The sequence below is a fragment of the Protopterus annectens genome, chromosome 2.part1, assembly GCF_019279795.1.
Source record: "Protopterus annectens isolate FY-2018-M chromosome 2.part1, PAN1.0, whole genome shotgun sequence".
NCBI classification, from domain to species: Eukaryota; Metazoa; Chordata; order Ceratodontiformes; family Protopteridae; genus Protopterus; species Protopterus annectens.
The window spans coordinates 8,314,344-8,386,432 of record NC_056729.1 but is presented as its reverse complement, the minus strand read 5'-3'; positions in this window follow the sequence as shown (position 1 = coordinate 8,386,432).

The window sequence follows — 72,089 nt, the reverse complement described above, 5'->3', positions numbered from 1 at the left end:
ATGTTGACAACTGTATGCAAACTATCCCATGGCAACCCTGCAGGCACAACATAATGCCTGTTAGGTTCAGACACAAAGCAGTTGGGCAGTAAGAACACAACCTGACGTCCAACACTCAACTGTACATGTGAAATATAGATGAAGTCCACACACAAACACAAATGTGGTGGACCACAGATCTCAACATATGGAAAGTTCACACGGCATGCTCGCACACTTAGATAAATGAGACGTGTCAGTCAAGAAGCCATATAAACTGTGAACTGGGCATGCTCACACACTTAGGCCATGTCACAGTTCAGCAATTGCACACACATATCTGGCATTTGTATGTGTTAACACAGGAACCTCCCACAATACAGAAATCTGCCCAGTGCACACAGTGAAATTACAACAGAGACATAAATAAAGTACTGGATCCCACTCATATGCAAACATCTGCCACAGTAAACAAGTTGTTCATAGAGATAGGGAAAGCTATGGCAATAAAGACCCACAAACAGTTTATGAGCAACAGATATTTGCATCTGACAGGTAAACATATGGCCGTAGAGTTCAATACTAGGCTGTTGTCCCTAGGGAATAGAGAAGGCTATCCACAGTGTATTTGGCGTCTGCCTCCGCAGTACAGTAGGCCACTGTGCCTCTGCAAAGTTAATGCATATATATGCTCTCCCCCTTACTGATGGATAGTAACAGATGTACATACCTCTTCATAGATAATGATGTCAGCACACTATACATATGTCAGGAGCACAAATGATACCCAGTAATTTGAATAGCACGCTCAGCTACTGCGTCTCCCATAAGTGTCATAACATAGTTAGGTAGGGGTTTGAATCCTGCAAGTGCTCAGTGAATGTGGGGGGGGGGAGTAGTGTGTGCGCAATTCTATGTTTAAGAGAAATGTCCCTTTTGGCAACTAGTACAACACACCACATGCTGCATATTCCACTGTCTAAACACTGATGATGTCAGCACCCTATAAGTACAGCAGGAGAAAGCAAGCCTCCCAGTAATGCAAATAGCATGCTCTGCTACGGCGTTTCTCACAAGTGTCATAACATAGTTAGGTAGGCGGTTGAATCCTGCAAGTGCTCAGTGAATGTGGGGTGGGGGGAGTAGTGTGTGTGCAATTCTATGTGTAAGAGATATGTCCCTTTTGGCAACTAGTACAACACACCACATGCTGCATATTCCACTGTCTAAACACTGATGATGTCAGCACCCTATAAGTACAGCAGGAGAAAGCAAGCTTCCCAGTAATGCAAATAGCATGCGCTGCTACTGCGTCTCTGACAAGTGTCATAACACAGTTAGGTAGGGGTTTGTATCCTACAAATGCCATGTGTGTTTTTGTCACACAGTTTGTTCATGTGTGTGGGGTGTTGTTCCCAATATTGCACAACATAGATTATATCAGTAATGTCAATGCACACATGATGTATGTGTGTGCCACATAGACATATGTATCTGTGACCTTCAATAGTTCCCATGTCTGAAGCCTGCCTCATGTGAATACATGGAATTTGCATTAGACAACTTTATGACTGTGGTGTTTTGTGCAGGGGCTGCATGTGGTATGTGAATATACAGTGTGAGTTGTATATGGTGTCATCCTACCAGCGAGGGATACACGTCTGGTCTGGAGCATATAGTTCACATGTTGTTGATGAACAGGTGCAGCATGTTTTCACCTCTTGTGGGAGTGGTAACAAGTTCTTCCATAGCAATTCAGTGAATAAATGCTAGGAATCTTTCAGCTAGGGTCTTGGAGCTAGAGTAATGCTCACACTCTATGTTTGGGTAGTTGCAGTCCACCCATATAATGGTGTTTGTAGAGACCGTCATATTCCCAGTGTTGTCAGGAAGGCCAAGTGGGTTTCCTGTGTATGGGAGGGTGGTGTGTGCCAGGCTATGAACCTGAAGGCAGTCTAACACACTGTTAGTTGCACATGGATAGGCTCTAATGCTTTGTGCTGTGCCACCAACCTGGAGGTGTGTGTATCTGTGGTGCCTTTGGATACTTCCCCCCCTGTTCTGGTTTGGTGCATGTTTAGGGGACAACAAGCATGGTATGAGGTATGACCTGGCAGTGATGGGATGCACCTGGGAGCCTTGTACCAGGATTCTGTTACTGCACAGATATTGCTGTTCTCCATGCTAAGGACAGTTTCCAGTGCATGCATCTTGAGGTTTACACTGCTGGCATTGAATAGCATTACTATTAGTGTCCTATCCCGTGTGATACCTGTGTAGGTGGGTATGTAATTTGAGCCTTGCATAAAAAGGCACTATGTGTGTAACAAGAGCCTTTGCCAATATACAATGGCCCATGGGTGACAGGTGCAAGCTGTCCCTAGCAAAGCAACGTGGCTTGTCTAGCATGTAATCCCACGCTGACAGATATTGGATCCCCTTTGAATGTCATGGAAACATAAGCCAATTGTAGAAATTGATCATCCTGTCTACATATTGTGGCAGCATTCTTGGTGAGGGTAAGATGCTACTCAAGGTCAGGGTCATACCAGCCTGTGCCACATGCTCAGAGAGCCCCTCTATGTCCCCTATCATGTAGTCCAGGGAGGTACGTCACAGGTCATTCACACTGGCACGGACAATGACTGAGTCATATTTGTACATGCCTTGGAGTGACCTGTATGCTTGTGTTATGTGGTGGATCATAGTGCCCGACGGGCATCTCACCGTGACCTTCTCCTTGTTCAGCCTGGTGAGTGGGACCTCAGTGTACCTGATGATAGAGGTACCTATTACAACTGTAGCAGGTGTGTTGTTAAGCCATACGGGCTGTGACTGTTTGGCACACAGGCTTTGTGAGCTATGTGTTGCATGTGCTCTGTTCTGGCGTAATGTTTGCTTGTGTGTCTGCTTCACAGGTGTCTGCTGCTCAGGCAGGATGCTATTCTGAGACTCCAAGAATGTTCCTGTGTGTTTATGTGTCTGGATTGCTGTCGTGGTAGGTCTATGTGAGACTGGTATTGTATTCACTGTAGTATCCCACTCCACCTGACAGGTTATGCCAGTACTGAGCTAAGAGAGCTTAGCCCCCAGTTTGGCTATGTGGTTGCATCTCTCACATGTGTTGTAAGTTTATGGGAAGGAGAGAGGGTTGTCTGTGTACATGAGGCAGCTGTAATATTGCCACATGACTCACAGATTCACCAACTGGACCAGAGAGGAGATTGACAAGTGACCTCTGCACATGCTACCATAGTATTGTGAATCCCATAATAATTAACAACACATAGGGCCAATGGGGAACAAGGTACTCAAGGTGAGTATGTGAGGATGTAGTGCTTCTGATTTGTTAGTGCTGGCATATATAAATGCTTTCGTGAGCAAATGCCAGGTAAGTCATATGCAATATGTTACAGGCAACTTACATGCAAACAGGACAAACAGTGAAGTTCTGTCAAGTGAGACATGGACATCAGTACAGTAAGCAATACAGATGTCACTAGGGATCCACAGAGGCACTGTAAATCTGCATTGCAGGTGGAATCAGTGTTTCAGGGAAATAACAAGCAAACATGCATACAAACAAAGTTACAGTCAGCAAGCCTGGATCTAGACTATGCTACAACAAAGAAGGTGTACAACTTCCAGTAGGTAACAGTGCAAATATGCAGGCACTATAAGCCTGTACCCAGAAATTCACAGGTCAGATGGGCAGGGTCCAGCCTCACCTCCCACAAGTGTACAGACCATGTACCTTCGTAATGTAGAATAACTGGCCTGAAACCCAAGTGCTCATACCTGAACTAATACACATTTCGAATAACAGACACTGAGCCCTCACTCAGCAGTTCCAGACTTAGTAGGATGTATGCTACCTGTCCTGGCACCACAGTATCCTTGACATGTATGGAGACTCTCCCTCCTGTCATAGTTAGTTCTGTGTTTTGGGGCTGTCATGCATGGTATGAGGTGTGACCTTGTAGTGCTAGGGTGCTCTTGTGAGTCTTGAACCTGTTGTGTATTACTGCACAGATATCAACATCCTCAAACATCCTCATTGCAGAGTCGAGTGTGGACAGCATGCAACTTGCAGTTGACATGTCCATCATTGAGTATCAATACTTACATTTTCTTATCCCCTGTGCTACCTATGTAGGTGGCCTTCTGTTGACAGCCTCACCACCAGTATGCAAAGATGTGCAGACATTACACTATGGTAATTACTATGGGTGTACAAAACAATACAATGACAATCATACTGTTACTGCATCAGGCATGCTGGGATATACCCACAATGATATCATTACACTGCACTGTTGACAACATGATACTTTTACTACACTTCTATGTAGTCACCCGGTGCATCAGCACCATGTTAACCTGTTCCTGCACCGATGTTACAGATTGCAGGAGGTGGCACAGTTTCATCATATGCACAGGGTGTGTACTTGGTATGCCTGAGTCTGCCACTGATACAACCAATTGACATGTCTGTGTGTGTGTGTGTGTGTGTGTGTGTGTGTGTGTGTGTGTGTGTGTGTGTGTTGGTGAGGGACAGCAGTACAAGATGGGGCAATGTTGATGCAGTGTGTGCGTGTATGCGGTAGCCCTAGGTGTTATCAATTTGCATGTGTGTATGCATGCACACAGTTCCACCTCATGGCTGCCATATACAGGTGTTTGTGGACAGCCACAGACTGTACCTGCCAGGTCATACAGATCACTGTCTCTGGCCACTGACACGGTACCTGTGCCTGGCAGGGGTGCTACGGACCATATCAGGTACTAAGCCAAACTGGGTACTGTCATCAGAAGCAGGTGGTTGGTGACTGGAGACAGGTCCCTGTTGGGACTGTCCAGAGCCACTTGCATGTGGTCTCCTGGAGCCGTCTGATGACAGCACAGACCCAGCATCACTGGGGCTGCTGCTGGCACTATGGGAGTGGCCGCAGGGCCTGTTGTTGTCTGCAACAACTGCCAGCTGCTGCTGTTGCTGGCATACGCCCACGTCGACACCTCAACCGCCCACCATTGCCCTGGCTCATGGACATGTAGTTGTGGAACAGATCTAATGTGTCCCCCCAACGTCTGTCAATGACCTCGGTGAAATTACGGATGGCAGCCACAACATCACACATACTGTCATTTATAGCTGTGCGACATGCTCTCAGCTCCCTCAGACCCTGTCTGGTGTACCGTTCCATACGTGAATGTGCCTGCAATATAGCCCGAAACATAGCTGAGGTTGAAAGACCTCTGTAGGCACGTCTGACAGGGGCAGTATGCCCACGGATGCTCCCATGAGAACCCCTGGACATCTGCCTGTGTGGCACCATGTCAGGACCCTGGCCATGGCTGCTGTGTGGTGATACATGTGCCACCGATACCACATTACCCTGGTCAATGCCCACTGTATCCTGTCCATCACCTAGGGACATTGGTGACAAATGATGTATTGGCAGGATGACTGTGTGCATTGATGGGGTCGACAGCTGTGTACTGTCAATTGGCTGACCAATGATGGACCCTGGCACACCTCCCTGTGCCATTACACAGGTATCATCATTATCACTATCCACGGCAGCTGATTCAGGTTCCCTGCTGCACAACACCAGAGCAGCACCAGAACCTGTGGGAGTAAGACAGGAAACACAGTTTACAATGTGTACACAATGTCACCACTGATACACACATGCACACATGCACACATGCACACAGGTGCACATGCACACATGCACACATGCACACAGGTGCACATGCACACATGCACACAGGTGCACATGCACACATGCACACATGCACACATGGACACATGCACACATGCACACAGGTGCACATGCACACATGCACATATGCACACAGGTGCACATGCACACATGCACACAGGTGCACATGCACACATGCACACATGCACACATGCACACAGGTGCACATGCACACATGCACACAGGTGCACATGCACACATGCACACATGCACACATGCACACATGCACACATGCACACATGCACATATGCACACAGGTGCACATGCACACATGCACACATGCACACAGGTGCACATGCACACATGCGCACATGCACACATGCACACATGCACACATGTGCACAGGTGCACATGCACACATGCACACATGCACACATGCTCACATGCACACATGCACACATGCACATATGCACACAGGTGCACATGCACACATGCACACTCCTCAGTATATACACACAGACACAAACACACCTGCAATCAAACACATAGCACTACTGCTTCAGCCTATTATTACTATTAGTATCAAGAGTATTGAAGGTATTATTATTACACACTCACCAGCATGGATAGGCTGCCTTGCTGTTACACCAGAGGGACCTGCAGAAATGAGACATTTATTGTCAGTGGGCACAACTGTGCCATTGATACTGTGAGTATGATACAGTTCAGTAGTACAACAGTTTGCTTCCACAGGTCTACTGCTGATATTGAGAATATCACTCTTGCACAATAATTACCAAGATAACAGCTACAAACCGAGGACACACATCACACATGCATAAACTAACAGTGTACAGAACAGTCCACTATACATATGGCATGTTACCTGCATGCTCCGAGTCCTGCTGCTGGGTGGCTCCAGCCTCCATCATTATGCATGTATGCTGCTGCTGTTGTTGCTGTTGGGCTGGAGCCACAAAACTTAGGAGTAGTCCCTCCAGTCTGGTGAGGGGGGGATGTATAGCCGCCCCACCACCTGTGGCAAGCTGTTGCCTGTGGATATCCGATGCACACTGATGGACATTTCTAATTAAATCACTGCAGTGATGGCGTACCTGCTCATATGTCCGGTTATGCATACCTATGTCATTTACCCAACGGACCAGGTCTTGCCACAGTGCAGCCCTCTCCTGCTTGTTCTGGCTGGTGCGGGAAAAGAGTATTGTGAAATCCCGCACCAGGCTTTGGTGTATCTCCTCATCCTCTGCAGCGGAGTAGGTAGGGTTTCGCTGGTGAACCATAGCCCTGAAAAGGAAAAGAAAAATATGTCAGCAATATATGTCAGCAAAATGTGGCACACATAATACACATAATACTTGACTGTAGTGATATAACTTAACCCCCATATATAGCATCTGTCTGTCTATTGGGGGGTACACATGTAAATGACCAGATATCAGTGCTCAGCCGACAACTGTGCAACAGTACCTGGCACACTCCATATGACAGACTAGTATACTCCAGCAGTCAGCACACTGGTTCAGGTCCAATGCACAACCTCACACTGGGGGTTTGTATCAAGGTACTGTATGGGGAACATTATCAACCCATGCACTGCATGCAATGCACATTACATATTTCACTGGTAATGCACACTACTCTTACTTGCCATAACCCTACCTACACCACAGTCACATACAGGGTAACACAGCACAACATATGGCAATGTAGTATGTTTTGATCACAATACCTCACACATCTGTCTCTAGCCTTACACCAAGGACACACACTACCATGACAGACAGTCATGGTGAGCAATCACACCATTACATAACATGCACCCAGTCACTGGCACACTCATTTCACCTCACATAGTTGGTTTGCAATGGGTTCGTGGGTGTGCATTGTGTCTTAGGTAGGTAGTATGCTATTGGCCCTGGGCCTACAGCAGCATACTGTTATGCTACCCTTCCCCTTGTGACACATGTGATGTGATCGTACCTGCTCCTGTCAAACAGTTACACAGGGTGACTCATATGGCATATTACCTATCTACATAACATTCAGCAGGGGTATGTCTGACATCTACTCATGGGGAGCCTTGCTTCTTAATGCTGTGTGGTTTACTCCAGGGTATGTCTTATCTGTGGGTAGGGACCTGTACCTCCACCATGTGCTCTTTACTGCGGTAACAAGGACGACAGACATAGGTAATTTGGGTTGTGGATGTTGTGAGGTGTTACCATGGTTGTTGGACAACTGTCATGGGTGTGACTTAACTATGTATATCCAGCAGTGGTAACCTCTATGTAGGTAGTATGGGTGCGCTCTGTGGTGTTGTCAGTCACTCTGCATAGGTAATGTGTTTGAGTGCATTGTCACAGTTTCTTACATATGACTGTGTCCTTCTCCATATCTGTAGCTGTCATGGAAGGTACATACTGTGTAGGACATTGTGGGGTGTAGAGGGGTACAGTGACCTACATGTCCATAGCTAACACACCATGTCTGCTGACACATACCATGTACAGGTATTACAGGACTAGTGTGCCACTGTGTATATCAATGGGGAGCCTATTGTATACTTGTTGCCCCTGTTCCCCCCTGACACATGCAGTGGTGGGCAGGCATGCACATATGTGGTGGTTACTGGTGTAAGTGTTTTGGAATGGGGTATGGTACTCCAGTATCCACACTGGTGTTCACTCCATGCCTTTGTCACCAGGCACCTGTTGCAATACATCTGCACACATGTGCCTCACTCAGTGTATATATATATATATATATATATATATATATATATATATATATACATATATATATATATATATATATATATATATATATATATATATATATATATATATATATGTATATATATATATATATATATATATATATATAGATATATAATATATATATATATATATATATATATATATATATATATATAGATATATAGATATATAGATATAGATATGGAGAGAGAGGGGGAGAGAGAGAGAGACAGAGGGAGAGAGAGAGTGAGAGGGGGTGGGACAGAGAGAGAGAGATAGTCATATACAGATATATCTGTAGACAGTCAGATCTGTCTGTATATGTATATGTATCTACATATATCTATATATGTATGTGTGTATTACATATATATGTATGTACATATTCTATCTATCTATATATGTCTATGTATTTCTACATCCCTCTCTATCTATGTATACATATATGCATATTTTATATATATATATATATATATATATATATATATATATATATATATATACAGACATATCTCGATATACATACGTATACATATGATAGATATATATATATATATATAAACCTTTTTATTTACACATATGTATACACACACTAACGTACTGATGAACATCCATTACTGTACAACCTACATTGTACATTGCACTACAACCTACATTGATATGTGCACATAGTTACCTTCACATACATATGTATATACAGCCTTCAGTGACAGTTGCAGTATGTCCCCTGCCCTATGCACATCTTCATATACATAGATACAGACCAATAACACATATGGAGGGTTCACAGTATGTAGACTATTATATTAGTACTTTACATTACCTGTGGTTGTTACAGCTGTTTGCATTGGCTTTCTGATAGTTGGCCTGCTGCTGATTCTCTTGCCAGCTTCAGTTTGCCTTGGCAGTGTCAGGTTGTGATGACAACTTGTTTGTTTTGTTGTTATATATTTTTTTCTTTCTTTCTCTCTCTCTCTCTCTCTCTCTCTCTCTGTCTCTACCTCCAGAGGGTGCAATGAAAGTATTGCATGTGTGGACTGGGAGTACAGGATGCTTTTGTAGGTATCTGCACATGTCCATGTGATGGCCTCTGCACCAATTGTTAGCCAGCATTTACTAATTGCATGCAGCCTGTTGTGTAGTGATTGCAGTTCTCACTGTGATTTCAGGACAGTGCTATAAAAAGGTTTGTTAGGTAGGCGTAGCCCTTTCAGATTATCAGGGTGGGGACCATGCTAGTATGCTGTGGACACTGTTCTGTGAGTGTAAGGGTTGGTATGTCTCTCATATTTCAGGCTGTGTTGTAGACACTACAATACATGTTGTACTGTAACCTGAGTATTCCTTCCTCCAGTTTCCTCTTCTCAGTGTGTATGTAAACTGACACCTACGACTAGTAATACTGTGTATATGGGTGTGTGTGCTTTCCTGTGGGACTTGTGGTGTAACTGGTATATAGCAGTGGCTCTTGCAATTTGTTGCTATGGTTTCAATATTTTCCCTTTACATTCACTCCTTGTATGCCTGCTAGGTGTCTTTACTGTAATGTGTTGCTATGGCTTTCCTATTTTCCATTTACATTCACAGTTTGTAATGCTTGCTATATCTGTTTGAGCAGCAATTCCCTATGTGTTTGTTGTGGTAGGGTGGTACTGCATGCAGTGTGGTCTGGCAATGGTGTGGGCCTTGACACTTAGAAGGGTATTTGATTATGCTGCTGAGCAGGCCTCAGATACTCTCAGGTGCATCTTTTATCAACCTCATGGAATGGTACACATCAGTGGGATACACCCATGAAATATTCTGATATTCTGCAGTTGTGACTGTGGGTTATTTTGAGCATATGTATTACTACACCATTTGTGACGTGCAAGTGGTGCATACATTCAGTAATTCATAGTTACCATTGCATGTGTTGTAACACCTTTCTGCCTACTGTTAGTACATTTCACAGGGAGTCAGTGGGGCACAGTTGACATTTGTTTTCAAATCAGGGACATCCCTGTAACTCAGTCACAGTTGCTATGTCTGGGCTCTTAACTATTAAACTATGGCAGTGTTTATCCTGCTCTGAGTATGTGTGTGGCTTGCAAGGTGCTACTGTGACAGTATTACCTACTAGCTACCAACTAGCATGGCTGTTTCTCTTCATACAGTAATATTTTACAAATCCACTAGATTTGACAGTAAATATACATGACATGCTTTGTGTACTAGACTTCCTATATTCCCATTACATTAATTCCTACTATTTCATGATATATTTCTTTCAGCACAATGTTCTTGTATAGCAGTCATGGCTTAGTGGTAATTCATGCAGACTACTGTTTCCAAGGTCCTGGGTTCGGGACTGACAGTGGGATTTTATTTTGCTTCTGAGCAGACTACAGGCATTCTCATTCAGAGTGACTAAGGCACTTTTAAGCAGTGTTAAGCGTGTTAGCGCTGGTTTGCACGGAGCTCACGCATGTGCACTGTCGCTTAGCTTCGCGCACACACGCTTAGCTAAGCGCACACAAGCGCACACCTGCTTACAACTGCTTAAAAGTGCTTACTCTCGTGCACACCTGCGCTAATTTCTTTGAAAGAAAAGAAAATGGGGAGATAGGAAAGTGGTGAAAAAGGGGGCACAAAGAGGGTAGGACAGTAGAAAAACAAGCTCGAGATTTGCAGGAGGGATGTAGGAAAGGCCCATAGCTGCCCATTTCTTTATCAGCAACAGCTGTGCATATGTGTGTAATTTGGTGTGAAATTTGAAACCTTCCACCCCTGAGAGAGGGGTGAGGACAACAATATTTGTTGTACAGCCAGTTGTAATTGCCAGTTTACATGTCCAGCAGACATGTGTGCGAAATGGGCAGCTATGTATGGGGCATAATTTTTTTGCGGGAACAGAGTGCCCTTTTTTTTTTTCAGGTGAGAGTGGAATGTCAGGTACAGGAAGTAGGTATAGCTGGGGAGGTAGGTAGGGGAGGTTAACAGACAAGACAAACAAGATGGATACAGGGGTGGTGTATGACACATGTGGGGGGGAAACACAATTGAGGGGACGGATGTTTGGATATCTCGAGCCCATGAGCCCACAGATGGCAAGAGTGGAACTGAGATCCCCACCCATGAGCAGTTGCCACTGTGCCTTCACTGCCCAGGACAGGGCTGTGCTGGGGGCTGTGTAGGACAGGCAGCAGGCACGCCCTTGAGTTGTGCCACCCGTGCCTCAAGCTGGCATAGGGGCACAAGCACAGAATGTCTGATCTCCCTACGCACCACAGTCCGGACACTACGGAGGGTGAGTGGATGGTCTCCTCCGGCCATGCTTGCAGAGGGGGGACGAGCCCCATCCCCTGCAGTGCTTCCACCCGCAGGTGGCACAGGGCCACCGGAGGAGGGTCCGGCCTGGGCACTAATGCCAGGTGCACTCGCCAGCTGAGGTGGGAGAGGTGGGTCCGCTGGAACCCGCCTTCCCTGTCGTCCTATGTTTTGCATTATTTTATGACAGTTTGGGTTAGTAACGAACAATACCATTCACAATTAGTTGCAACAGCATGCATTAGTATTCCCATTAACCAAGCACCCATAAGTTCAAGCCATTGAACAGCAAGCATAACACATGCATAATTTGAACAACAGTACACAATCCAACAACATGCAGCGTTGACTTGATTGCAACAGGCCATCAGGTTTGGATGTATGAACAGGGCACATGCATCAACGTACATGCAAATATGTATGAACCAACAGGACAAATGTCCAGGGGAATTAATTGTGAATACACATACCCATTTCATGTGGAATGGATTATTTGTGGTTATAGGGTATGGTGAAGAAATATTTCATTAACAACTTCAAATACCTAAACATATGCTGTACATTTCTACTAGCTGCAGATATATACACCCTACAGGTCTGACTACAGTTTCCTATGTGTAAACTTAGGCATGTTGGTGATGGGAATGTTACTGCTACATTAATATACATTGCATTTTTATTCATACACATTCATATCTGGCTCTGTTCAGCTACAGCATCCTGCTACATTTGATTTATATGGCTCTAGACAACTGTGGATGTTTGGTATTTCATACAACCATACTATCTGCATATTGCAAAGGTACAACAACATATCCAAATTGTGGGACAGACATTCCAACTTCAATACTTTATTGCACACATTTCACTCTTTGGTTGTGCCTGTCACATTCATTTCATTCTGTACTGACTGCAGTATACTTTATTCAGGAGTTATTACAACTTTATTGGTGGATTCATACCTCTTTCTCACACTCTCACTTGCTTTATTTTTACAATTCAGGATGGTACTTAATTCTAGGCTTTATTGACATGTTTTACTTGGTTACAACAATCCTGTCTGACAGTCTCACTTGTGTCATGTTTCAGATTTTAAACGGGGATATATTTCACACATGTGTTGTACTCAGCTTGTGTAGCTGTAATTTACAGCCTGCTGCAGGTTATGTACTATTACATTACAGGTGGAACATCTTTATTTCAGACTTGTTTCATTTTTATTTTTGGATTACAGGCTGCATCACACGTATGTAATCACACAGTGCTAGCAGAATCTCTCTTACACTGGTACTTGAACTTTTTATTAATAAGTGACTACACTGCACTCTTTTGCAAGCTGTCATACTTATATTTTTTAACAGTTACAGGGAGAGAATTACTAACCTGCCTGGTGGCGCAACCGCAAAAGCCTATCAGCATAGGCTCGACGATTCATGGAACGGACACCTGCAGCTGTAATATAAATGAAGTAATATTGGAATACACAACTCCATAATATCAGCTAGGTTAATTTCTTACATAAATAATTACATGTAACTTACTCAGTAGTGGGGTGTTGGGCATTTGCATGGCCTCCTGGATCCAACGGTTCAGTTGGTCCTGCTTCCTTCTCTTCAGGTCCGCATGGTGGTGACGGACCTGTTCACCAGTCCATGGTATTCCTGTGGCACTGGTGAGATCATGTGCCAACAGGTCCCACGTCTCAGCCTTGTATGCTCCCCACAGGACCTGGCCCTGCATGAGTTGGGCCTCATGATCATGGACTCCTCAACGCCCCACCTCTGTGCTCGGAAGCAACTACCCTCTCCTACAACTGCCATCCTGACTGCAAATCGATTCCACAATCAGTTATGCTATGTATTCCCACCTATGGGGCTTATATATGCCGTCTTTCCCACACTTATCTGTGATTGGCCATTTTGGAAAATCAGCTTCACAAAACCTGCTTTGTCATGCTTCTCTTTCCATTCATTCCTATATATATGCTAATACTGCATTTCTAAGAGCAACTGTCATGGCTTAGTGGTTCAGTACTTTGACTATGGTGCATGGTATCCTGAGTTCGAGCCTGGCCATTGCTTTTTTTATTTTATGACTGTCTACACAAGCTAGGAGGTGTGTCTGTGTAAAGGCAGTTTTGATACAGCTTGCTCAACGTTGCCCGCCGGTTATCTTGTTGGCGGGGTGTGCAGCTCTGCGCAAACGGGTTACGCTGGGTTACGGGTCATTTGGCTGTCAGCACGCATATTACGCTCAGCTCAGCTAAGGGCACACAATTTCAGTGTGTTACAACACTGCTCAACCCCGGGCACTCATTTTACACCTGTTAAACCATTGCTCACCTACGGGTAGATATACTCAGCTTGTTAGAGCGTAGCTCAGCTATGGACACTTCTGACATTTTTTTTTTATTATCTCACATTTCTTCAAAATACATGGCCCATTTCATTACATTTTACATAAAATATAATTTTATATATGTACATATATGTCAGGGAATTGTTTCATGCTTATTTCACTAGAAATAAAAATTGATGTTGTGGGGGCTCGAACCGTGACTGCCTCCTCTTCAGCCGACGTCTCTACCGCTACACTATTGCTTCTTGGCTTACTTTGCATATTTAGATCTTATATGCTCTTCCACTGACTGCTAACTGTGGCTAAGCGACGGGCACGTCCATGCAAACGGGCGCAATTACGGGCAAACATCTTTAAAACTTATAAAATGAATATAACATGTTCATTTTTACATTTTATGTTTATAGTCTGTGGGGGCATGTGCTGTGTTGTGTTTGTTGACATTTACGCGGACTCTCTCGTGGGGGTTTACTTTTGGGACTGTTCCTCTTCTAGGGGCGTGTCCATTTGCAGGACTCGGCCTGCGGACACTCCCCCTACTTTCTTACATGGACCGTGTTAGCCTTGGGTGTGAGTCAGCATGCCCTCATGAATATGCATGGCATGCTGACGTCACACCATTTAACTGCAGCCTCCGTGTAAGACTTGTAACTCTTACACAGAGGCATTGTGAATCCTGCCCTCTGTTTTCTCTGCTTGAATTATCTTTACCAGACCTAAGGGGAGGATATTTTAGGCATAAAGTAGAAGTTAAAGAAGCCGAAAGACAAATTAAAATACAGGTAATTAGGTATCCAGGGTTAAATGACTCCGTTAATATAAATTACAAAAAAAAATAAGAGATCGAATGTATACAAGTGGTGCTATTTATTAAGTACAGGGGCTTAATTTAGTGTTCATGCATTAAATATTTGTAGTTTTCACTTTCATGTATTGTTCTTTAAACATTTTGAATTTTAATAGAACTGATTGTGTGTTTTAATTGGAAGGTTTAGTATATACATTGTGTTTGAACAAGTTGTTCTAGATGTTTCTAAAGAAGTCTTGTTGGATGAAAGCAGTGAATAAAAAAACTTGACACTAATTCCATTTTTATTTATTTTCTTTGTCTGGGCTTAACTACAGTGGTTAAGTAATATAAAAGTACAGGTGTAAGAAACAGATGACATCATTAAAACAATAGTTATCATAGAGAACAGGGTGCATTGGTTAAAAAAAAACATTATGATGAATACAGATATGTGCAAGGAGATAATATAAGAGATGGAAAAAAAAAAAACTTGACAATTCTTGTAATATAGGCCAGAGAACACTTTTAAAGAAAGTCATTATAATGCACAGAGATACTTGCAATAACTATCTGTTATATTATCTCATTGCATATAAATATATATATATATATATATATATATATATATATATATATATATATATATATATATATATATATCTACACATGTATGCATCATAATGTGTAGATCTTTACCTTAGTTACCACAGTTGTTGAAGCCCATCACTGTTCCTTAGGGATTGACCTTGAATGTGATGTTGAGTTTAATGAGCATGGGAACAGTACCTTTCAATGAATAGTCTTAAAAGTGAGAGTCTTCAGGATAAAAGGTGCTGTAGATTAGCTGAAGAGCTAATTGCTTTGTTTAAGACTGATACAGTCATGACACCTATTATTAGCCAGATGAATAAACCTGAGAATTTTATTCTCAGTAGATTTAACTACAGAGGTATTGTGAAAGAAACATTAAGAGGGCATACCTATGTCTTGGGAGTAGAACATTTAAAACTGTGCTGCATTTGGCCTCCCAGAGTAAGTTGGAAATCTTATAGAAATGTTTCATATGTGAAACAACTTTGTTGGCTTGGGGCTCTGTGCATGTTTTAAGTAAAATATTTATATGTTTCATACATACTTCCATGCTTAGTTTACTTCACAAATTTGTGATCAGTCCCTTAACTTATCTTTGACCCTGTCCCTCATCATAATCTTTCCATGAAATTCCTCACCTTTGTGATTCCCTTGTGTTCTTAATCTTTACCTCCCTCTAAATCATACAGTGGTCTGATCACTATTGGCTAATGGCACCTTTACATGCACATACTTGACCCCTGTGTCTTGGTTAAGATAAAATCCTGAACTCAGTAATGAACTTTTCAAGGTCCAAGACATCAGCCAACTTCTGTTACCTCTCTACCCTGAAGCTTCGGATTTCCCAGTGTGCTAATCATCATTTCAGATGCCCCACAACTGTACCCTCTTCTTTCTAACCCTTGCCTTTATTCTTCATTACATTATGTTTCTACTTCACGGATGCGCATGAAGAATGATATACTGTGTCAGTCCACAAGATTTCCTTTGTTTACCCACCTTAACCACCAGTGTGGTTACTGTAGGTTCTGACCACGCCCACTCCTTTACATCCTTTGCGGAATGCCATTCCTCATTTCTGCTTTGACATTTGATACCTTCATTTGTGTATATTGCTACTTTGCTTGTCATTTCTCAGCAGGCTATACCAAGAACCATCATGTCTCACCCCATCTGTCAGTTTCTCTTGTTTCTGGGATCAAAGCAACACTCAGCTTCATCTTCTGCATTCCTGCCAAAAGATTTCTCACATCATCATACCTAGAGTCCTGGCAGACCATAGTAATGCTATCCAGCCAGGTTATAAGTCACCCCGTTTGCTCTCTTCTCTCTGCTGTGGACTATGGCATTTTTCATTTTTCTGCTAAGTACCTATCCCCATTCTGTATCTGGAGCAACTCTCTCTTCCATCTTAGTTAAAATATAAAATCATTAAGATATAAATTTTTAATTCTGTCCAGAGCCCTTCTAGGCTAAAATGGATCCTGCATTTTGCAAAGAGCTGGTCCCTCTTCTAAGTGTTCCTGTTCTCCCAGCAGTTTGCTTTCCTTCCCATTCACTCACTACCACACCCTTTCAGTAAACTTTGCAGTGCACTGACTGCTTGCACAGGTAACACTTCCGAGAATGTCAGCTCATACTCACCCCATCCTGGCATCTCTCTGCCATTTCCCTGACCAGTTTGAAGAAGTCATTGGTGCTTATATACCTCCAGACATGGAGCTAACCCCCTATCCTTGATGACTACATTTGTCACTATTCTTCTGCCTCCTTGCACTGGTTGTTGCCTTCGTCAATTTCTTCCCCATGTCTGTGTTCTTTCTATTTGCAGATTTGCACCTCCTGCTGCACTACATCCACCCCTCTCATTGTCTGTACTGGTTGTTTCAATCGTTGTGATGCACATAATATCTTTCTCATCTTCTTTCATGCCTTTTACAAGCCCATTCCATTCTTCTTCCCCTTTTCCATCCCAAATGGCTGAGTACCACTCCCCGCTTTCCTTGTAGAACTGTCTTCTGCATGGATGCCCTTGCCTCTGTTTCCCCTTCATCCCTTGTTGCTACGCTACTTTACTCTAAAGACCTATTATCCACTGTCTTTCATTACTTCCTTGAAGGCCACTGACACAGTACAAGTTTTATAAAAAAAGTAGTATTAAAGCAAAATACTATTATTTTTCTAATTACACAACATTTGCTGAAAATTTTGTTTATTACTTTTTGTAATCTGGTTTAGAAGACAGGCACAAAAGTAAAACATGGCCTAGACGTTTGTTTGTTTTTTTCGGTCTGTGTGCAGTGGAGTTTGCTACCCATTAGTTTTGATGCCATTTTAAAGATTCAAGACTTGGTGCTGCTAGTCCCAGAAAAAAATCATGCATAGTCTGGCAGTGTCCTAGCATGGGAAATAATCCATGACATTTCTTACACTACTCAGATATCTTTACCAATTATGAGTAATGTTAAATTGTGTCTATTATGGATTAGGCCAGTGGATCTGAGAATTACTAAACTTGTTTATTGCTGGATTAGAAATGTGATCATTTTCAATGGATGAAAATCTATCCCTCCTTACTTGCATTACCAGATTCACAGGCTTATCTTCAGGTTGAGATAATGGTCTAGACCTCATCTAGATATAAAATTCTGGCTTCATTAATTGTCATTTCTTCTGTTCTGTTTAGGTTAGCTACTATCCACCGGTTCTCTCATTTAGTTGTATAAAGTTTGTAAAGCATCTACATGTATTTTTTAATGGATTTGTCTTTATTGCTTGTTTAATGTTTTTCAAAGTCTGTAAGTGCATTTGGTAACAATGCACTTACCATTTAATTTTATTTTTTTAATATCTGGAAATCATTCTTATATACGAAAATGTGAATTTTGATTGTGCCTATCTATGCCGTTGTTTGTTGTATGTGTTGCCTATGCATGTTATTATAACTTTGATATGGTTTATTATATATTTGCTTTTCAATAAAATTATTTTTTTAATGAATACATGCAATTTATGCAAAATAACAGTGAAGTAGGAGCATGCTGTTACCCATTAAAGTATTTTCTGCCGAATGTAATTATTTTAATTTCCCAGTGCAGGAAGCTGATCCTGAGGGTTGTTTGAGGAGAACAGCACAGAGGCAGGCTTCTTATGAGAGATGGCAGCATTTTATTTCATTATGCAGCCTCGACATGACAGGAAAATTATGATGTCACCTGTCATCCTAATGCAGACACTGGCATCTCTGATAAACGCATCCCCAGGTAGTAGATATTATACTGATGGCTAAGGCTATGCTTGAGTAAAGGGTGTACATCCTAAGCTTGTTCTATAGAAATTACCAGGTATATTCCCAATATGGGGCTAACAGACTCACATGGGGATGCCTTTACATTCATTTTATACCCCATTAACTGACTTATGTGAGAACAAATTCACTTAAAGAGTGATGGCACAGTTTCCCATCTGAAATTATACAAGAATAACAAAATGTCAGTAATGCATACATGGAATTTCATTTTACAGATATGGGAAAATAAAGACAGGGAATTATACTGGGCTTCTAACAGATAAGTAATGAAAAGAAACACATTTCACAGGAAACTAGCTACTTGTAGAGAACTTCTGTTTGGAAATCTAAAACTACATACTTAAGTCTTTGATTAAAATAGCATCGTTCTTATATAAGTGAAATTTTAGTTCTCTTGTATGAACCCCCCCCCCCCAAAAAAAAAAAAACACATTTTGCTCCATGAGAGGGATCATAAAATGCACTGTTGAGATGATATTTATTATTATCAGTCTTTCTCATTCCTAGGAGTGATAGTGTGATTTTAAATAAGCAGGCTAAAAGTTATTAAAATGTTTTTAATGCTAGTTTTCTGCCATAGAAAAGTCATTGAGAAGGCAGATATATTTAGACTGTTGTTCAGTGTCTGTCACAGTATAAGACAGTCAGAGATATTTTTGGGCCTCTCAGCACTGAGTTTAATGGAAATCAAAGTGTTATTTATACAGTGCAAAGCACATATATACATTGTGAAAATTAATGACATTTTAATACAGATTTGTTATATCATTATAAAACTGTGAAAGTTCTGATTCATAAGCTTGGATTTCACAACAATTCTATAAGAGAAAATCTTGGGCAAAAGATGAATAAGCCTAAAAGCCCAAAAGTGATAGCTATGATGCCAGTTAATTAATGCTGTGGACAGGCCCCCTAAGCTTGCATATATAAGGTTGTGTTCAATACTCTACCTACTTATTCTAACGCCAAGGACATATTATGTTGTAGCTAAAGGAAGTTTCTGAACAGCCAAGGATTTCTTTTTTCTCCAGTGTTATGCAGTCTTGGAGTTTGAGTACAGAAATAAGTGGGGTGTGTGAGGCTCATCATCCTACATGAGAGGTCAGAGGGCATGCCTCATGCATAAATCATTTTACTTTAGGTCATATTTAAGCTTTTTGTAATTTATACATTTCATTATATTCTGTTTTTATTTTTTTTACTAAGGAATTTTACTTTCAGGAGTTAGAATTTCACGCAGATTTTAGTTGACTTGGATTGAAGATTTTCTTTTTTAAAGAATAATTATGCATGCATACTTTAATGAAATGCAGATTATCCTTGCTTCCATTAGGTAACACTGCCTTAAAGGACATTGTCTGTTACATGTTTTGACAGTTGTCCTAATTTAAATCCATAAGACCATGTGTGTTATCTGTGTGTGTGTGTGTGTGTGTGTGTGTGTGTGTGTGTGTGTGTGTGTGTGTGTGTGTGTGTGTGTGTGTGTGTGTGTGTGTGTGTGTGTGTGTGTGTGTGTGTGTGTGTGTGTGTGATCGCATATGTGGGTGTGCATTGGGAGAGTGGAATGAGGATGGTTTTTCCTTTTGTCTCTGCTACTTCCAGGCCATCAGGCTTTCTCTCAGTTAGCTGGACAATTCTTTCACCATATACTGGGATGAGAGCTAGTCAAAAGGGGTAATAATTTAATCAGTTGTTAGGGGTGTTTAGGCTGCCTTTTTTCTGCCCTAATCCACTGCATATGCCCAGAAACACACCATGGGTTTAGCAGACATTGGATGTCAGCAAGGGCATGTCACCTGCTTCCATGGCTGATGCAACCCAGTGAGACAGCCCTTTTCCTGCTGAAGTCAGTACTATCATAGGGTATGTAGTCTCTACACCGGATTTAACTACTGTAATATGTGCACATGGCATGCACCAGTACACATGAACCTTAATGGGAGGTGAACCAGCAAAGCCACATTGCACTTCTCCTCCCTCATGCCAGCTTCAGCAAGCATGTGACCACTAATTGAACTCAGGTCACCTGGGTCATAGTCAGAACTTTTCCTCTATATGGCAGGGGAGCAAGCTGTGACATCATTTTTGTTGAGCTTGCTTGTTTGCTAGAGTGAGGCCTGTATCATTTCAAACTAACCTCATAAACTTTGAAGTCCTCTTATGATGGCATGAGTTAACATATTGGCCATTGAGTGCAATGTAGCTTCAACCATGAGTTGGTGAATTAAAATGCTCAAGTAATTAACTTGCCAAGGCAAAAGACACCTTGCATGGCCTGGAAAAACAAGAAAAAGAAAAAAATATATCCCTCACATGTTTTGAAGAGTGGGAGGTGACTGCTACATTCATGAGTTGAGAAATGGACCAAATATGCACAGAAGAATGACTAGGTGAAAAATAAACATTCTGTCCATGCATGTGCATAAGAAAACATTGAAAACTGGTGAAACATGTTTTTCAATTAATGGGACTGCAAGGCGTTCAGTGGAATGGACCACATCCATCCGTTAGCTGGACCATAATGATACATATATTATGTTATATTATGGACCATAATACAATGCAGTGGGCTGCTTACAAGGGACCACAGTGTGAGTACACATATGTTTTGTAGATTACTATTGCTTGTAGGCATTCAGGGTGCAGGTATACCAGCTCTTATGCATTGTAGTCTACACTGAACGATCTCTGAAAACCATCTGCTATGGTCCTTCCCAATGATACTACATGTTAAAGTATACATCCACAACAGTAAGAACATGCACATGCTTTGGGTACAGTCTACACAACGGAGTACTATACTCATACTAAATTATAAAATTAGCAAGGTAACTTACCTGTAAAAAAATATCACTAACCCCTAATTCTACATCAGTGGAGGTGTTCTGTGAACTCATTTTCAAAGTAGCACTTTCCTTATCATATCAAGTTTCTTCACATATTATATTATCCTTCTGTGATTCAATGTGTTCTTCAATAAATCATAATATTGCTAGCCATCAAGTGGAATCTATCTTCTTAAGTTAGTACTCAAAGTGTAAACAAGGACTTTTTTGTCAGACCAAAGAGTATTGTCTGGACTATGATGATGTTAACCAGCAAAGTTTATTTTTTTTGTTAAGAAAGAAGAGCTGAAGTAAAATATAAGTATAGGTAAAATGCTAATTTTAATCATTGCAACTTTGGAGAGAAACAAAAAAATTAATTTATTCCATCTAAGGATAGGATTATTTATAATTGTCCAGGTCTTTGTAAGATTATCTTTGTAATATGTACAAGTGTTATGGTAAAATTTATTTTATAGATATATTAATGAGTTATTAATCTTTATTTCCAAGGCTGGGATAAGTTCTGTGAGATTATAGTTGAGGTTTAGAAAGTTCGAAGACTTTTGTAAGTTTAAAACTGGAAAATTTTGTGAAAATATCAATTTGATTTAGGATTTTTGGTAGATTTGAATTTGGTAAGGTAAAATATATGTTCAAATCATCTGTAAGTGCAGTTAAGGGTGTGGGGTATTGTAAATGTTGGGTATAGAATTGAATGAGTTCTGCAAAAGACAAAGGAAAAGGGGTTCAATATATAAATTAAAAAGGGATGTTGATATAGGGATAAGAGGAAACCTATTTTTTCAAACATTTTTTTAATTTTGATTGGAAGGGAGGTTATTTTATTAAGATATAAACTTGTTTGGGCATTTGAATAAAGCATTCTTTATTACTTAGGAATGATACAGGGACCATTAGTGCTTAGATGTGTAGGCAAAGTGAAAAAACAAAATTCTTTTCTTTTCTTTTGTGGTTGAATCCCATTTACGTTCCATGAATCTATTGTGCCATGTAATTAATAAAATACTGTCCGATACAAGATGATTATCTTATTTTGTAAGTCGCTTGCAGAAACCAAACTTATATTAGTGATGTTTTTAGTAAACTATGTATGTTAACAGGAAAAGAAAAATAAATATTTGTTTCTGAGCATCCAATTCTAAAAGATTTTTTTTGCAAGATGGATGTAACATAGTATGCCACATAGAAAATTTCCTGCAATTACCTTTTGTCTAACCACAATACACCTAAGCTAGAAAAAAAAACAGAGCATTTAATGTGAGGCCTGTATATTTGATATTTGAACAAAGTAAGGATTTAATGTAGCTTCTTAATGTCAATGATACTAGTATAAACATCATATTCATAAATCCATAAAAACATGCGGGTCTAAATATTACTACCATTTTACAGACACAACATCCCTTATATATCTCCTCTTTATTCACTTCATATTTAATAAGACAGCCAGAGATGCTATAAAAATGTATTAAAATGTTAGGCTCAGCTCTTTTATTTGAGTAAATTTATAAAGAAAATAGTTGTTTTTCAATAATCTAAGAGTCTTATTAAAAATAATATCTAGCTGACTGTTTGCTAACTTAATGTCTGAAAAGCTAGTAACAGTGACTATGTAGTTGAAGGATTATGCTTTTGAACATAAGGTTGTCATCTGAAAGTTCATCCTGTAGGGTAGGAAGCGTAACTTGAAATTAAGCTTAGGTGTAGAGCAACTACTTAATGGAAACTAATCAACCAGGAACAGATAAAACAGAAAAGACAAAAATGTCACAGGCATCTAGTCACAATCCAGGTCCAGCCACAGGCAGAACCCACAGTTGAACCACTCCATCCTGTCAAAAGGCTGGTAAGTATGATCCAAAATTAGCATAATCAATGAAGCTGTTTGAACTGGAAATCAATCCAGTTTGAAATTGAAAATGATTGAGAAGGAAGCTTTTGCTTCTTCAACTATATGTATAGAATATTTAAAATCTTATGACTGAAGATAAGAATGGCTGGTTATCTCATATGGAATCTGATATTGTTAGTGATTAAGAAAAAGCAAATAGGACAGAAATGATGTCTCTCCTGCTTTATCTATAAGGAGAGATCTTGTGAAAAAAAATGATCTTGTTGTCATTCCATAAAAATGTCTTTTTCCTAGCATCTGACAGTAATTTTATGGCACCTTGATAGCTTAGGAGCTTTACACTTGTAAAGCCAAATGCTGCACAAAAGATGTCAAATACTCCAATAAACTGTGAAAACAATAATTTATTGTAAATGTTATACAAGGTTAAGCACTTTTGACCACCTCTATTGTAATGGACTTTTTCAGAACCAACACTTAAGTCCAAATTTCTATACTGCCTATTAATAAAATCAGAAGATTTTGTCTTTTTTTGCAGCTTTTGGTTTTACAAGTTGCGCTGATACACTGTTTCCTTCCTTTGGTTTTGTATAAGTTCATTGTTGAAGGTGATGTCATTCTCTGATTTTTAGGAATTCATTGGTGGATTCATGGCGATGAATTTACGGGAAGGCTTAATGGCTACTAACACTATGAAGTTAGAGCAGCTTTCTCAGTCTGTTGGACACCTTACTCCCCTTGTATGGTTATTTACACAGAGATTGGACTATTCACAATCATTTTCAATTCCTGCATCCATCAACACTGGAGAATGTCCATTGAATGCCTCTCAATCACCAGGTTTCATTATTCCGCACAATAGTATGGTTGCAGCTTCCAAAGACAACAACACAAACACAGTTTTGTGAGCTGGCAATAGTGAAAATGCATTACCAGGTAAGTGTATGTTTCTATCTAGTAATACTTCCCTCAATAGGTCTATCTGTGGGGAAAGTTCACTGGCTTTAAGGGAGATGGATGTTCCCTAAATACAAGCTCATAACATTTGTTATCCTACAAGAAATGTGGATTTGACTAGTATGGAAAACTCAAGTTTGAAAATTAGTTTAAATGACTGGCTCACTCATTGCCCTTCTTTCACTGTACCATCAGTATTAAACTCTATTCACAATGGGGTGATTAGCACAACAAATTTCATCTCCAGAGAAATTATTGATGTTATGTTGTCCTATCTTGCCATAATGTCTAAAGACAAGGACAGAGAAAGGGAACCCAAGGAGCATAAGCAGTCAGGGTTCAAAAAGTGCAATAAATGCACACAAAAGATGTCTCTTACAGATGGGCACATGAGTTGCGTTTATTGCCTCTCTGCATCCACTTACAGGACTCCTGCACCATATGTCATGGGTTCAATAGCAGGGTGCTCCATGAGTGTAGAAATAAATTAAAGGCAAAGGGTGTGTTGAACGGGCTTTTTCAGGAAGCTTTAGACAGCTCTCAGTGCTCCAAATCATCCTCCTCTTCTTCAACCCAGTCAAAGTCAACCAAACGACCGGCTACAACAGCTACAGTTTCGGAGTCACCCAAAAAGATTGTGTTGTCGGAACCGAGAGCTCTCTATTCTGATAGACCTGGAATTTCTTCTATGGTGCCAAAAGTGTCCATGAAGCTGACAGAAGTATCAAGGAGTCAGTCTCCTTTATTGGAGCCGATATCTCCAACACTGAGATCTCCTATCCTGGAGAGTGGCAGATCTCCTTCCTTGTCCACCTGTTCTTCCAGGAGTTTATCTGATGAAGATGTGAAGCAGGTGGTAAAGAGATTGCTTTGAACACTGGCCCTGGCAAAAATGTTGTCATCTCTGGACCCAAGGGAATTGGAGCCATCCCATATGAAGCTTCCTTCATCGATTCCTCCTCCAATCACTCTGGAATCTTTGGAAACAGAGAGTTTGGATCCGATAGCAGCAGAACCATCAGCGTCGAGACCACCTTTGGAATCTTTGGTTCTGTCTTCAGCTCTGATGTCCTTGGCTCCTTCCGATGTCGAGGAGTCTAGGAGCTGATGCTCGCCAGTCAGGTCTGGGGAGGGGAGCTGGCACAGACAGTTGTCTGACCTGACTCTGCCCCTCGGTGCCTCTGCTAGGTTGAGCTCGGCTCCTACCTCAGTTTCAGAGCCACCTGCTCCACCTTGGAGTTGGCCTTCTGTCTCTTCAGAACTGATGGAGAGAGTGCTGTCTCCTCAGACAGCACCGCTCTCAGAGCCAACTTCTTGCCCCTCCCAGGTGCCATTGTCTATCTTGTCACCACCAACCCCTCCCAAGCGCAGAGACCCAGAATCTCAGGAAGCTCCTGAAGGTGGCATTGTCTCTTCTGAAACTTCTCCGGAGTACCCCTCTGAGTAAGTCCCTTGGAAGAGACTGTGTAAGAAGAAGCACATAGACTCCCCCGAGTCTGTCACTTCTGATACCGATTTGGATGAGTCGGAAGGATCCCCACACTCCCCCTCTGAGGATGTCTCCTTTGTGGACATCCTTGAGATCTTGAAACAGAGGGGTGGCTGGAAGCCCACCAACCCTTCAGAAGATGAATTGGTATACCTGGATGCTTTTGGGTCTTGACCTTCCACCTCCTCAGTGACTCCCCCATATGTCCAACTGTTAGGTGTTATATCTTGTAAGGCCTGGACATCGCCTGATACAGTGGAGCCTGTTCTAAGGCGGCCTAACAAATTTATCACTGCTCCCTCAGAGAAGGAATTTTTGACTAAGGGTGTACCTGTAGATGTGATGGTGGTGTCGATGGCCACCAAGAAGGAGCTATCAGAGACCTCCTTATCTGTTCATTCTCCTAACAAAGAATCCAGGACTATGGACAGATATGGAAAGCGTGCTTTTTCCTTCAGCGGCATTCACCCTTTGGTCACTGAATTACCTTACTCATTTTATGAGACTTCAAAGGGATCTCCTCAAAGAACTTGGAGATACCCTTCAGGGCAAACCGTAGCTTTGGGGTCTGTGGACAAAGTATACCCTCAGCTCTCTACCCTCAATTCCATCATAAACTCCTACATGAGACTGATTTCATATGTGGCTAATGGAGCAAGCAGAGCAGCTGCAACAGGAATTTTCCTGAGGAGACATTCCTGGATGCACCTTTGCAATTTTGCCGAACCCTTCAAGTCTTCCTTCACCCATGCCCCATTTGATGGTTCATCCCTTTTTGAACCAAATGTGAAGGATACTTTGACCAGGTGCAGCAGGATGGAAAAACCTTGTTTGCCATTGGAGTCCATTTTTCTGCCCCAACTAGACCTTATCAAAGGTCAAAAGGGTGGAAAGATGTGTTTCCACAAGTCCCAAAAAGGTTTTTCTGATGCACGTGGTGACTCTTCCCTCAGGGGCAGAGGGGGAATTTATAATGGAAGACGCCAACCTCATGGCAGAGGGGGTCTGCAATATCAGGGCGACAGAGATACGTTCTCTGACAAGCCGTTCCAGCACTCCTAAAGGGAGGCCCACCTGCTCTTCTATGGAGGCAGTTGGGGGTCGATTGTCACTGAACACAAGCACCTGGCAGGAAATTTCCCAAGACAAATGGGTACAAACAATTATATCCAGAGACTATTACATACCATTTTCCACCCCCCCCCCCAGTAGACTGTGCCTTACCAGATGTCCCACCTGGTCAAAAGGACTATGAAACACAAAAGATTCTCTCGTTGCTAGGAAAAACAGTCATCCAAGAGATCCCCACAGACCAAATTGGGTCTGGAACTTACAAGATTATTTTTAGTTCCAAAAAAGATAGGGGACTGGAGATCCATTCTAGATCTCAGCAAACTAAACAAATCAGTGAAGAAGTCAAAGTTCTGGATGGTCACTCTGTAGTCAATATTCCCATTTATTGGGAAAGACGATTGGATGTGCTCAATAGATTTCCAGGATGTGTGCTACTATATAAAGATGGACAGGCGATCCAGGAGACATCTACACTTTCGGCTGTGAGCCAGTCATTACCAATTTCGAGCCCTGCCCTTTGGTCTCACTACAGCACTCAGTGTTCACCAAATGCATGGCAGCAGTCATGGCTCACTTGAGAGGTCAGGGATTTTGGGTATTTCCATACCTAGATGACTGGCTCCTCTCTGCCACCACCAAGCATCTACTACTATGGGTGAGCGATGAAACAATGCCACTTTGCACTAGACTAGGCATCACAGTAAATTTTAAAAAATCTGCTTTGTCACCATCTCAGCATATTACCTTCTTAAGCGCAGAATTGGATTCAAGAAATATGACTGCAAAGCTTACCCCAGACAGAATACAGTTCCTTCATCAGCAAGTCAGAATTTTGACATCAAATAAGAAAGTTCAGGCCAGATAGGTGCTGCTAGTTCTGGGTATGATGGCAGCAGCTATTCTTCTAGTTCCCCTAGCACAGCTACACATGAGGGTCCTGCAGTGGTTAATATCTGCTCAGTGGTCAATGGAAGATCTTCCTCTTTCACATCAGATTATTATCACAGAATCCTGAAAAAAAGATCTCCTTTGGTGGCTGCAGACAGACCAGTTGTATCAGGGCCGCCCTCTTGTTTTTCCCCAATGGAATGCAGTAGTGACCACGGACACTTCCCAGATCAGGTGGGGGGGCATTATCTGGGGATGACAGTCCAAGGCCTTTGGCAAGAACATGAAAGCCACTTGCACATCAATGTCCTGGAGATGAGAGTGCTGCTGTATGCATTGCAGGCATTTCAAGACTCTCTACCCACGGGGATGGTTGCAATTCAGACAGACAATATGTCAGTAGTAAGGTATATAAATAAGCAGGTGGGAACCAAATCTTACCCATTATGTTGGGAGGCACAACAAGTTTGGCAATGGGCAATTGCTTCTCAATGTTTTCTGATAGCAACGCACATCCCAGAGAAATCCAACGTGATAGCAGACAAACTCAGCAGAGCTATTCTGTTGCCTCACGAGTGATTTCTGAAAACAGAGATTGTGGAAAAGATCTTCCAGAAATGGGGCCATCCTTGCTGCGGCCTTTTTGCCACACCCATGAATGCCACATGCACAGCTACTTTCCCCTCATTCCCCCTCCAGGGAAGTCACCCTGGGATGCACTGGTTCACGATTGGCCCCTGGGACTTCTCTATGCTTTCCCCCCTTTTTCTCTAATTCCCAAAGTACTGCAGAAAGCCAGCTTGTTGAAAAGCACTATGATGCTCATTGCTTCTTACTGGCCTCGACAAGTTTGGTTCCCCTTTCTTCGGCCCCATCTGCTGGAGGAACCTTGGATTCTGGATCCATACCTCTTGATGCACTCTTTGGGGGAGTTCCATCCATCTATCCAAACCCTCAAGTTGACAGCATGACTGTTCCAATTCCATGCTTAGCCAGGTGTTACGCCCTTTCCCCTGCAGTGACTCATATTTTCACCTCATCCCACAAACCATCCACGAGGAGACTGTATTCCAATAAGTGGAAGAGATTTTCATGCTGGGCTGTGGGACAGAACATAGAACCTTTTACAGCTCCTATTACTGCAATTCTAGAATTTCTTTCAAAACATTTTGATGAAGGAGCTGCAGCAGCTACCTTCAGAGTTCCTCATTCACCAAATTTTCATTTGTTATTTTAGATAAAATTAGTATGAACCCTAGAGCGGGAGATTGAAAGAATCTGTTAAAAAAGAAAGAGACAGAATGGCAGTTGAAATTGGCAGCAATGTTTCCCCCAGGGTTGAATGAAACTATATCTATAACCCCCATGTTAATTGAGAAGACTAATATGATCACATAAATTGTATGTTATCAAATATTGTACATATGTTTTAGAATATTTTGTAGAAATTTGATATAAAGTGTTTTTATTTTAATATTTTTTTATCTATTTATTCAACAAACAGCAGTTATTTATAATCATTTTTTAATGTAGTACTTTAAATGTTAATGACTAATTTATTATATTGAATATGGATTGGTGGTACAACTCATGACATCTAGATGTAATATAATTTATAAAGAATTTAGGCAATGGAATTAATTGTATTCTGAAGAAGTCTCCTTAGCGGAGATGAAAGCGCTAAATACTTTTTTTGTAATTTGGTTTGTTGTTTTGTCTCCTAATAAAGTGTATTCGGATGTGGACCGGACCTTTTTTTATAATTATTTATTTAGTGTTCTACTATTTATATTTTATTTCAAGTTCCTATTATGTCTCATAGGTTGTGTAAAGCTTTCCTCAATGGTAGCTTTCTTCTCAGACACCCAATCAGAGAATCCCCAGTTCCTTGAGATCTACATCTCATTCTAACAACGCTGATTTTACCACCTTTTGAGCCCGCATCATCTTGTGATTAGAAGTATTTATCTTGGAAGACTCTCTTTTTAGTAACCATAACCTCTGCCAGAAGGGTATCAGAGCTACAAGCTCTTTCTGTTCATACCACTTATATAATTTTTCACAAAGATAGGGTACCCTTGAGAACTAATCCCTCATTTCTCCCAAAAGTCTGTTCAGAGAATAATATAAACCAATAATATAAACCAATCCATTGAATTGCTGGTATTTTTTCCAAACTACAGAGACAAGCAGAATATAAACTGCATCAGTTGGATGTACATAGGCAGTTACATTTTTACCTGCATAGAACAAAGGACCTCAGGTAATCTGACCAGATTTTTGTGTCCTTTTCTGATAAAAAGAAAGGATTGCCAGTTTCCAAAGTAACTTTGTCAAAGTGGCTTACTGACTGCATTTCCTTCTCTTACGGTAAGAATAATAAACAACTGCCAGGGAAGATAAGAGGACATTCCACAAGATCAGTCTCAACATCCTCTGCTTTTCAGGTCAGACTTCCTACTGATTCTATTTGTGCAGCTGCCACATGGGTGAAACCTTATACCTTCATCATTCATTACAAAGGGGATGTGGCCTCCCGGAACAGGTCTACCTTTGGATTCACTGTATTGAAGAGTATTTTTTCCTGAGCCACCCTGGGATAAAGGTGCTAGGGAAGCTATCCCATCCTGCAAGAATTATGGTGAGCTAGGACAACATAACATTAAGAAGTTACGTACTTACCATAATGTTCCATGTTTGTTGTCCATCTCACCTACATTCTTGCGTTCCTCCCTCCTGCCCCCATCCTGTGTTCCTGCAGGAACTGCTGGACAATTCTTTACTTATGTACATAGTTATGATGATTTGTAGTCTCTGTTTATCCTTTGGTTTCATGCCAAACATCTATATGTATATATATATATATATATATATATATATATATATATATATATATATATTTTTTTTTTCTGGTATACTGATTTAGGTTGGTTTAAATCTCTCGCTTGCAAACAAAATCTGGAGATGTGACCCAGAGCATCATGGGATAGGGGTTAGCCTTGAGCCAGTGGAAGCTCCTGAGCTTTAATATTCATCCAAGTTGGAGCCGAGATCGCCCCCGAACCCAACCTGCAAGAATGTAAGCAAGAAGGACAACAAACATGGAACATTATGGTAAGTACATAACTGGTATACATTAATTTTATTGGCCGGTGGATGGCCGACCAGAAAATGTTCGAAAGCTGTGCAGAAAAATATCCTAATTGCGAACGCAATATATGCGAAACACAAAATATCCCCCCCTTTTTGACCCATGGTAGCACTTGTTTAGGTGGTAGAGTGGTCGGAAATGTCACATTCAGTGTTTTGTATGACATTCCAACCATTCGCTACAGAGAAATTCGACATTACAACTCAGCATTATACCCGTTCAAGGTAAGTTAGGTCACTCAAATTAATGTATTCCTACATAACTTCTTATTAAACTGCCAGAAAACGCAACTTGATAATTTATATTTAGAATTGTTTATTTCTAAAGGTTATGTTCCACAAGGATTGTGGACATGGAAGTCCTGAAATGGCATCTTCCATAGTTTAGGTCTATATTTTGAGTTAGTAGACATGTTTAACAAGCTTGGTCTTGAATTGCTAAGAATTATATTCAGGGAGAACACCAAGAAGATGGATATGCTTTTGCAACAGGTAGGTGGTTTGATGTTAGTATTAAATCAGATTTATTGTTTGAGCCACACTCTGATTCTTATTTCAGGGCGTTTAGTTATGTTGATTTACAAGAAGACTTTATTAATGCCAGAAAACTAAAAAAAAATTGAAAGAGATGCTAATACATTATAAGGCAAATTCAACATATCTGCCCCTTAAATGTAAGGAAATAAATTACTCTATATTAAGAACTACTGATTTAAGTATCAGGACTGATGTAGACGCCGTGGGTGGCGCTAAGTCGCCACCTTGGAATTTGTTGAACTCTCACGATAAATCTGTCCAGTTAGATTTTTAATCTGCTCCTTTTTAGATAAATCCATCAATTTGGAGGAGCAGTCAACAAGCAATTTGAGACCCTCATCATCGAAAAGGAGAAATCACAATGCCCAGAGAGGCCAAGGCAGGGGTCATACAAAGAGAGTTAACAATTGGTCTTCGGGATGCTAATATGGATTCATGTGTGATTTCAAAAAAAAGATTCAAAATTATTAACTATTCAAATGTTACTGTTACTGACATACATTTAAATTTTTTGAGACAGGTTTTACATTTGTGCCCACCTCTAGTTTTAATGCGTCAGTCAGACACCTTATTGGAGTTGAAGCTTTTTCGTTGGAAGTTAAATCAGACTGTCTTTTTTAATAACAGCAAAGAGCTGGTTTCTAGAGACATAAATAAAAAAGCACTTTCATTCCTTCAAGTGTCCCACTGTTAAATGTTTTTGAGAATTTGTGTAGGTGAGATAGTCACCTACTAGGTCAATCCTGTCACCCTTACGGTAATAATTTAAGTAACAATAAAAAAGGCACCATTACATAATTTGATTTCAGATGGGACTATAAAAATTATTACATGTGACAAAGGTGGAGGAGTGGTGCTTATGGACTCTTCTGATTATTCCAACAAAATGCTACAATTACTATTAGATGTAAACAAATATGCTGTTGTGTCCTTGAATGAGATCACTCTGGCATATCATAAAACTGATCTTTATCTAGATGAGGTGTTACTTGATGGTGTAATTTCTCACATTTCATATGAATTTCTACATAGGGAACACCCTATGGTGCCACTCATTTTCAGTTTTCTAAAGGGGCTTAAGGATGGCTTTAATCCTCCTTCAAAACTTATTTTGGCTACCAAAAATTCAAAGACCTACCCTTTATTGGTTTATATTAATAGAATGTTGAAACCATTTATGGCTGAATTTAAATATATCTTGCATGACTCATGGGACGTTTTGAGACAGTTAACCTCAAATTTAAAGGTTGAAGGCACCCTTTTTGTATGTATAGATGTTGTGGGTCTGTTTGGATGTATTCCTCTGTCAAGTAATCTGGAGAGTTTTTCAGAAGCATTGCTTTGCTATTCTTCTCTATTGGCAGATGAGTTTTGAATATTAATGAGCTAGATCTATTATTTGAAAGTAAATACTACCAACAGATCCAAGGTGTAGCAATGGGTGCTGTATGTGCACCCATTTACTCCAACATTGTTATGTGGGTATGGCAGAAAAACACAATTTTTAATTCATTATTTAAGAAGTGTTGATCCCTTAAAACCCAATGCATGGATGGCGTTTTTATTCTATGGAAGGACACACAAAGTAGATTAGATAAATTTATAACTTACATCATTTCAACTACTTCTTACTTAAGGTTCATTCGTACTGTCTCTGAAACTTCTGTCAATTACTTATATAACCATCTACAAGGATGAGGGTAAATTTAAGTCTAGCATATATAGGAAGCAAACACTTTCAAATTCTTGTTTGCATTTTTCCAGTTCTTGTCTGATAGTTTAAAAAAAGTCCTTAGTTAAAGGACAATCTGTTAGAATTTCCAGGATAATTACTGATGATTCAGTACTGAATATAGAAATTGGGCAATTAGCTAGTATGTTTATAGATAGAGGTTACCCACAGAATCTTGTAGAAGAATTAGGGTTGAATTTCTGTTACTCAGAACTTCAAGATTTAAGATCATTTTAAGGCAACCAGAACCACAGAGTGATTCATCAGTTAGTCCTGAGTTTATGAAAAGCTGAATTATTAGTTACCATGCTTTGAGCAATGATGTCAAAAAGTTCATTTCGAAATATTGGGTAGTTTTCAAGACAGACAAGAGTTTGGTTCAAATTTTGGGTGACAGTCCTAAAATAATAGATTAAAAGGGTGTGAATCTAAAAAAAACACTTATGAAAAGCATTATCCTGTTTGTCCATGGCCTGTGAAATGTATAAGGAAATGGCAATGTAACCAATGCCCATTTATTTCAGAAACCAGAGAAGTATTCCTGGGGCCATCCCATTTGAAAGTTAGACTAGCCAGTGGTTGTAACTGTGTATCTAAAGGGGTAATTTATATTGCCTATTCTGACCGCTGTGGAGCATATTATGGAAAAAGACCAAAAGGTCATTAAATAAAAGAATATATGAGCATATCTATGATATGTGCAAAATGAAATTCATTAATCCTCTGTATAAACATGCAATACAATGTGTGAGTCACAAGATGCTTTGATTTGCAGTACTAGAAAAAAGTTCCACTGAGCCTCAGAGGGGGTCCTTGGGAAACTATTTTAGGGAGTTTCAGTGGCAACTGCATTTAAATTTCGAGGACCCACCTGGGTTAAATTAAAATGTCTCAATAACAGACATTTTAAAACTCAAAGCTTTGGATTTATAAGATTTTGTTTAGGAAAAACTATTATAATTATAATTATTTAAAATTACTTAAAATTATTTGATATGAGAACTTTTAAATATTTTTGGTTGCTTAATTTATTTTTATATTGTCATCCTATAAAGTAGCGATCAATTTAATATGTTTTTAAGAAGTGCATATCTGTATGCCTTTAAGATGGCGACTTGTTAAAATGAGTGACTTTTTTAATTAGAGTAATTAACAAGAGATTTTATATATATGGCAGTATAGAAATTTAGACTTCAGTGTTGGTTCTGAAGAAGTCCATGACAATAGAAGTAGACAAAAGTACTTAACCTTGTATAAATTTACAATAAATTATTGTTTTCGCTGCTTATCAGAGTATTTGACATCTTTTGTGCAGCTTTTGGTTTTACAAGTTATATTAGTGTGCTACTTACTTCCTTTGGTTTGAAACAAACTTTACTCTCATCTCGGTCTATTAAGTGCCAGAGCAGGTCATAGCACACTATATGTGCCCTTTCAATGATTATTTGGTCTGCTGTATGATCATTGTCTAGACATTTATTAAATACTTGTTGCAGAACTATTAGTAGAGTGGCATGGTAATATTTTTCAGGTATACCTCTAATCAAAATATTGTTGTGCCTGATTCTTGCTTCTAAGTCAATTATTTTTTCATAGATATCCTTTAAGTATTTGATGTTGGATTTAGTCTCTTGTTGAAGTTGGTCAATTTTCATTTCATTTTCATTTTCAGATCTCTTAGCAACTTATATGTCCAATTTACTCACAATTTGATTTAGATTTTTATTAATTAATTGAAATTGTTCTGATAATTGTTGAATAGCAACTTGGACACATTGAAAAGACATTTTTAGATCATCTGTGGCAAAGGAGTGATCCAGTTTTGTTTTATTAGTGACACAGTTATCTTCCCATTTGGAAGTTCCAGCACATATAGTTACATCTTTCTCCAGTGCTTTTATTGCTGTAAGCTTAGTTTTTATCGTCTGAAGATCCATCTAGTTCAGTTAATTGCCATCCTGTTTATGTTTCTATTTTTTGATCCCTATTGTAGAGCTTTTACTGCTAACAATAAGCTGACAGGAGATTTTACTTTTATGATATAGTGAAGGATTTCAGCTGTTGTCACTGCTGTCTGAATCAATAAGCTCAACGATCAAGCCCATAGGTAATATTCTAAGTTAAGGCTTTGAATATAAGACCATACTGTTTCAAATTGATTTGATCTTGTGTTAGTTATGTTTAAATCTGAGTAGATGGGTAAAAGAAAGTTCACCCCAGGGATCACTCCAGTTGTCCTACTGGATAGAGGCACTGTGAGCTAATATCTGGTGGCACAGTATCAGGGAAAATCTTTGGACTAGGCTTGTAAAGGCTCCAGGGCCATTAGCTTAGTACACACCTATGAACCAATGAAAAGCAGGGCTTGCTGATGATAGCCTTAGATGTGATGAGATACTGCTACTGTGGAGAGGAGCTATGATAGGATGGTGCTTACAGTATGGCAGCCATATTTGTTCCTCCCTTAGATGATTACATCACCTACCTAGTACAATAGCATCTTCAAACTAACTTAACAGCAGATAACCTCTTACAAGCAAGGCAGAAATCTTTTGGCATGCAGCTATATTACATTATTTCCTAATCATCCTATCCAAATATAAAATAATCATGCAGACTCATATCCAGTGACTCATCTTAATACACATCTTTTTCTTGAAGGATATCTTATGTCTGCAATATCCCAGTTATACAGACTGGTTCTCTTTTATCCACTATCACAATATTTAGGTTGGCATCAGATATACATTAGTTTGCAAAATATTGTTCCTTAAATGGTACTGTGTTTATCACATCAATAAATGCAAATGGCTAACTAGAAAACTGAAAGTGAAACTAAGGCATGAGTGTGAAAAAACAGGTACTGATTTAAGGCTTGGGGCTAACTTGCACAATCATTTTCATACAGAAAGGAAATACTGTAGAATGAAACTAAACTGTCTGAATGCATGCAGTTAAGTAACAGGCAACATCAGCACCTTAGGTCTTCTAGAAGATTTTGGGAAGAATTTTAAAAATATAGTGAGCTTTAACATTGAAACCATCTCCAGTACTAGCCTATGGCAAAACCCGGGTTTCCTGATTACCAGACTGAGATGAGCTATTTAAAAATGCATTCAGCATGTTCTAAAGCATAATTAATTTACAGTTAGTTTACATTTAATTTAATTTCAAGTTATACTACTTATTTTAACATTGAAAGTGATTAAATATGCAAATGATTTTGCAAAAAGTGAAGACTGTATCGTGTTATTTGATTTTTTATTTTTTTTTTGGTTTCACTATTCAGTCAGTTTTTCTCTAAATCTACACTCATAAAATAATGTTATGGCAAGTACTGGGTATGATTTATATATAGCCAGCAATCATTCTGGGTAAACAAAACCAACTTTAGAAGAGCAACTTTTTTATACTATGGTTTTACTTCATCATCATCACGTGTTAATTTTCAATGTAAAATGATACACTTGCAAGGGCAAGTTGATAACTCATCTTTCTATGAATTAGGAAACTCCTGATGATGTATTTGGCATGGAAAAAAGTCGCCTATACATTAACTTCAATAGTAAGGCATTGTGGGTGCAGTCTTTCATGATCACATGTCAGGGATTTTCAATTTTCAATTTCAGGGAGGCCATCTTTATCAACAAAACAGAATGCAAAACATCAAAATGTTTGTATCAAAAGCTGCATAGTTTGGTATTATATATGGCAAGGAATACATCCAATTTCAAGGAATTGATACTTACTGTGATGGCCTCTCTACCCTGGGCCAGTAATCAAGGAGCCTCAATCCTCACCAGTGAAACTGGTGAGAAACAGTCACTAAAACAGGAATAGATTTACACAGTATTTTACAGATGCTGCTCTCTGAATCAAGCACAATTTTCCCCAAGAGAACATAGGGAAGGCACTTCAGACCTGGGACTGGACTCTCTGTCTCTCCAGATCCCAAACAAGACTCACTTTGGAGCACTGTGTCCCAGTTCCAGGTAGCTGACACATCCACAGATGGATATTTGGTTTTCACACACACACACACACACACACACACACACACACACACACACACACACACACACACACACACTTACACACACACACTCACACACACACACACACACACACACACACACACACACACACACACACACACACACACACACACACACACACACACTCCTGGGAAAGGCTGGTACAGATTTACTATCTGTACCCCTTCTGCTCAGACTATAGGGTAACCACTCTGTCACCAGTCAACTACTTTCAGGCTCTTACAAGGGTATCCAATTATACTGAGTAAAATCAATACTAATATAAATGGTAGAGTGTTACCAAAGCAGCAAGGCTTCTCAGAGTGCCCATGGTGTCACTATAGTAAGCACAAGTACACAAAAGATGTTAAACATATTATCTAAAAGACCAGCCACAATGAAAGTTATAAAGATATTTAATAATAAATAATAAAATAAAAAAACATGAGAATACTAATTATCTAAGTACAATAAACACCAGTGTTTCAATCACAGGAGAAATATAAATAGCACAGTTGGACAGATTCAAACCGATGCATAAAACTACTACCTAACTAATCTCACTGTATTTCCTGACTGTCTAAAGAATTAACTGTTCCCTAGCTAACTTCATTAATATAACAAGGCAAGATTAGATGCTGAAATGCTTACTTTCATAAGGCAAGGTGATGAGCTTCTAATTAAAACTGAACTGAACTCAACTCAACTCACTGACTGTGGTAACTGCCATAGATCTTTATATATCAGGTTCCAAAGAAAACAAAACAAACTGCTGTGAGAGTTCCATCCTCTCAGTCCTGGCTATAGAATTACATCACATTAGATCACCTGACTATGGTTCTATACACACTCAGAGCTTTGCTAAGAACTGTTACAGTATCTGAAAGTTATAGAACAATTTCAAAAAAACTCTACTCTTCCCTTCCAAAATTCTTTTTTTAAACTTAAAGATTTAATCAGTTATAATAACACTGTTGATGCATTTTTAACACAAGCATCTGTACAAGTCAGTGTGATAGTCAAATGACACAAAATTATTTACAAAACTCCAGCTTACTATGCTGGAATATGTTACACATGCACCACCCTATTCTCCCTGGCACAGATCGCAATACCTGATATCATCACATCTCACCACCCCTGTGAAAACTCAAGTTAGTTTTTCAAGAGATCCTGGAAAAAAGATTGCTTGAGAGAAATGGGCCTGTCTGGGAACACATTAACCCATATCCTGTCTCGAGAGTCCATTTGCATTGGTATTGCTGATCCCACTACAGTGCTGCACTGTCATGTAATACACCTGCAACCCTAGCCTCCACTTTAATAACTTGGGCTTTTGTTGGATGACTCTATGTAGCCATGTTAAGGGATTGTGGTCTGTAACAACAGTGAATTTCCTTACATACAGATAAGGCTGAATTTTCTGCAGTGCCCATACTATGACTAGACATTCTTTTTCAACAGCTGCATAACATTTTTTCCTATATTGGAGTTTACTGCTGAAATATACAACTGGGTGCTCTTCTCCCTCTGAAGAACTTGGCTAAGTACAACCCACAACCCCTGGTCTGAGGCATACACCTGCACAACAAAATATTTGCTGTAATCTGGATGGGCTAACACAGGGGATGCTGACAAAGTCCCTTTAAGCTTTTGAAATGCCTGCTCACAGGCTAGGGTCCACACTACCTTAACTAACCTGTTTTTCCTTGTCAAATCTGTGAGGGGAGCAGCTATCATACAATAATTCATAGGTTCATAGGTAGGTACTAGGCTATCAGCCCAAGGACCTACGTAAGACTAGCCAACAAAGTTCCCTGGCTTACGCCACCCAAGAAAATTATTTTCCTGTGCCACTGTCGAGCAGTGCCACAGAAGTGATCCCCAGGGTGTATTTCCTATTTCCCATCCACTCATCAAGATTTTTCTTGAAGAGTGCTAATGAAGAACTTTGCTTGACATAGATGGGTAGCCTGTTCCAGAGTATGGGAAGTTTCTGGGACAGGAATCTATCCCTCCAGCATGTCCTGTTTATTGTAATGACAAGGTTTAGGCCCCTAGAGCGTGTAGCTTGGAGGGATTGGGATTTCTTTAGGTGTAGCATTTCCAACAGCTCTGGGTTTGACATAGCTTTATATGTTAGGCAGAGATCACCTCAGAGTAGACGATATGCTATGGAGTAAAGCTGGAGTTTTTTGAGGAGGTCAGTGTAGGGCATTTGTTTGAGGCCAGTAATCCTCTTTGTGAGGTACTTCTGTGGCCTTTCCAGCTGCTGCAGATGTCTTGTGAGGTACATTCCAAAAGGGGCGTTGTACTCTATAATGGGTCTAATGAGCATCGTGTAGAGGGGAACAATGGCCTCTTTTTTCCTGGATGAGAACCCTTTTATGAAGAGGTGTGCCACGTAGAAGAACTTCCTGACTACTGTGGCGATGTGACTATCAAAGGAGAGACTACTGTCCACCTGGGTCACAAGGTCTCTTATCACGCATTCGGTGTTAAGTAGATTGCTGCCTATGTGGTAGTTCATGGGTACAGAGTTTTACCAAAGGGGATGACACTGTACTTTTTGGCATTGAGCTTGTGGCCATGGCTCTGACACCAGGCATCTGTCTCAGCGAGGCCCTTCTCTAGGATGTCCACATCATTTGGGGACTTCACTATGGCTCCTAGTTTGTAGTGATCTGCAAACTTCATTAGCCAGAGGCCTTCTGTGTTAGCCTGTACTTCAGAGAAGTAGATACCAAACAGGAGAGATCCCAGGACGGAACCCTGTGGCACTCCACTTGTCACTGCTTTTAGGTCAGATTTGGAGTCTGCAACTTTTACAGTGTGGGTTCTGTCAGTGAGCCATTGGGAACAAACTTTCTATAGTACCCCGCTGTCCCCAAGATTGCCCTCACCTGCTTCTTATTAATGCAGGCCATGCCTGAATAGCTTCCATTTTGGCAGGCATTTATGCTCATGCAATTTGTTTTCTGTAGGCTGCAGGTTATTAACTCATACCAGTTCATTAAACATTGTTTCACTCTATCATAGTTTAAACAATAAGTATCAGGCAATTTAGAAACAGCAGTTACAGCTTTACCATGGAGTAAATGGGGCAGGAACCATACCCAGAGCTCTTGGTTAATATTATACTGTTTACATACATTCTCAAATATATGAATACGACTATCAAAGTCATTCACGCTACACAAATTGTATATATATTAAGTTCCAAAGAAAACAAAACAAACTGCTGTGAGAGTTCCATCCTCTCAGTGCTGGCTATAGAATGACATCACATTGGATCACCTGACTCTGGTACAATACATACTCAGAGCTTTGCTAAGAACTGTTGCAGTATATGAAAGCTATAGAACAATTTCAAAAATCTCTATTCTTTCCTTCCAGAAGTCTTTGTTTAAACAAAAACATTTAATCAGTTATAATAACAATGTTGATACGTTTGTACAAGCATCTGTACAAGTCAGTGTGATAGTCAAATGACACAAAATTATTTTCAAACCTCCATCTAACTATGCTGGCATATGCTACACATGCACTGCCCTATTGTCCCTGGCACATATGGCAATACTTCACATTATCACACTTATACTTGCATTAGAACATGACCAATACAGTTTACAAAACATATTTTTTAATACACTCTCATTCTGTGAACATAAAATTCCTTCTATCCCTCTTTTTCCCCACAGCATCTGCTTTACCATCTTATATCATATGATGGGATGCCCTCTTTTTCCCAGTATAGTTTACCTTTCTGAACTCTTACACATTCTTCTGCCTCCCTTGAAGTATAACACATAGGAGACTGGCAATCCATTTTCTGTGGATGACTCAGTTTTCTGACTTGCTCTACTTCCCATTCCTCTGGCAGCAAAATACAATATTTGCATGGGTAGTTCTGAACTGACAGAGCAGAACTGCTTCCATACACATAGTCTGGCTACATTGCATATGTAGTGCTTGGCAGGTAGAGGCCCTGTCTATGCATGAATCAGTGCCTGGCCTTCAACAGGTACCATTTGTGCCCTGATACCTAGCAGCTTTCCTCCCTCATGATGGGACAGCTGACATCAGCCACTAACTCCCCTCCCCTGGGCCAACATCTCTAATGCCTGGTCTTGGTAACTGAACTTGGGTCACTGGGGCTAAAGTCTAGTCTTCATCTTTGTGTGCCACAGAGCTGTATATCTAAGAACATCTTTAATCAATCCTTATCATTCTCCTGGTACAGCTATCCTTCAGCGTAACTTCTTCTCTCTCCACCTTCCAGGACTGGATACCCAATTACAATTCATAAAAATCTCAGCCCCATTTATTTATGGTAACTACTGGAAATTGGTGGCTTATATGGTGTAAGTGGTTCACATCCTTGCTTCTTCAAACCCTCCATTCACTCCACAGCCAGACATGTTATCTATTAATCAGTAATATACCTTCCATTCTCATCTATATATATAGAAAACTGTAATAGTTTTGTCATTACCTCTGAATAAAATTCCATGCTATCATAGAGTCTTTCTTTTCCCTACTGCGACACAGTTATTCAAGAGCATGGCTTGCAAAGGACACAATGGATTTAGGTAAAACCTTATCAGAACTGCCTTTTGGACTATAATTAACATTATCAGCAGCTAGAATGACAAATACTATTTTACAAGAACCATCATTGTTGATCTAAAGAAAATATTTGCGCATATTAGTCACAGAATGTATTTAGAAATCCAACAGTTAGATGTTACCTTGGCAATTTGGTATTTTTAATGAGGTAGAAAAATTTGTGTGAAGATCCTTTCCAGCCACAACCTGGGCAAAGAGGCATTAAGTTACAATATATGCAGATTATAATATAATATTTACAAAGTATATAATGGAAGAGTAAAATGTGCATGAGAATCAGAAAACAAATGTTGGTAACATTCTGAAAGGTAAAAAATATCTAATACAGTAAAAACAAAATGCACTTTGTAAAACAACATATTAAAATCTGCAATATGCATTAATTATAATCTGCAATCTGTAAATCATATTAATCTGTAAGATATATTAAAACTAGAGTATACAAATCAATACCTGGAAATAGAGGGTCCCTATGATTGATTTATATAGTCTAGTTTTAATATATCTTACAGATTAATAGGTGACATACAAGGTATTGTTAGCTGAATCTTAAAATTTTTAGATTGCAGCTTTCTAGTTTGAGAAAGATGAGTACATTAGATAAAGCATAAAATGTTATGAGTAAATGAAACAGTGTGAAGTGGATAGATACAAAGGTAAAATTAAGATAACAATAGTATATCATAGGCAAGATGGATCACATAAAACAATTGTTTTGGGGAAAATGTTCAAAAATAACAAGGTATATTATTAAGTAAGAACATCAGTAGATTGGAGTGCAACTGAGGGAGAAGAGGGGAAAAGAAAACAGATTAAAGAAAGCTGTGTAAGTTTAGATGTAGTTACAGTGAACTGATTTCATTAGACAATTAAAGAAGATAGATGAATTTATATTGAAAACATATCATTTGATGGTGTTATGTTGATATGATTCTGTTACGAGATCAAGAAGAGCCTTTCAGAGTAGTGTAGGTTGATTTCTAGTCTCTGGGGGCATATATATTAACCCTGATCTTTGTGAGGAAAGAACTACTACTGTGGCAAAGAAACTACTAACCAGTCACAGAGAGGATAACTATATCTCTAGCTATCATACATTGCTTAACTCCTGACCTCTGTGCCTCACAGCTTCTGTACTTAATGACACATATGGTCTCATGTCTTAACTATTACCCTCTTCTAACTCACAAATGAAATCTTCCAATTTCTCAGTACTACGCATAGGAAGCCAAGGCAGAATTCACTAATGGAAAAAGCTTTCTCCAGTTTAGCAACAAACCTATGAAATGACATTCTCAACAACCGGTGAAATACTGCTGACAACAGGGCCTTCCTTGAGTATGCATTCCTCCCTCTTCAATTGAGCAGTTTGCAAATGCTTCAACACATGACATCACCTCACTTGATCTAGCACCATACCTGTTTAATTGTATTTTATATAAGTAACAGCAGCCCCATCAATGTTAATCATTACCTAATACTTACTTTTGAGGTTTAACACCTTTGTAAACTCAGGAGACTCATTGGTGTCTTATTAAATCACAATTTCCTAAAAGGATTTGTTAACTAGTATTGTTCCCCATAGTTACGTTACACAATTTATGACATTATGTACACACATATTGGTACAGTTTCATTGAAGTTAATATCTCTGCAGTTACCGGTTCCTCTTTCTACAGATATATTTAATAGGTTAGATATGTGATTATATAATATATGTATATGGAAATACTGTGCCCTACTTTACTGCTATGTAACACTGTTAGTCTACTCCTCTGTACTTAACACTGTTGCCTAGGACATGGCTGAAGAAATATACCTGGACTAAATTACCCACCATTTACCAGGCAGGTAAATAATCAAACAAAATAAAGAACCTGAGCTACTTTGCTTGCAAGCTTACTGAACCAGGAATAAATTTGTGGTTAGCCATCCTTTTGTCCAAACTTAAACTTAAAAAAAAATAAGAAATTCATGTGCAATGTCACAGTTTTGTGGAATCGTATAGCTACCTCAAAATAATTATGAAAATATAGCACTTAGTCATTTTTTAGATTATTATTATTGCAGAACCAAGTGAAGGGAGTTATTTTATAGTGAGTATCCCTTGAAACAAATAGCTGACTTTAGTTCACATGTACATGGTACTGCAGCTAATTTTGGCAATATAGTCTCTGTAAATAATGTGTCCCTGGTAAATCTAAAGGGAGGGGCTATAAGGGGGTGCCTACCCCCTTTACAAACAGAATTAATGGAAATATAGTTTGCAGCATTAAATGAGAATGCATCACAGACCACATCCACTTCATAAAATTCATACAACTGGTGTGAGGATCCTATTGTCAAATTATGTTAGGTGTGTAGCAGGCATAGAAAAATCATATTAAAATCTTACTGTCTGGCTACACAGCTCCATTAAGAATGTCTTTTGCTCATTACAAAATAGCTGGTTTATCTAAGCATTGTGCTTTTTTTTTAAATATTTTTTATTGATTTTCATGAAATAAAATTATACAAGAAATATGATATATAAATATGCATAATATATGTCTTAAAAAATCATAACATGGAACAATAACTATTTACAATGTCCATAACAGATATAATGTCATTGTTGTGATTATATTTTATCTAGTAGTTTTTCAAGCTTCAACCAATTTAATTCCTTATGTGTTATCTTAGTAGTTCTTTCTGAAATAGTTTGCAACTCCCTATTACATACAAGTTTAGCTAATAGTAAAAAATCTGTAAATGATAGGTTGTTTACACTTCCAATTTGATGTAATGATTTTTCTTGTAATTGCAAAGGACCAAAGAAAGTGCACTTGTATTTTAAGGATATGTGTTGGTATTGGTGCATTGAACAGTAATAATGAGTCAGATACTTCACACTTGTTTGACCACAATGCTTTTATGAAATTTCTGAAATCTATCTAGAATGGAGTTACTATATTACATGTAAGAAACATGTGTACCCAATCTGCACAAAGTATTTCCTCACATCTCCAACATTTATTAAGATTATTTTTTATATCAAGTCCATCTTATGTGGGGTAATAAAGCTCCTATGGATGTATTTCCAAGTGAAGATTTTCCAAGAAGGGGATGGCATTGTGCTACTAATTTATTTAAGTACTAATTCTTTATCACTATCTGAAAAAATGGATTTGTTTACTCTCTCTGTGAAATTCCATGAGTCCTCTGGGATTTGCATATTGGTTCTTAAAGATTTATATATACTTGACAATGATAGAATATTATTAATGTGCAAAGTGTTTATTTCACAAAGAAGAGAAAGTATTTTAGGTAAAGGTGTTGTGCTGGTGATATGACATATTTTGAATTCATTAACTATGTATTCTTTAAATATTTATATGTTCAACGAGTTGCTGTGCTTTATGTTATACTTGTTCATAAGAGAACATGGTTCGTGGGTATTATTATTGCAGAGAAACTGGTGCCAGAAAACTAAGCCATTTTCTTCCATTACTTTTATTTTAGATACATTGAAAGAGTTCAGACATGTCTTTGTGTATGCTATGGGACATATTAAAACTATTAAGCTTTTTGTCATATGATTTTTGTTTATCTTTTTAAAATTATCTAATATATAATTAGTGAAAAGAGATTTTTTTTTTATTCTTATTGGTATTGTAGAAATGGTCTTTGACAGCAAGGAAGCATTTTTTATTTTCTGAGAACATAGTATTGTCAATATTTGTGTCTATGTCAAATAATAATATACTTACATGGAGATTTTTCCAAGTAGAACTATATTTGGAGTTTAACCATTGGCTCATCACATTAAGTATGGACAATTCCGCATAAAGTTCTAAATATGGGAATGCTAGTCCATCATCTTTCCGGCGTCTGTAATGCCAAGCATGGCTGATTCTTGGCTTTTGAGGAAACCATAGGAAATTTATTAACATAGAATTTAGTTGCTTCATTAACTTTTTGGATGGGGAGGCAATTAAAGTTTGGAAGTAGAACAAAATTGTGGGTAATATGATCATTTTTATTAATGACAGTCTTTCTTCTATTGTGAAATACATTTTATTCCATCTATTTAAAAATTCCTTAACTGTGGATAATAGGTATTTGTAATTTGTTTTTAAAGTAGTATTCCAGTTTGACTTTATGTATATTCCTAAGTACTTAATGGTGTCATTTGCCCAGTTAAAATTGTTGTGTTTTCTTAGTAAAGTGTTTACTTTTTTATTTATTAATAACATTCTTGTTTTGGTGTAATTAAAGCTTAGGCCTGAAACCTCTTCAAAAACTTGCAGGGATTTTGTTATATGATCTATAGAGGAATCTATATTTCCAATTGTTAGCATGACATCGTCCGCAAAAAGCTGTAGTTTAGAAATGTAGCTTGGACTAACAGAAAATCCCCTTATATTAGAATTTGCTCTTATGAAGTTAGCTAGAGGTTCTACTGATAGGGCAAATAATAATGGGGAGAGTGGGCAGCCTTGTTTAGTGCCTTTTAGGATGTTGAGCAGATCTGATAAAAAAGCACCAATTTTGATGTATGATATTGGGTTGACATATAATCTGGTAATTATATCAATAAAGTCAGGGGAGAAATTATATACTTCTAATACTTTAAATAAATAGGACCAATTTATAGAGTCAAAAGCCTTGTTTAAGTCTAGGCTAATAATTGATAGTTCTTTTTTTCCTGTTAGCATGATCTACTAAGGAAAGGAGCCTGATAACACTGTCTTGTACTCTTCTATTTAGGATGAAGCCTGTTTGATCATCACCTATTATGTTAGGCATCAGTTGATTTAATCTGTTAGCTAATATTGATGTAAAAATTTTATAGTCCACATTTAATAGTGAACTGAGACGATACGAAGTTACTGTTTTTGGGTCTTTGTCCTATTTTAGGATAGGGGAAATCATGGCATATTTCCAGGAAGGGAATGAGCTTGTCTTTTTTCTGAATTCCTCAAAAGCTTGTAAAAGTATCTTTAATGTATCGTCTGTGAGTACTTTATAAATTTCTCCTATTAATCCATCTAATCCTGGGGCTTTATTGTTCTTAAGGCTTTGAATCCTCTCTTTTAGTTCACTTAATGTTATTGGTTTGAGAAGTTTTGTATTCTGTTCTATTGATAGTTTGCTGCCTATGTTCTCATTTAAGACGTTATCTTTTGGGACGTAGTTATTAATATTTGGTTTTGTGTTATTTGTTATTTGTGATGTTTTCTGAAAGTTTCAACAGTCTCTTCTAAATCTGTTACAATTTTGGTTTTATTTTTAGTTTCATCAACAGTTCCCTTATATGTTTAACATTGGTTAAGTTTTTTGATTTAACAGCTAATCTATGCATGTTTTTTGGGTCAACAGAGTAAGACTGTAATTTGATTCTTTCTAAATTTATTGTCACTTTGTGATTAGGAATTTCCATGTAATCAAGGTTTAACTGCTTCAGTTCTGTATTTGTGTTTGTCTTTATTATTTAGATTTCTTTTTAGTTCATCAGTTTTTGATTGCATTCACAATAGCGAACTATTCCATTCCTTACGTTTGTTTAGGTACCAGGTTTTGATTTTACCAAAAATGTAAGATTTCAGCATATCCCAGCCAATAACTTTAGAAGTACTATCATTGTCATTTATGTCTAGAAATATTTTGATTTCTTTCAGTAACCATTCCTTAAACCTGATTATCTTAACAATGTATGCAAGTATTCTTTGCCAGTATACTAGATGACTAGATTTCATGTGGATTTTAAAGAGAATAGCATTGTGGTCAGACATTGGACAGGAGCTAATGAAAACTTCCTGAATTTTTGAGAATAAATAATTTGTAATCAGTACCTTATCAATGGTAGTTTGTGTACCGAATCTGTATGAGTAATGTGTGTATTTTAGGGATTTAGGTTGTATTTTTTCATAGATATCTCTTATATTTGAATTATTGATGAAATTGTTCAATCTTTTAACAGGTGCAGATATCTTAAACTTATCACATTTAGTAGTGTCACTTCTGGAGAGAATACAGTTAAAATCACCTTCATATATTATTTCTCCCTTAGATTTGATTGCAAGTCAAGATATTTATTCACTGTTGTAGCACTGATACTGGATATCCAATAAGTATTGGCTAATGTGATTAGTTTTTTATTTATTTCTGGAATAATAAAGCAGAACATGCCATTTTTGTCTGAATACGTGTCGATTATTTTAGGTACCGGTAGTGTTATCCTCCACAATATCATGGTGCCTCTTCTTTTGGTCCAAAAATGAGATTATGCAAGTATATTGTAGCCATTAAAAGACATCCTATTCAAATCATCTTCTATTATATGAGATTCTTGCAAGAATGCAATATCTACTTTCCTAGTTTTCAAATATTTGGTTAAGCTTCCTCTCTTTATAGGATTGTTGAGTCCATTTACATTTAAGGACAAACATTTATATGAAAACATTTCTATAGATGAATATAACATGAACACTGAGTATAACTGTAAAACATTTAAAACTACTTACAAATCTAAACATGGAATATTTAATTCCTGGTTTAAAGAGAAGTTCCTCCAAACCACCTTCGTCCATCCTAAGAACAATAATCTACACCCGTTCTGTGCTACTGCCATTACAATAACTGTAAAGAATGTAATAAGAAGTGAGAAAAATAAAAGGCTACTCCTTAGAATTGTTACTGATTAGAGTAGTGAAATATCAAAGTGTGTGAAATTAAAGATAATATGTTATTTGTGATAATTATGTATATTAGAAATAATTATCTTTGTATAACCAAATCAGAGAGTAATTAAAAAAAAACCTAGTGCATTGTTACTGGTGTGGGAAAATAGTAATGCCTTTAGGTAGCTTATGTTTACCTATGAGTCTAAAACATTTTCCAGATAGATTTAATAAAAAACATGGAACTATCAACGATTTTAAGTAAAAGCTATTAAGATTTAAACTAGAGAGCACAATAGCTATCCAGAAACTAGTAAGTAACTATCTCTATAAATTAATAAGAACAGTTATTGCAAGTCCTGACAATAACAAATGAAGAAATTACTAATATCTGACTTCTGTACAGATTATGCTAGGGACAACTATAAACATGTACATGTATAAATGGCACAGGCAACACAGTAATGTGCAACAGTTGAACAGCAAATGCTATAGATACACAGACAAAGTAGGTTTGAATACCTCAGGCCCCTATATACTGTTATGCAAACATAATGTAACAGGTTGCAAATTGCTATCAGCAATAAAACATGTCTCAATACATGTGCAAGGGTGATCACAACAAAATGGAAAGAGTTCACATATCTAGGTACATATTATAAGGGTGGTTGTGTGTTAGTCATATAGAGCTATACCTATGTATACCTGGATAGAACAATGCATATGAACTACAAATGTATACCAAAGTTCATGATTACTGATCTGTGCGTATGTTCAAAAAGGTTAGTTATTGAAGCTAGATAAAACAGGTATCTAGAAACTGGTAAGTAACTCTCTCTGTAAATTTATGAGAGCTGGTACTTTTTCTTTACAGATTGCAGTTAAATCAGAACCTTGGTCTTTTAAAAGCATACATATCTTACTTTCATCAAACTGGGGATATAAATAAATCAATTAAACTGAGGAAAGCACAATAATTATCATAAAAAGAAAAGGAGAGAAACAGACAAATAAAAAAAAATCTTTCCGTATGCTAAATATTTTCATTAACTGAACACATAAAAAGCCTTTCTGCAAACCTATATGTGAACTTCAGTTAAAAGCTTGTTTAAATATCTGCATTGTTATAAGTAATTAAAACACACTGAAAATGCATTTTAACAAAGTCAAAATATCATTTACCATTTAAAAAGTTTCTATAACAATGTGCAGCATTTAGCACTTACTTAAAGCAAATACTTTCATTTCTTAATATTCCTTTTGTTCTCGGCGATTCTGTGGCATTAACTTCTTTATTCTCCTCAGATAACATAATCTGAGCATGCTGAGAGGTCAAAGGTCACACCACACTTCTATTCATGCTGTTTCAGTGATGTAATCAGTTTACAAACAAGCAGGAAGTGTTATAGGCTTGAGAACGAGTTCTTTTGAAGCTTTTTGATTTTTCAGTGGCAAAATACATCACAAAGGTAATTTGAACAAGTAGATTGTGCTCAAAACGTTGTATGGCTCTCATGCATAGCAAAAAAAAAAAAAAACAGGCAGAGAGAGAGAGTTAAGTAAATCATACAGTAAAATGCTTAAAATACTTCTTTTTGAACAGTAAATATGTACATTGTAAAGTCCTCTTTCCCCTTCCACTTCCCTCAGCTTTAATATACTTTTTAATATAAAATTAGCACTATTTACATATTAAATAAAAACGTTCTGCTACCTATCTCATATTAATTTATAGAGCCAAAAGTCTGTGTAGAATGTTTGTATGGTCACAGCAGATGTATACTTTGTGTAGAAATTATAACTTTATATGATGGGTATAGTGTGTCAATTGTAATAAATTTAAATGGAAGTAGTGTGAATAATTTGCATACTGTGTGAAGCTTTTGTTTGAAGGCTATTGTCATGTGTTGACTGTGTCTGTGAGATTAACAGAACAGTGTGAATAGATAGGAAAGAGAGGAGAAAAAGAATCAATAAGTGCTGGGTAGCAATATTATGTTACCATTGATGTAATGCATAGCCTCCATAATAAATGTTTGCTGTAAGGTCTATATTACTGTAGCATATTTTTAAGTAAATATTTAAACAAGTTTGTCTATATTAAAGTACTTAGCAACTGTATATATTATTATGCAAAATAAAAGGAAAAGAATGAAAAACAAAAGAAAGTAAGAAAACAGAGAGCATTATTGAGAAATAGAAAAATGTTATATAGAAGAAAGCAGGCTTAAGTATATATATATATATATATATATATATATATATATATATATATATATATATTTACTAAATAAGTAGAAAGTTTGTACCTTATGATTCCGTTTGCATCCTGTGTTTTCAGATTTCACCAAAAGGGCAAATATCTATCCCAGCGACATCTCAGATGCTCAGATAAGAGCCGCCCTCTCCAAAGCAAAAAACACAGCATCAATGGGGCCAGATGATGTCCCGGGCTGCGTCCTACATGAACTCAAAGAAGAGCTAAACCCAAACATAAAACTACTGTTCAATCTCAGCCTTACTACAGGATATGTGCCCAAAGAGTGGCGTACAGCAACAGTGGTCCCTCTCCATAAAGGTGGTGCCTCAATGGATCCTGGAAACTATCACCCCATAAGCCTGACTAGCTTGGTCTGCAAAGCTATGGAAAGGATCATCATGGACCTCATAAATAAAGATATTGGGGACCTACAAACACTGGATCCTACCCAGTTCGGCTTTGTTAAGGGCAGATCCTGCCTCTTAAACCTGGTTGATTTCTTTGAAACAGTCACCAAGGCCATTGACAAGGGGAAGGTGGTCCACACAGCCTACCTGGACCTCGCAAAAGCCTTCGATACAATACCCCACTCGGGCATTATAGATAAGCTCACCAGCTTAAATATAAACCCCTATGTCCCTAGATGGATTGCAAACTGGCTCAAGGACAGAACCCACATGGTTAGAATTGCTGGAGCCATGTCAGACTCCAAACCAGTTACAAGTGGTGTCCCACAAGGCTCAGTCCTGGGACCTCTCTTGCTCGGTATATATTTCTCGGAGGTACAGGCCAACACAGAAGGACTGTGGCTGACCAAGTTCGCAGATGACTGCAAACTGGGTGCCATAATCGACTCTCCAGCTGACACAAGCATCCTCAATAAGGGCCTCATAGAAACAGACAACTGGTGCCAGAGCCATGGCCTCAAGCTAAATGCCAAAAAGTGTATAGTCATCCCCTTTGGCAAAAACAAAGTGCCCACAAATTACCACATAGGTGGAAATCCATTAAGTACAGAAGAAGTAATTAGGGACCTGGGGACCCACGTTGATAGCAATCTCTCATTTGACAACCACGTGGCCAAAGTGGTTAGAAAAACATTTTATATAGCCCACCTAATCATGAAGGGATTCACATCTAGATCAGGGGAGGTCATCGTGCCTCTTTACTCATCCCTCATCAGGCCCATAATTGAGTACAATGCCCTTTTGGGATGTACCTTACCAGACACCTGCAGCAACTGGAAAGACCCCAAAAGTACCTCACCAAGAGGATCAAAGGGCTCAAACAGATGCCATATGCTGCCCGGTTAAAGAAACTCCAGCTCTACTCAGTGGCATACCGCCTGTTCAGAGGCGATCTGTGCCTGATGTATAAAGCCATGTCCAACCCGGAATTAATGGACATGCTGCACCTCAGAAAATCCAAATCCCATCGAGCCACGCGCTCAAGAGACTTGAACCTCAGCACTGAAATAAATAGGACATGCTGGAGGGACAGATTCATAACCCAGAGGCTCCCTTCACTCTGGAATAAAATCCCAGTCCAGGTTAGGCAGAGTCCCTCATTGACTCTCTTCAAGAGGAATCTTGATGAGTGGATGGGAGATCGTAGGTTTACCCCGGGTATCACTTCTGTGTCACTGTTAGATAGAGGCACAGTATACTAACCTCGAAAAAGGGCATAGCAAAATAAATTTAAAATGGGTGGCGAAAGCCAAACACATTCTGGCTAGGCTTCTAAATGCCCTAGGGCAGATAGCCTAGTATGAACCTATGAACCTATGAACCTATGAACCTATTGTTTGTTAAGTTTTGAGAGTGATGTTTTTATACCATTTCCCCTTATGTGTCTTACTAGATTTGTCAGCTGTAGTTATTTTACCATTGGCAGCTTGTCTTTTTAGACTGGGCAAAGAACGGTCCATTTCTTCTACTTTCTCAAGTAAATTGCTTTTCCTTATGAAAGCTGATGCTTCTTCAAGAGAATTGAATATTTTTTGACCATCCAAAAGGGTAATTTTGATTCTGGCTGGAAACATTATCTGGGCTTTAATGTTGGCTTTTTTTAGGTCTTTAATTAATAAGTGGGATACACGCTTTTCTCTTTGTGATCACAGTTGAAGTGTAATCATTGTCAAATCTTATATTTTTCCCATCGACTTGGACCGGATTTCCCGACCATGCAGCTCTTAGTTTTAAGTCTTTTTCTTATGTAGATAGGAATTTTACAATGATGGATCTCACAGTTGTTGAATTTTTTGATGCAAATGTATATGACAGGGACCTGTGGGCTCTGTCGATTCTGAAAGATAAAGCTTCATGGAGGTTTAGTATGTTTGGAAGCCAATCATTTAGGAAGAGAATCTTATTATTTCCTTCCATTTTCTCTGGAACTCCATAGATCCTAATGTTGTTTCTTCTGGTTCTACACTCTAGGTCTTCCACCTTTTCTAGTAACTGGTTATTTTGTTTTAGTGAAAAGTTTATCTGGTTATCATTTTCCATTTGCCTGCCATCTATTTCACTTACTGATTCTTCTATAGCTGCTATTTGGTCAGAGTGAGTAGTAATAATTTCCTTTAAGTCATCAATTTGTTTTTTGCTTTCTTTCTTCATATTTTCCATAATCTCTTCTAAATTATCCATCTTTACAGAAAGGTTTTGAATGCTGATTATTTTTGTTTGAAGTTCCTTTTTCATAGTGCTGTCTTGTAGAGATGTCTTCGAGTGACTCACAGCTGTTTCAGTCTGTAACTGATGACAGAACTTCTGACAGGTAATATGTTGGTAAATTGAAAAAAAATAAGATTTCTTCTGATAAAGTTGTTCACAGTATCAAGATAAGTAGTTGTGGAAAAATTCTTCAATGTTTGTTGAGTTAAAATAGAAAAATCCTGTCAGAAAAAATAATTTCAGGCAGAGCATCAAGAAAATCCAGCTAACTCCTTGGCATCTTGGCCACAACCCCAGCATTGTGCTTTTTGACACACTGTTTTCATCTGAACAATTCTGCTGAGTAATAGCTCATCTGGGACTTACTCAAATGAGTCAATAAACATTTGTGGAGAATTATGGAACTTACAGAAAATAGTAAATTTAATGTTTAGATCATGTTACATTTATGATAGTACCATGATTTTGTTCAGTAGACTCAAGTCCCATGATAAAACATGGATAGTTGCAAAGTCATAATTCGCCAGACTTAAGTTTCTTATGAAACATTACCTTGTCTCTGTGAATGGGGCTTTTGTAGCTCAGTGAAGCCATGAGCTCCATACAAATGCTGGTGGGTGCTTGGCTCCACTGCTGTAGATGTGAATTTGAGCATTAGCTCCTCATGCTCTCTGAAGAGCACAAAGAAAACTATTTATTTATTTATTTACTGACATTTGTTGACTGGGTAGTGTCCTACTGGGCAAGTATCCTGTTTTCATTGGAGAGCCAGGGAGAAAAGCTCCACCTAGAACAGAATATTTAACATTATCAAAAATATTTAGCAATTTTCAGAAAATGCGAAATCATACATAGAGGGAAAAAATGTGAAAACAAATTGATGATATAACAAAATCATATCAAAATACATGAATGGAATAGAGTATGAAACATACTGAAATGAGTTCTTTAAAGCTATGTTCACATGACAGATTTGTATCAGAGAAAAAGAAAAAAAATGTGCAATAAATAAAAAATACATTTTTTTTTATACTTGCAGTATGTACATTCACAAACAAGAAATGATACAAATAATAGTTACTTTGAGAAATGAGAAGAAAAGAAACAAGCATTTGGAGTTAGATGGGTGAAGTGAGAGAAAAAGTGAGGGAAAGAAAATTATCTAGGGGAACTACTGGAGCAGAGCCACTTGCTAGTAAAATATTCTTTTAGCTTTGTTTTAAATGAAGAGAAGGAGGAGGTGTTTAATTATTTATAATACATTTAAAAACAACACAGGAGAAGACTGTAGTGTGAGCTGACAATGCAAAAAAGATCTATAGTAAAAGCAGGTGGACCAGCATAATTCTTGCCTGATTTTTTTTTTTTTTTTGCTGCTTTCTGTCTCAGTGCTTGGTTAGTTGGCTTGTAATGGAGCCAAAATAGAAGATATGTCAGTAAATGCCAGTGTCTAGACAATATGTGTGTGTGTGTTTCTCTGAGTATTTGTAAGCCACCTACTAATCTGGTAAAGGAGGGATTTGTTCTGCTGCTGATGTTTTCCAACAGCAAGCTGGTCTGCTAACAGATTTATCCAAGTCTGGTCTGCAGATAACATAAGTAATACCAGAGTATGTCAGGTGATGATTTTATATATGTAACATGAGCAGCAGCAGTCTTTATATTTTGACTGCTGCTGTTGTGCAAGTTTGAAGAAAGCCATGCCTTTTGCAAAAGTACCAGCCTTTACAGCTGTTGTCACCATAGTTTGGAGGGGATATCATGGCATGTGCACTACTGCCTGATATTTTAAAATGCATCAGAATGCTCATGGTTATACACAATTAAAATGTTGCATCTAATAGGTGATGTTAAACAAAATACTGATATATCTGTTAAAAGCCTGCGGGATGCATTATTCTGATTAATATGATATCTTAATCCTTTGCTAACCATGGCAATCTTTTTTATTAACAACCATTTCTGATAATATAAAAGTAGGATAAACCAGATTTCACAGTCTTTGCTTGCACAGCATTGATTTTGTTATGGAAAGCTCTCAGTGTTTGCTATGCTGCAGTATGGGGGTAACAATAACTTGTGAGTCATAAATAGAAGCTGTATAAAGCAGTCCTCTCAGAGTCAAAGATGTGGAGTGAATTGATTGAACAATGTTCATAGAGGAGAACAGAAGCATCTCACATTATTGTACATGTGCTGAATACGTGATGGTGGCATCATTTAATTAGGTTGCTGCATTTTCTTTATGAAAGGACTGTGTTGTACATTTGATTTTGGTTTATACTTAATTGACATTCTACTTATATGCATGTATGTAGCATATACCTTGCTTGTTTTGTCATGTGGTGCAGAGATTGACAGCTACGTGACTGTAGGAAGTTTTAGAAGAATTTACAGGTACATTTTTATTCTGACTTGTATCATGGGTCCCAATTTTATTATAGGTCATTCCCACTCCTTGAGAGGACAACTTCACACAGTATGCTTCTAGCCACCAGGGGTACACATTTATATATATGCAAATTATAAGTCCTATGATCCCGAAACCTGAAAGGTATGTTTAGAGTCTCCTAGTTATCTTAGTCCATCTTTAAGTAATACAGTGGCTGGGATTCAGAAAGAATGCCAGTGTGCACACTAAGAGGTATGGCAAATAGGAGCTGTTTCTGTAATTGTAAAAATGTGATTCAGAGACACATTAGTCACAATTAGGAAAGAAATCATTATTGGCTAATTTGCAGTTGTCTGAATTGTGTGGTGTTACTGCTACTGTTAATCAACACTTTCCTGTAGTAATCACCTGTGGTGGCTTATGAATAGAGTTGGCACAGGCACCTCCCATCCCCTCTCCCACACACATGAACACATCCAAATACTCAAACACAGACAGATAGACAGACCACCAAAATGCCGTACCTGTTTCCTGTACCTGAGATTACAAAATGTCCCTGATGTAGCCTGCCTGTTAGTTTTTTCCCAGTAGAGTTTCATACAATATATTGTGAAGAAACTACATAAAGACACTGGACCTGTTGCTATATTAATTTTTTTTTCAGTGACTCATAGTCATACTTATAAATTCTCCATGGTATTATGTGGTGGTCCTCCTAACTTTGAAGCTACTACATGATAGAGCAAAATCCCCAAAAGGGAAGGCATCTCTGATCAGTATTAGCAAAAAACTACAGGCACTCATAAAATTGTCTAAGGCCAGCTTCGAGAGAAAAATTGCACAGGACACCAAGGATAATCACAAGGCTTTCTTTAGTTATGTTAGGAACCTGGGTGGGAATTCCCAGATATGCTCAGAATTAGTCCAAAATGACAAAAAATACACCAAACCCACAGACATTGCCAACATCCTAGCTGACAGGTTCAGCACAAACTTCTCCCCCCCTTCCCCACCAAAAGGGCAAATATATATCCCAGCAGAGTGCTGCCCCCCTGACATCTCAGATGCTCAGGTAAGAGCTGCCCTCACCAAAGCAAAAAACACAGCATCAATGGGACCAGACGGTGTCCCGGGCTGCGTCCTACATGAACTCCAAGAAGAACTAAACCCAAACATAAAACTACTGTTCAATCTCAGCCTTACTACAGGATATGTACCCAAAGAGTGGCATACAGCAACAGTGGTCCCTCTCCACAAAGGTGGTGCCTCAACAGATCCTGGAAACTATCACCCCATAAGCTTGACTAGCTTGGTCTGCAAAGCTATGGAAAGGATCATCATGGACCTCATAAATAAAGATATCGGGGACCTACAGAAACTGGATTCTACCCAGTTCGGCTTTGTTAAGGGCAGATCCTGCCTCTTAAACCTGGTAGATTTCTTTGAAACAGTCACCAAGGCCATTGACGAGGGGAAGGTGGTCCACACAACCTATCTGGACCTTGCAAAAGCCTTCGATACAATACCCCACTCGGGCATTATAGATAAGCTCACCAGCTTAAATATAAACCCCTATGTCACTAGATGGGTTGCAAACTGGCTCAAGGACAGAACCAACATGGTTAGAATTGCTGGAGCCATGTCAGACTCCAAACCAGTTACAAGTGGCATCCCACAAGGCTCAGTCCTAGGACCTCTCTTGTTTGGTATATATTTCTCGGAGGTGCAGGCTAACACGGAAGGACTGTGGCTGACCAAGTTTGCAGATGACTGCAAACTGGGTGCCATAATAGACTCTCCAGCCAACCTAAGCATCCTACAAAAGGGCCTCATAGAAACAGACAACTGGTGCCAGAGCCATGGCCTCAAGCTAAATGCCAAAAAGTGTATAGTCATCCCCTTTGGCAAAAATAAAGTGCCCACAAATTACCACATAGATGGTAATCCATTAAGTACAGAAGAAGTAATTAGGGACCTGGGAACCCAAGTTGATAGCAAACTCTCATTTGACAACCATGTGGCCAAAGTGGTTAGAAAAACATTTTATATAGCCCACCTAATCATGAAGGGATTCACATCTAGATCAGGGGAGGTCATCGTGCTTCTTTACTCATCCCTCATCAGGCCCATAATTGAGTACAATGCCCCTTTTGGGATGTACCTTACCAAACACCTGCAGCAACTGGAAAGACCCCAAAAGTACCTCACCAAGAGGATCAAAGGGCTCAAAAAGATGCCATATGCTGCCTGGTTAAAGAAACTCGAGCTCTACTCAGTGGCATACCGCCTGCTCAGAGGCAATCTGTGCCTGACGTATAAAGCCATGTCCAACCTGGAATTAATGGACATGCTGCACCTCAGAAAATCCAAATCCCATCGAGCTACACCCTCAAGAAACTTGAACCTCAGCACTGAAAGAAATAGGACATGCTGGAGGGACAGATTCATAACCCAGAGGCTCCCTTCACTCTGGAATAAAATCCCAGTCCAGGTTAGGCAGTGTCCCTCATTGACTCTCTTCAAGAGGAATCTTGATGAGTGGATGGAAGATAGTAGGTTTACCCCGGGTATCACTTCTGTGTCACTGTTAGACAGAGGCACAGTATACTAACCTCGAAAAAGGGCATAGCAAAATTCATTTAAAATGGGTGGCGAAAGCCAAAGACACTCTGGCTAGGCTTATAAATGCCCTAGGGCAGATAGCCTAGTATGAACCTATGAACCTATGAGAATGGCTGTTTAGAGGTTTGGTAGCCCTCCACATAGATACCCACCATCCCTCTTAACTGTCTCTGATTTTACAGACCTTCTTGCCTAACTTAGTAAGGCATGATAATCCTAGCACTAACCCTAACCAGGAACCTGTCCATAACCGTGCACCTTACCTTAAAAATAAAAGATTTTATAACACTATCACTATTTAGGGGTCTATATCACCATATCGAAAAGTAAAATGTCAAACGCTCACAATAGTGAAAGCACCAAAATGTCGAGGGCCTGTTTTTGAGATCGCTGTACAGTGAAGACTGGGATATTTGCCCTTTCCTCACTGTAGTGCGATCTTGGAGTTGGAATATATATTTAGCGCGAGGTTGTGGGGGAGCAGCCCCCACAATAACGAGTTTGACTTTTGGCATTTTCACTCTTGTGAGCATTCAACATTTTGCGTCTTTGATATGGTGATATACATGCCTATTTAGACAAATCTGAGCTGAATGTTTTGTAGTGTTATGGTTAGTACATCAGAAAAGGAAACTGGATTCTTTTTTCAATGCATTTGACATCAGTAATTTGAGTTGTTTGTATTATGGATGGTCAACATGTACTGGTCAGTCCTTTTGTGCATTGATCATTTACCATATTTACCATGTTGACCATAATGATACCATATATCTATCTATCTATACACACACACACACATATATATATATATATATATATATATATATATATATATATATATGAAATAAACAGTCCAAAGCACCAAAAAGCAACGGAACAACCAGGCACAATTCTGTCATCTTTCCAGACCATGAAAGATGTAGAAAATGCAATTTATCAAGCAAAAGCTTGTTATATTTCCAGCATATAAAATTTATTGTAAACACAAATAAAACGGTAAGCACTTTCGCTAAATAGCGTCATCAGACCTTAAAAATCATTCATTCTACTAGTTCCTTAAATGAACAAATTCAAATTGCATCCAACCAATCACAGTAATTCTATCATGTGTGCAATTTAATATATATGGCTATATATAGCTATCAAATACCAAATTAAGAAGCTACTACCATCAACTAAAACATGAATATACATGTATAAAAAACATCTAATAAGAGCATGGATTCAATATACATAAATATATATACATATACAAGATGACAAGACTAAAAAATAAAAATATGTATGTATATGTGCATATCTAAAAACTCATAGGGAGTCAGAAAGCTAAACTAGTTTCTGACTTCACTTCCAAACTCTCCTATTTTTTTAAAAGGGGTTTTATAGAAGCTCTTTCATTGAGCCCTTTACCTTTATCTGCTCTCAGCATTATAATGCATTGCGCCTCCCTGCTTTCTGTAAAATTTCTTATATCACCCTCTGTGACACTATGTGTAATAACTTCAATAGCTCTGAAGTTAAACCTATGTGTGTTCCCTCTCTCCATAACATGTTTTGATAAAGCATTTCTAGCTGCCTGCCTCTTATGTTAATTTGACCATATATCTCATTTCCTCTCTGCTTTCACTGGCTTGTGTGAGTAAGCACAAAATTATCATTTTGTGAAATCACTCCCCTTCAACTATTTAAATTTATTGGCCATTCTACTGTATTCCATAGTACTGGAATACAAAAGTGATCACCCCTTTCAATCTATCTTGCTGTTTTAAAAATAGCGACTTTCCACTAAAACTTAACTTTTTCGACAGGTAAAACTTAAGTTACCTACTTTCACATCAAAATTCTCTAGTGCACACTGCAGTGTTTAGGATAAACCATTTTTTTTCACCATACCTTTAAACATCCCTGTGACTAGCACTTGCTCTAATACCTGCTGGAAAGCACTAGGAAGCCTTAAACTGATACAAGCACTCAACTCTCCTTATTAATAAGGACAAAATAATCATAGGCACTATACAGCCTATAACTGCAAAGTACCTTGCTAAGGTAAGGGAAAACAGCTCCTGTACTTTAAAAAAAAAGCACCAAACCAGGCATTTCCAAGGGTCAGCTTCCGTTGATTTCTCCTGTCCACCTGGTGAATCTGGGCATACTGGGGCAATGCAGCAATTGCCTCATGTACACAGACAACATTCTCCTCCTACCACCCAACACTACAGCCTGTGAGAGATGCACTTACACAGCCAAACTGGAAGCAAAGCTCTCTCCACCAAAGATTGTGCTAGACAGTCAAGAGGAGAAGGTTAACACCTGCACTACACTTCAAGCAACACATAGCCCTTATAAACTCACACCACCAACACCCACACATAGCAACACTAAATCCACATATGCAGAGGCCCTTAACTGTAACCTGCCCAAGCAACAAGGACCTTCGAAGCTGAAATGCAAACAAACACCAGTCACAACCAAAGTGTCACATAGCTCACAACACCAGTGTGCCACCCAGCAACAGCCCCTAAGGCAAGACACCATACCTAACACTTTAGTCATAGGTGACTCTATAGTCAGGCCCACTGATGTCCCACTCACCAGGCTGAACAAGGAGAAATTTACAGTGAGATGCCTGTCGGGTGCCAGGATCCACCACATAACCCATGCACTCAAGTCACTCCACAACAAGGATAAATATGACTCTGTCATTGTCCATGTTGGAGTGAATGACTTGAGACATACCTCCCTAGACTACATGAAAAGAGACATGGAAGAGCTCTTGGATCATGTGGCCCAGGCAGGTATGACCCTAGTCCTGAGTAGCATCCTGCCTTCGCCCAGAATGATACCACAATATAAGGACAAAAGGATTGACTTCAACAACTGGCTAAGTTTCTGTTGTCATTCAAGGGGGATCCAGTATCTGTTTGCCTGGGATGACATGATCGACAGACCACGATGCTTTGCCAGAGATGGTCTGCACCTGTTGCCCCCGGGATTCAGGTTACTGGCTAAGGCTCTTGCCACTCCTATAGTGCCTTTTTTAGGCAAAGTTCAAAGGACAAAACCACCACCGTAACAGGTACAAGCATGCAAAATCTGAAGGTAATGCTACTCAATGCTAGAAGTCTAAACCTCAAAATGCACTCTATTGAGGCACTCCTAAAGATGGAGAACATCGATATCTGTGCAGTAACTGAGACCTGGTTTAAGGCTCCAGAGAGCACCCCTGCAATACCAGGCTACAACTCTTACCACACTTTTCGGCCACCAAACCAGGATCAAAACACTAAAGGTGGAGTGTCCATATTCACCAAGGATATTCACACCACCAGGTTAGTTGCCCAACACAATGCATCTGAAATTCGCCAGGTGCAACTAACACTACGTAAGACTGCAATCCAAATTGTAGCTTGCTACAGATCCCCCACCATGCCCCAAGATTCTCACTACACTTTTCTAAACATACTGGAAAATATTAATATACAACCAAACACCCTAATACTGGGTGATTTCAACTACCCTGCCATTAACTGGGAATACTACTCGTGTACCAACACCTTTGCCCAACGGTTCTTGGAATTCATAAATTCCAGTGCCCCGGATCAACTAATCCATAGTCCCAACAGGGGCTCCAATATCCAAGACCTGGTCATTACCAACATGGGAAATCGATGCTCCACACCTATGGTCACCCCCTTGCTGGTCAGGTCAGACCATAAGCTAATCACCCTTAACATCCACATCCCACGCCCACCCTCCAGTAAGGAAACCTGCATAAAAAAACTTCTCCAAAGCCATCTTCATGCTACTCAAGTCAGAAGTTACACACTTCATGACACCCATGCAGACGGGAACTGAAAGTTCGACTACTGACTCCTACACTAAGGCACTGTATGAGCACATCCACTCATGCATGAATCATACCACCCCAATTAGAACCAAAATGCTCTCCTCCAAAAAAAGGAAGCCAATCTGGTGGTCCACTGCCATAAACAAACTTTACAACAAAAGGAAGAAACTGTTACAGAAAAGAGGAAAATCCCAGGATGCAAAAAACTCCCTTACCAGCCTCAGTAAGAAGATGAGATCCCTCATAAAATCCTCCAAATCTAGTTACGAAAATAAAATTGCCAAAGATTCCAAAGACATCCACAAGGCATTCTATAACTATGTCAAGAATCTAAATGACAATGTTCAGATCTGCTCTGAGCTACAACAGAATGGCATTAAATATACTGATCCCAAGGATATTGCCAATATCCTGGCAGATCGATTCAGTGTCAACTTCACCCCCCTCTCACCCCCTAAATGGCCCATCTCAATACCGGAAGATTGCCAATTTCTGGTAATAATGGCCACACAGGTAAAAAACGCACTCTCCAAAGTTAAGAATACAGCATCTATGGGACCAGATGACATTCCGGGCTGTGTACTACATGAACTACAAAATAAACTGGCACCTCACCTAAGTGTCATGTTTAATCATATCCTCACCTTAGGTTTTGTGCCCACTGAGTGGCGTACAGCTACAGTTATCCCACTCCACAATGGGGGATCCACCTTGGATCCCAGAAACTACTGCCCCGTCAGTCTGATGAGCCTGATCTGCAAGGCCATGGAACGTATTATCATGGAACTTATAAACAAAGACATTGGCAACCTTAAAACCTAACCAGTTTGGGTTCGTGAAGGGCCAATCTTCTCTCCTGAACCTGATTGACTTCTTCAAATCAGTCTCCAGAGCTGTGGACGAGGGTAAGGTAGTTCACACAGCCTATCTGGACCTCGCCAAGGCCTTTGACACCACCCCCCCACTCTGGAATCATAGATAAACTTACTTAGCTGGGCATTAATCCCTACGTCACTCGATGGGTTACCAACTGGGTTACTGACAGAACCCACACTGTAAAAGTAGCTGACTCCAAATCCAGCTCCAGACAAGTGACAAGTGGAGTACCTCAGGGTTCAGTCCTGGGACCTCTCTTGTTTGGCATCTACTTCTCTGAAGTACAGGCCAACACTAAGGGACTCTGGCTAACAAAGTTCGCTGATGACTGCAAACTGGCAGCCAATATTGAATCCCCAAATGATGTGGATACTCTACAAAAGGGCCTTACAGAAACAGATGCTTGGTGCCAGAGCCATGGGCTCAAGCTCAATGCTAAGAAATGTATAGTTATATCCTTGGGAAAAAACATGTACCTGTGAATTACCACATAGGTGGCAGTACACTAAACACTGAAAGTGTGATAAGAGACTTAAGGACACAGGTAGACAGTGGTCTCACCTTCAATAACCATATCGCCAGAACAGTCAGGAAATCCTTCTATGTGACACACCTCATCACTAAAGGCTTTTCTTCCAGGAAAAAGGAGGTCATTGTCCCACTGTACTCATCCCTCATTAGACCCATAATAGAATACAATGCCCCATTTGGTATGTACCTCTCAAGACATCTGCAACAACTGGAAAGGCCACAGAAATACCTCACTAAAGGAATCACAGGCCTAAAGCAGATGCCCTATGCTGGCCGCCTTAAAAAACTCCAGCTATACTTGCATATCGTCTACTCTGAGGCGATCTCTGCTTAACATACAAGGCCATGTCAAACCCGGAGCTCTGGAATAGACTGCCCATACATGTCAAGCAGAGCACCTCTTTGGCCCACTTCAAAAGGAACCTTGATGATTGGATGGGAGAAAGGAAATTCACCCCGGGGATCATGTCAGTCACCCTGCTAGACAGGGGTCCAGGGAAGTAAATAGTGTGGGAAGAATTAGCCAGGGAATTGTTATGGTTAGGCTTGTATATGCCCTAGGGCTGATAGACAAGTACCAACCTATGAACCTATGAACCAGTGTTGCCATGTTTGAATGCAAGGCCATGTCAAACCCGGAGCTGTTGGACATGCTACACTTAAAGAAATCCCAATCCCTCAGAGCCACACGCTCCAGGGATCTAAATCTTGTCATCACAATAAACAAAACATGCTGGAAGGATAGGTTCCTGACCCAGGGACTCCCCAAACTCTGGAATAGACTGCCCATACATGTCAAGCAGAGCACCTCTTTGGCCCACTTCAAAAGGAACCTTGATGATTGGATGGGAGAAAGGAAATTCACCCCGGGGATCATGTCAGTCACCCTGCTAGACAGGGGTCCAGGGAAGTAAATAGTGTGGGAAGAATTAGCCAGGGAATTGTTATGGTTAGGCTTGTATATGCCCTAGGGCTGATAGACAAGTACCAACCTATGAACCTATGAACCAGTGTTGCCATGTTTGAATGCAAAATGGTGCAGCAAAAGAAAGTGAAAATCACCAGGGACATGACCAATTTTAAAAATGGACTTGTATTCATGTGGCCTAGAAATAGGCAACGCTCAGAATACTCTGAAATGCCTGATGTGCATAATAATGTTAATGTGGCAGTTACAACCATGAGCTCTAATTTAGAAGTCAGTGAAGCCACAGTAATCAATGCTTGTTCGGTTGTAGTTGATGAAAGCACTGAGGTTGATAAGAATGGTGATAAGAATGGTGATAATGGAAGTGAAGGGGATAATGCCCAAAATTTGTATCCTGAGGTGAATGTGAATAAAGTAGTAGTGAATATACAGGAAACAGGCTTGCACCTGTCACCTCTGGGCTTTCGAATACTGGCTAAGGCTCTTGCCACCCCCATAGTGCCTTTTTTAGGCAAGGCTCAAAAGACAAACCCACCTCCATAGACAACACAAGGAAAAAAAAACTTAGGGTAATGCTGCTCAATGCCGGAAGTCTAAACCTCAAGATGCACGCACTCGAGGCTCTCCTCACTATGGAGAATATCGATATCTGTGCAGTAACAGAAACCTGGTTCAAGGCTCCCGAGAGCACTCCAGCACTACCAGGTTATACCTCATACCATGCTTTTCGGCCCCAAAACTCGGACCGAATCATAAATGGAGGGGGTGTATCCATATTCATCAAAGATACCCACACCTTTAGGTTAGTGGCACTACACGAAGCATTGGAGAACATCCATGTGCAACTAACAGTGGGCAAAACTATCTTTCAGTTTGTAGCCTGCTACAGACCACCCTCCTAAACTCAGGAACCCCACTCGGCATTCCTGAGAACTCTGAAGAATATGAAGGTCTCTCCAAACACCATAATATTGGGTGACTTCAACTACCAAAACATTGACTGGGAAAACTACTCAAGCCCCAACACCCTAGCCCAATGGTTCCTAGAATTTATAAACTCAAATGCTATGGAACAACTGGTCACCACTCCCACAAGAGGGGACAACATATTGGACCTGGTCATCACCAACATGGGGACTCATTGGTAAGATCAGACCGTAAATTAATCTCACTGGACATCCATATCCCGTCCCCACCCCCAGCCAAGGAAACCACAGTGAAAAATTTCTCAAAAACAAACTTCACACTTCTCAAAACCAAGGTAGAATCCTTCAAAGCCCCCAGGCCAGTGGAAAATACTGCCCAAACCGCAGAATCCTTTACAAATGCATTCTATGGACATCTATACAAATGCATGGATCGTGCTATCCCAAATAAAACCAAGACTCACTCCTCCAAAGGCAGGAGACCTGTCTGGTGGACCCTGGCCATAAATAAGCTATACAACAGAAGGAGGAAGCTACTACATGATAGAGCAAAATCCCAAAAAGGGAAGGCATCTCTGATCAGTACTAGCAAGCAACTACGATCCCTCATAAAATCATCCAAGGCCAGCTTCGAAAGAAAAATTGCGCAAGATGCTAAAAATAATCACAAGGCTTTCTTTAGTTATGTCAAGAATCTGGGTGGCAACTCCCAGATATGCTCTGAGTTAGTGCAAAATGGCAAAAAATACACTGAACCCACAGACATTGCCAACATCCTGGCAGACAGGTACAGTGCAAACTTCTCCCCCCCTTCCTCCCCAAAAGAGCAAATGTCCATCACAACAGAATGTAGCCTCCCTGACATCACAGATGCACAGGTAAAAGCTGCCCTCTCAAAAGCAAAAAACACAGCATCAATGGGACCGGACGGTGTCCTGGGCTGCGTTTTACATGAGCTCCAAGAAGAACTGAACCCTCACATAAAGTCACTGTTCAATCTCAGCCTTACTACAGGATATGTACCCAAAGAATGGCGTATAGCAACAGTGGTCCCACTCCACAAAGGTGGTGCCACAATGGACCCCGGTAAATATCGCCCCATAAGCCTAACTAGTCTGGTCTGCAAAGCTATGGAGCGTATCATCATGGAACTCATAAACAAAGACATTGGGAACCTCCAGACACTGGATCCTACCCAATTTGGCTTTGTTAAGGGCAGATCTTGCCTCTTAAACCTAGTTGACTTCTTTGAAACAGTTACTAAGGCCATAGATGAAGGGAAGGTAGTCCACACAGCCTACCTGGACCTCGCAAAAGCCTTCGACACAATACCCCACTCGGGCATCATAAATAAGCTCACCAGCTTAAATATCAACCCCTATGTCACAAGATGGGTTGCAAACTGGCTCAGGGATACAACCCACATGGTCGGAATTGCAGGTGCCATATCAGACTCAAAACCAGTTACAAGTGGCATCCCACAAGGCTCAGTCCTGGGACCTCTCTTGTTCGGTATATACTTTTCTGAGGTACAGGCTAACACAGGAGGACTATGGCTGACCATGTTCGCAGATGACTGCAAACTGGGAGCCATAATCAACTCTTCGGCTGACACAAGCGTCCTCCAAAAAGGTCTCACAGAGACGGATACCTGGTGCCCGAGCCATGGCCTCAAGCTAAATGCCAAAAAGTGCATTTAGTAGTCATCCCATTTGGGAAAAACAAAGTGCCCACAAATTACCACATAGGTGGTAATCCATTAAGTATGGAAGAAGTAATTAGGGATTTGGGGACCCAAGTAGATAGCAATCTCTCCTTTGACAATCACGTTGCCAAAGTGGTTAGAAAGACCTTCTATATAGCCCACCTTATCATGAAAGGGTTCACATCTAGATCAAGAGAGGTCATTGTGCCCCTCTACTCATCACTCATCAGGCCCAAAATTTAATACAATGCCCCCTTTGGGATGTACCTTACCCGACACCTGAAGCAACTGGAGAGACCCCAAAAGTACCTCACCAAGAGGATCAAGGGCCTCAAACAGATGCCCTATGCAGTTCAGCTAAAGAAACTCCAGCTCTACTCAGTTGCTTACCGCCTACTCAGAGGCGACCTATGCCTGACGTATAAAGCCATGTCCAACCCAAAATTAATGGACATGCTCCACCTTAGGAAATCCAAATCCCTTAGAGCTATATGCTCCAGGGACTTAAACCTCAGTACGGCAATAAATAGGACATTCTGGAGGGACAGATTCATATCCCAAAGGCTCCCCTCACTCTGGAACAGGATCCCAATCCATGTTAGGCAGAGCCCCTCACTGACCCTTTTCAAGAGAAATCTTGACGAGAGGATGGGGTATCGTAAGTTTACCCCTGGGATCTCTTCTATGTCCTTGCTAGACAGAGGCACAGTAAACTAACTTTAAAAGGGCTATCTTCTGTGACCTTAACTAATCCAAAAGGGAGGTGAAAGCCAAACACACTCTGGCTAGGCTTATAAATGCCCTAGGGCAGATAGCCTAGTATCAACCTATGAACCTATAAAGGGCAGTTAGATCCAAAACTACTACAAAGAATATGAATAATTATTCTAGTAATACTAATAACATAGTTCCACATAGTGACTTATCTCAAAATCCCCTTTTCCCCTTCCTATAAATTTAAGCAGAGGTATGAGGAGACCAAGATCAATGAGTAGAGGGCACCAGAAATGGAAGTTTTCTGGAGAGGGTTACCCCAATCAGACAATCAAGAAAATGTGAGGCAAGATGGAGAAACATTGATTTGGGACATTTCCACATACGATTTGTCAATAGATGAAATCTGCCTTCCAGAGAAAGGTTTAAATTTTATACCCACTTATGGTAGTAAATTAACTGATACAATTTAGATTTAAAGGTATTCTGTAGGAATATTATGTTACGTTTAGAATTTGGAAATAAACAAATTGGACAAAGAACATCATTCAGGAAATTAAGTACATATGGTCCAAATAATCATCCATTAGTAGATGCTTACTTTAAACTGACGGAAGAAGAGTTGTATACATTTTATGGAAAAAGAAAGAAATTTACAGGGTATAGAAATAACAATAATTTAAAGTATAGAGAAAGAGAAGCGCTTAATAAGTTGCAGTGTAATGCAGAAATTACCATCAGACTGGCTGATAAGGGTGGTCCTATAGTTATATTAGACACTGCACAATATAATGCATTAATGATGGAAATGTTGAATGATGACAAGTTTTATAAGTTAATATCTATAGGTTACATTCACCATGTGATTGATTATATTTCAGCTACTTTACTAGATGATTTAAAAAGTGAGTTGATTAATGAAGATTTATTTAAATATCTACATGTAGTGAATCCGTTGATTCCAATAATACAGGGCCTTCCCAAGGTCCATAAGCATAGATCGAAACCTCCAATGAGACCTATAGTGGCAGGTGCAGGTTGGGCTACAGAGCCACTATCTTTGTATCTAGAAAAACATTTGTGACCTATTACAGATAAAAATAAAGTGGTCCTGAAAAATACAAAGCAATTTCTCATTGATTTATATGAGAATGTTGATGTTAGAGAAATCCATGGTGATTTTACATTTGCAACACTAGATGTTCAATCATTATTCACAATCATACCAAATGAATTGGGTATACGATATATACATGAATACCTAATTGCCAATAGTGACTATACTCTGTTACAGATAGAGTTGATATGTCACTTTCTTGAGATTGTTCTTGAGAATAACATTTTCACTTACAATGGAGATATGTATGTTCAGCGTGATGGCGTAGCTATGGGCACATCCTGTGCCAATAGCTACTCCAACATGTTCTTGGCACATTGGGAAAATGTAACACTTTTTCAAAAATGGCATGTTTAAACAGCATGTTGTGTTTTACTGTCATTTTGTGGACGACCTGTTCCTTTTATGGACAGGGAGTCAGGAACAGTTATTGACTTCTGAAAAAATGATTAATGAGATGACTGAATTTTTGAGATTCACAATGACATCATCAGTCGAGAGGGTAGGATACTTAGATTTATATATTGAAAGATTACAGAATGGCTCCATAAATACAGGTCTTTTTAGAAAACCCTGTTATACGAATTTGCTACTATTTAGAAATAGTATGCATCCTGGCTATGTATTTAGTAATTTGGGAAAAGGTGAAGGCATGAGGGCCTTGATGTTAAACCCTACAGAAGAGGGGTTTGAGAAAGACATTACTCAGTTGGAAGAGAGATTAGTTAGGAGAGGCTATCATATTAATGAGGTTAAGAATAATCTATCTGAGATTCCTGACTTAAAGGAGAAGTAGAGCTTGACCATATTATGGACCACAACAAGTTAGTGATGTAGAGTTTTCTAATATTTTGACAGATAGACAACTTAAAGTTCCACTTTTCTATACATGTGACAATAAAGATGTAATGCAAATATTTATAAAGAATTGGTCCATTTTAACTGTAGATCCTGATCTAGGTACCTTGATAGGTGAAAAACCAAGTTTCCTATATAGAAATAAGAAGAACTTAAAAAGATTACTCTGTTATGGGAAAGGTGTAGAGAAGTGTAGAACCATAGAATATGTCACACGACCATGTGGTAAATGTAATTATTGTGCATATATTAACACCAATAATAAATTTAAACATTCGGACACAGGGAAAGGTTTTATTTTTACATCAGTAGCTACTTGAATGACATCAATTGAAGTTTACCTGGCAGAGTGTGAGTGCTGCCAGTCATTTTATACAGGGAAAATGAATAGGGTCTTTAAAGACCGGATAAGGGAGCACCTATGTAGTATTCAAATGAAATATGACCATAATGCTTTATCAAAACATGTTATGGAGAGAGGGAACACACATAGGTTTAACTTCAGAGCTATTAAAGTTATTACACATAGTGTCACAGAGGGTGATATAAGAAATTTTACAGAAAGCAGGGAGGCGCAATGCATTATAATGCTGAGAGCAGATAAAGGTAAAGGGCTCAATGACAGAGTTTCTATAAATCCCCTTTTAAAAAATAGGAGAGTTTGGAAGTGAAGTCAGAAACTAGTTTAGCTTTCTGACTCCCTATGAGTTTTTAGATATGCGCATATACATGCATATTTTTATTTTTTAGTCTTTTGTCATCTTGTATATGTATATATATTTATGTATATTGAATCCATGCTCTTATTAGATGTTTTTATACATGTATATTTATGTTTTAATTGATGGTAGTAGCTTCTTAACTTGGCATTTGATAGCTATATATAGTCATATATATTTAATTGCACACATGATAGAATTACTGTGATTGATTGGATGCAATTTGAATTTGTTCATTTACGGAACTAGTAGAATGAATGATTGTAAAGGTCTGATGAAGCTATTTAGCGAAAGTGCTTACCGTTTTATTTGTATTTACAATAAATTTTATATATTGGAAACATAACAAGCTTTTGGTCGATAAATTGCATTTTCTACATCTTTCATGGTCCGGAAAGACGACAGAATTGTGTCTGGTTGTTTCGTTGCTTTTTGGTGCTTTGGATTGTTTATTTTATACACACACACACACACACACACATATATATATATATATATATATATATATATATATATATATATATATATATAGATATATATATAGATACATATATACATATATATATATATATATATATATATATATATATATATATATATATTTATGTATAGATCTATACATACACACAGCTAGATATAGATGTGTATAATACACACACACACACACACACACACACACACACACACACGCACGCACACACACACACACACACACACACACACACACACACACACACACGCGCGCACACACACACACACACACACACACACACACACATCTCAGAGCAATTTAGTAATATTTATATTTCTGCAATAAAATCTGGAGGAAAACAATATAGTTATACTTAGTATTCATAGATTTCTGAAAAAAAAATTGAAATTCTAACCAGTGTATATTTTTCTGTATCACTGCACTTGAGCCTTATTGGTGAGATTTCTGATAATTTAGCAACTTTGTTGTAGCTGTGTTCCACATTAGTTAGATGAAAGGACTGAATATTTGTGAAAATTGTTTTGGCACAGTGGAGGTTAGGGAGCAGAACAGTACACACAGTAGTAAAACATGTTTGATCTGTGAAATAGTTTTGTAATGTAGTTGTAAATTATTTTTTGGACTGTTGGAAAGAGACAGTGAGAGACAGATGGGGAGACTTAAGGAGGATAATAAATTGCTACAGAATGATATTAGAAACAATTTGTTGTTTTCAACCTTTGAAGAAAATTTTAATAAGATTTTTGTGGCTGTT